The 72,089-nt window shown below is 50.3% G+C and overlaps 3 protein-coding genes across 3 annotated transcripts; 2 read left to right on the top strand and 1 right to left on the bottom strand.

The window, feature by feature from the left end:
- Positions 1-6,787: 6,787 nt before the first annotated feature.
- LOC149273614 (leucine-rich repeat-containing protein 24-like) lies at positions 6,788-11,485 on the top strand. The gene is made up of 5 exons (XM_089506098.1): positions 6,788-6,987; positions 7,836-8,010; positions 9,057-9,335; positions 9,459-9,627; positions 10,476-11,485. Exons 1-5 carry the CDS (start codon positions 6,788-6,790, stop codon positions 11,483-11,485), a joined length of 1,833 nt encoding a protein of 610 aa, XP_089362224.1.
- Positions 11,486-13,410: 1,925 nt separating this feature from the next.
- LOC149273613 (uncharacterized) lies at positions 13,411-19,101 on the top strand. Its single transcript, XM_089506097.1, has 4 exons — positions 13,411-13,492; positions 15,357-15,458; positions 15,770-15,848; positions 17,853-19,101. Exons 1-4 carry the CDS (start codon positions 13,411-13,413, stop codon positions 19,099-19,101), a joined length of 1,512 nt encoding a protein of 503 aa, XP_089362223.1.
- A 10,873-nt stretch (positions 19,102-29,974) lies between these two features.
- Positions 29,975-71,593, bottom strand: LOC149273612 (rho GTPase-activating protein 39-like). Its single transcript, XM_089506096.1, has 9 exons — positions 71,583-71,593; positions 62,542-62,976; positions 54,772-56,173; positions 52,773-53,334; positions 39,438-39,511; positions 35,852-36,051; positions 35,374-35,465; positions 30,703-30,872; positions 29,975-30,169 (listed from the first exon to the last, which is right to left on the bottom strand). The coding sequence occupies exons 1-9, from the start codon at positions 71,591-71,593 to the stop codon at positions 29,975-29,977; spliced, it is 3,141 nt and encodes a 1,046-aa protein (XP_089362222.1).
- Positions 71,594-72,089: the final 496 nt, after the last annotated feature.

The following is a 72,089-nucleotide window of genomic DNA, read 5'->3' as shown; positions in this document are numbered from 1 at the left end:
TCTCCCTCGCCTACTGCCCCTCTCCCTCGCCTACTGCCCCTCTCCCTCCCGTACTGCCCCTCTCCCTCGCGTACTGCCCCGCTCCCTCGCCTACTGCCCCTCTCCCTCGCCTACTGCCCCGCTCCCTCGCCTACTGCCCCTCTCCCTCGCGTACTGCCCCTCTCCCTCGCGTACTGCCCCGCGCCCTGCGAGTCTCTGCATATATGGGAACTCTGCGCTCTCACACATGGCTCGCATTGCGTATCTACACCGCTGGGTCTGGTTAGGCGCTGAAATGGTTAAAACCCTGCGATTTCTATAAAAGCCACGACTTTCAGACAATTTCCTCAACTCCTCGGCTGCTTATTCCCTGGAGATGAGGGGAGCGCAATAATTACAGAGGAGAGAGAAAAGACAGAGACAGACTGCGACTCCCAGCAGAGGTGGTAGAAGGTAATGCAGTGAGGGTATTAAACATGCATGGGATAGACATACGGCTCCTGAATCTAAGACGAGATCAACGACTGATTAAGGTTTGAGTCTTTAAAGCAGGAGAAACGGGCGACTAGACGGGGGCCGGATGGGGCCGATCTGCCAGTAGGATCTGTGAGGAAATCATTGGAGCCTCAGCTCATGGACTGAGCCCCGGAGCCTCAACCTACAGATCTAGGGGTTCGAGGAGAGGGCAACTGGCCCAGGGAGCTGTAAAATCAGTGGAAGGCTATGAACAGGCTAATGCCCCCCTCTCCCCTCCCCTGATGCCCCCCTCTCCCCCCCCCCGATGCCCATCTCCCCCCCCCCCCCCGATGCCCCTCTCTCCTCCCCTGATGCCCCTCTTTTCTAGGATCTGGTGTTTGCTGGGTGTGAGGGGATCTTCTTTCGGTTTTAGGATTTCCGTTTCACCGATCCGTAGAGGAATGTTTGAAATAAATCGCTCGGCTTTGAGCCGGCTAATTAGAGTCTAGTTGATGTTGCCATGGAAACTTCAGTTGCCTTCCCAGCCGGCAGATGTCGGGTTTTCATGCGATGCGACATTTCGTATTTCTCGCTGTTACCCCTCCGGTGGTAAATGGGGGGTATGATCCGCGCTGATATACGACGTTCTGGCGTTTCTGAAAACCGTAACCAAAAGTAACCGAAGCTGAAGAAAGCCGGCGGCTCACAGGTTCCCAGGCTCATGTGACTTTAAATATATACCCCCCCTTCCCCCTCCCCATGTGTCCTGGGGGTCATTTAAATAACCTGTAGGGGGCTGATGCCTGGGATGAAGAGCGCCCCGGGGTCAGGGATCCATCAGTGACCCGATCCCAGAGCGGGTGAGACTCTAACGGAAACGCTGGCCCCGAGATTGGAGTCAGCGGCCTCGATAGAAACCCGGAACCTGCCGGCACATCGGCCCCATCCGGCCCCCGTCTAGTCGCCCGCTTCTCCTGCTGTAGCGACTCAAACCTTAATCAGTCGTTGGTCTCGTCTTAGATTCAGGAGCCGTATGTCTATCCCGCGCACGTTTAATACCCTCACTGTATTACCCTCTACCACTTCTGCTGGGAGGCTGCTCAACTTATTTACCACCCTACCCATTAAGTAGCCATGCGGCCAACCCAGAGTTTACGAAACCTTCATAGGAAGATCTTCTCGCTGATCCGCATGGAAAGGAAAGGGTTAGCAACATGAAATGAAATGGGGGAAATGATACAGTTTGGGGCGAGACGGATGCCGATAGTGAACATGGCACAGGAAGGGCACACGAGGTACCGGCCGCCTCCACCTAAGCCCCCGCTGTTGCTCGTACGCGTGTACCGGTCACCCATATTGGCCGATCTCCCCCGTGCCGGGACCCTCCGCCAGCGCTGAGGTGGGCCGCGCGCCTCTCTCTGCTGCGCTGGGAATCGCTGAGCGAATAATGGCCCATTAGTGAAATGGGTTTGTTAGTCACGGACCGGTGGATCCAGATGTCTGTCTGAGCCGTAGATCGGCTTAATGAGAAGCTGAGCGCCCGCGGGGGCCGCAGCCTCGTCCTCTTCCCGCGACTCGGCTTTTTTCCTCTTTCGTTTCACGTTTTCTGATTTTAACAATTTTTCAGCTTTTTTTAACCGTTTCTTTTATGCCCAAACAGATATTTCCGGGGGGGAATTACTCGCCTGGCAGCTGGCGGCAGCCTGTGGCAGAGCTAGCATTATCTGATCATTAAGTCCCCCCCCCCACTGGTTGGCTGCCGTCGGTTGGCATTCCGGCTTCCATTGTGGCCCCAAACGCTTAAATATTGTAAGGGGAGTGGGGGGGTCCCTCGAGAGTTCCCAGGAGTGGTAATGGGGAGGAATAAGCATACAGTACCCATAGTATACACATAATGCAGGTGTTCCTGGACGCATCATTCTCATAAGCATGCGGAGTGCAGGAGACAGATAGATCAACTACCATCACTATAAGCCGGTTCGGGGAGATCCAGAAAGCGTAGTCCGTATATCAACAGCCGGGTCCAGAACCATAACGGCCACCGGTGGGGGGGGGGGGCAGGAGCTGGAGCAGAGCTCGGGGGTAGGATCAGGGGGCAGAACAAAACCAACCTGAGCGCCTTACTCGAGGTGTCAGGAAGCCACCGGGGGTCTCCAGCGGACCGGTACGCGGGTCACAAGCTCAGGAGTCAGCGGACCACCTGGGATGATCCGGAACGAGGGGGGATCCTTCTTTGGGACCCTCACTGAACGATGGAGGGAGCGGGGCAGTTGCAGACACTATTAAGTGTTACCCCTGGGAGGGATGGCAAGGGGTAAAACCCAGTGTGCTGCTTCTGGCAAGCAAAAGGTTAAAAACATGGCAGGGGGGCTAAAAGAAAGTGATTGCCCGGGGCTTGTTCAAATAGAAGCATCAGCTGTTTCGCACCCGCACTTACCCTCCTACCTCTGACACTGCCAAAAAGGGGGGCATTTCTGGGTATCACCGGGGGTGGGGCTTTAACAAGATATTTATGACCTTCTGACCCGGGACAGTTGGCAGGTACTCCCAGACGTATATAAACAGAGGCCGATCCGCGGATGACTGGAAATGCCGCTGACAGATCAGTGGAGGGGGGGGTGATAGCGCACTCCGTCGGGGCCGTATCTCCCGCGCGCCCCGTAATGAATAAAGCTGTTTGTGGAGTAGAAAGCGGTGTCTCGGAGGCATGTAAATCACATCCGTGGCAGATCGCCCAACACTGGAAGGAAGCGCAGAGCGTATGAAACGCGTCGTTAACTCTTTATTTTATTAATGTTTCTTTTCCGCGGGGCGGTGGGGCGTTACGGCGGCAGCCGCCATGTAATAATCATTATTTGCTCGTTTCGTTGCGATGCCGACAGCTGCCATTGCCCGAGAACATTCCAGAATAACTAATTACACCGGGAATAAATTATTACAGCGGGAATAAATAGTCGGGGGGGGGGTACCTGATTTTATATGGATGTGGAGATTTGTGTCTGGTGATTGGGAACCTCACTGAATCCGTCATGTTAATAATAATACCCGTTACCCCCCGCTGCGCTCTACACGGGAGCCGCCATCTTGCTGCCCCCTCACAGGGTTTAAATCGCCCGTCGCCCTGAGATATCTGTGGCTGGAAACAATCTCTAGAGGCTCATGCGCCGTCTGCCACGTAATACCTATAAGTAATAGATGGTACCGAGGGCCGGCCGGCGGGGTTTTATGTTCTGTAATGTGTCAGGGATCTTATACAGAGATACAAATACATCCAGACGTTTCTATGGAATCCTCTTCAGATTTCAGGCAGCTGCGTATCAGCCATTTATCTACTAAACACCCCGACTCCTTATCATACTGCCTGTGGGAGACTATAGAACCCAGCGCTGGGGGGTATATTACTGTATACAGTGCTGGGGGGTATATTACTGTATACAGCGCTGGGGGTTATTACTGTATACAGGGTGCGGGGGGTTATATTACTGTATACAGTGCTGGGGGGTTATATTACTGTATACAGTGCTGGGGGTTATATTACTGTATACAGTGCTGGGGGGTTATATTACTGTATACAGTGCTGGGGGGTTATATTACTGTATACAGTGCTGGGGGTTATATTACTGTATACAGCGCTGGGGGGTTATATTACTGTATACAGCGCTGGGGGGGTTATATTACTGTATACAGGGTGCGGGGGGTTATATTACTGTATACAGCGCTGGGAGGTTATATTACTGTATACAGCGCTGGGGTTATATTACTGTATACAGCGCGGGGGGTTATATTACTGTATACAGCGCTGGGAGGTTATATTACTGTATACAGCGCTGGGGGGTTATATTACTGTATACAGCGCGGGGGGTTATATTACTGTATACAGCGCGGGGGGTTATATTACTGTATACAGCGCGGGGGGTTATATTACTGTATTCAGAGCAGTCGGTTAGCTGATAATGTTATTGCCCCGAGACCCCTCTGTCGGCGGCAGGCGCTCTGCTCCTTGACATGCTGTTGGACAGAGATGTCAGGCAGGACTCTTTATAAACGACGTGATGCGGGGGTATTCTGAGAGATAAAATAAGTGATAAAGGAAATGCGATCGGGGGGGGGGGTTAGAAAGGTAACTGCCACTGGGGTAAGAGGTCAGGTGGGCCCCAAGATACCCCCTGCGTAAAAGTCAACAGAGATGTGTAAAATCTTCCCTCATTCCTCAATTTTGCCGGGAACACTTAATAGTCATGTTGCCATAGAAACCAAAAAGGGTTCTTAAAAGTATCCGTGTTTTTATGATGATTAAACCTCCCGAGGAAAGAACAGAATCTGAACGAAGTCGAGAGAGCGAGTAATGTTTGTGTGAGTGGAACAGCAGCTTTAGGAGGTGGAAGCGGGGTATCGGGGTATTGTGCCGGGGTACTTGGGCTGTAAGACGCCTCAGCGACGGTTTAACCAATCCGAGGTGAATCCGGCATCTTCCGCCTCTTCCCAGGAATAGACCCGTCTCCTCGCCCCGTTTGCTTCGTCTCGTTTCTATTATGGAAGGAAAATCCATAAATCATTCCGTTCTTGTTGTTTTTGTTGTAATCAATCAATCAAAATTACCTCCTCCTCTGGCCGCTGGAGACGTGTTTTCAAACTCCTTAAGAACAGGAGATTCGGAGGCTGTGTATGTAATGCTGAATGACAATCAGTGATTGGATCATCCCATCGGTTGCTATAGTGATAAGTCCTCTTTTCGCCAATTCACTTTTCATACATAACTCCCATTTTCCTGTGATGTATTAGAACTCCGGAGCGCTGCTGTCAGAGCACTTGCTGAGATGGGATGGAAGGAAGTTTTACTTTACTGAGAGGGTGGTAGATAAGTGGAGCAGCCTCCCAGTAGAAGTGGTAGAGGCTAATACATTGGGTGAAATAAAGCCGGTCTGATTAGTAATTCAGGCTCTGTGTCTCACGGGTTGGCAGAGGAGAGCAGAATCCGATGCCGTATTTTTAGGACTGACTGTCATCACCCACTGAACAAATGTCTCCTCAGCCAAAAGTTGTTTTTTTCCCCCCAAATCCAACATCCTGGCAGCAGCTTCATTCTCTGTGGAACCAAAGCCGGGGTCTCCGTTACTCAGACGATTAAATCATAAGATGGTGTTGGGATCCAGCGAGTATCTGGAGCGGGGGATTAGCGAACGATTCCCAGCGAAATCTGACCCAAATATCTCCATATCCTGGGACTCCATGAAATGTTTCAGTGCATGCGCTGCCGGCCTCTACACGCGGACGGGGGGGTCCTCCACGCGCGGAAGGGGGGGCCGCTACGCGCTGACGGGGGCTCTCTACACGCGGACGGGGGGGTCCTCCACACGCGGAAGGGGGGGTCCTCCACACGCGGAAGGGGGGGGCTCTCTACATGCGGACGGGGGGGAGGGCTCTCTACATTTACTGCACGTTGTTCATCAATGCAATATTTGGTTATAATATTAGTACTAAAAATATATATTATATGAGATGCTGCGGCATACATTCCACATGTCCCTGTTTGGCTTGGCCAGTCCCTCTACCAGATCCCTGTTACCTCCCCGATGCTCCTCTTACCTCCCAGTGTCCTTTTTTTCACCTCATGCCCCTCTCGCCTTCCCTGATTTCCTTTTTTTCCTCCCCTGATGCCCCTTTTTTCTAGGAGGTCAGAATGTTTGCTGGGTATGAGGGGATCGCAGGGTTCTACGGCCCTAAAAGCCCCGATAATGTGTATAGAAACAGCAGGAAACGGCTTTATAAATTAAACGGGGTAAATAAACCCCATTATTCTTCTCCTAAATGCCCCACTCACTTACACAAATACCACCTCTAACCACACCCACTAAACCATGAATTGCCAGCCCCCGAGGAGCTTATAACAGCAGCGCCCGCCGTATCTATTGACTCTGCGGAGCTGGGCTGGTGATGCCAATGTGTGTACAGTTGCGGGGGGGGGGGGGGTTACACTGTTTTATCAAGAAAAGTTAAATTATAATCCACACCCATTCATCACGTGTCAAAAACAGGGAAAAGTCTCAATAAACTGAATATTTGAAAGGGCTGTCCAAGCTAAACCTGGACTGTTGGCAGCTATGACAACCCATTACTGCCAGACATCAGCGCGTTCAATTGTTCTGCTGTCACTCTGTAAACCCCACGTGCAGAAGCTGCGCGTGCGAGATATTTATGGGGTACTTATTGCGCGTGCGAGATATTTATGGGGTACTTATTGCGCGTGCGAGATATTTATGGGGTACTTATTGCGCGTGCAGCAGGTTGTGGAGTACCGGGGGTAATGAGCATACCAACCCATGTAATATTACTATCTGCTGACACCAAGGGCATGAATTCCGGGGCAGATCGCAGAGCGGATGCCCCCGCTGTGGTGTCGGGCCGGCCACGGATTAACACTTTGCCGTACAAACAGCCGACGCGGTTAATGGAGCTGACGGGGACACGAATATTACCGACGCCGCGATATAAACGGCTCCATCGGGTTGGAGGCGCTCTGCAGTCATTCCGCGAATCATCCCGTTCGGCGCCGTCTCACAGAAGCTTCTAGATTTGAGGCCGCGGGGATTTCATTAAAGAGACTGGCGGTAATTTGTCGCTGTCTGAAAGCGAACCTGTAATTATTAACCAATCTGTCATATTATCGAGGAAAACGCGTGATGAGATTCTCCGGTTGCGTTTTGATAGATTACACCCAAAACTAACGTTGATGGCAATAAATCATCGGGACGCCTTTATATAACAGCCGATGACAGTGGATCGGCCCCATCCGGCCCATCTAGTCGTGCGTTTTTCCCGATATAAAGACTCAAACCTTAATCAGTCGTTGGTCTCGTCTTAGATTCAGGAGCCGTATGTCTGTCCTACGCATGTTTAATACCCTCACTGTATTACCCTCTACCACCTCTGCTGGGAACTAGTTCCACTTATTTACCAACCTCTCAGTAAAGTAAAACTCCCTTCCATTCCATCAGTCTTTGACCCTCTAGATTTTGTCCTCTTGTTCTAAGATTTTTTCTTCTTTGAAATAATGAAGCCTTATCCAAGGTATCAAATCAAGACCCCAAATCATTCATCTCTACCCTTATTTAACAATAGAGGGCGCTAGTGAATAAGTACCGTTTTATAATGCATGCTGGGGGCGCTAAAACATCCCATAGGTCCCCTTCGTAATCTCTAACGGGCGCTGTGTTTGAAAGAACAATGTTCCACATTCTATTGTAATAACAATCGCTGTTACATTCGAGAAGCGAGCCCCTCCGGAGGGGATGAATGTTCTGCGTCGCCCCCGGGTCCGCGATACTTGAATTGTTCTTTTATTCTGGATAATTTCAGGCTCCCTCATTCTGAACGTCTTAATCTTTTCTGTTCCTCGGCAGCCCTTATAAGATGGCCTCGCTGGACCAAATGTTGCTGATCATCGGCTTTCTCCTGACCTTCCTGGTGCTCAGGAGCCACAGCTGTCCAGCTGAGTGCCGCTGCTACAGCATGACCGTGGAATGTGGATCCAAAGGGTTAAAGACCATTCCACAGAACATCCACCCTTCCACTCAGGTACGTCAGCTCCGCGTCCACCGGGTTCACAGATCTTCCTTTCAGATGATGCTCTCCTCCGGCCATGACACTGATCAGAATACACCAAAAAGCTTCGACCACCGATACTGACCTTCTGATGCTTGGTGTTTATTGATTGTTTCCACCTGAATTCCGTAAATAGTAACTTTCTGGAGACAGAAGGTGTGACAGGGCCAGGCTAGCTGGCTCAGGTGTCATATGAAGTTTAGCCGGGTCACGGAGCACTTTTGTGTCCGGTTCTGTATACCGTGACCCGGTAATATATTATATTGTGTTTATTGTGTAACCGGCCCAGAGACTGATGTGGATTCAGCCCCAGCCTTCAAAGAGACGATCCTATAATCTGGCTGGGGCTCTTAATCAGCCAGCACAGCCCTGTCTGCCCAGACGGCCCCCGCACTACAGGGGGGATAACACAGGTGGGGGAACCCATTGTATTCTGTAATCCCCTCACCTGATACATCCCCTGTATACTGATGGGATTTGTGATGGGATGTGAGTGATGGGATTGGGGGTTGGGTTCGGTACACATTGCATTGAGATTGTATATAAATTCTGTGTGTTTGTAAATAAAGAGAGTTCTTCTTGGTTTACAAAAAAAAAAAAAAAAAAGGCTGGGGCTGAATCCACATCAGTCTCTGGGCCGGTTACACAATAAACACAATATAATATATTACCGGGTCACGGTATACAGAACCGGACACAAAAGTGCTCCGTGACCCGGCTAAACTTCATATGACACCTGAGCCAGCTAGCCTGGCCCTGTCACAGAAGGTTCCTCGGTTTTTATGGACGAAGGGGGGAGAAATCCCATTGGTTTATTAAAGAAGTTCAGAAGATCTTCTCATTGCGGTTCCTGAAGACATCTAGACTTGGATACGATTTGGCAACGGATTAAAATAATATCGATGTTGCAATCTGTAGAAACTCAGACTAACCGGACTTCAGAAATGCTGAATCCAGGTCACATTGTAGAATTTATTTAGATATTTCTAGAAATGTTTTTGTTTTGTTGTCCTTTCCAGACGATGTTTCTTCAGGATAACGCCATCACCCAGATCCAGCAGCAGGACCTCTCGCCGCTGTCCGGGCTGCAATACCTCTACATCCAGAACAACACCATCTCTGGACTGGAACCAGGAGCCTTCACCACGCAGCAGCATCTGGTGGAGCTGGCTCTGAACGGAAACCGTATTCATCTCATCAACAGCAGCATCTTCAAGGGTCTGGAGCACCTTAGGGTCCTTTACCTGGCGGGAAACCAAATCACACGGCTTCTGGCGTACACATTCTCTAACTTGCAGGTAGACTTTCTTTTTATTTCTCCTCCCAGTAGATTTATGGTTCAGAGAGCCCGTGTTTAGTCCCCGGTGAAGGCAATTCAATAGTTTTCTTGGTTGAAGACACCGACTTTGTGTTTGTTGCAGAGACTTCAGGAGCTGCATCTACAGGAGAACAGTATCGAGGTCCTCCAAGACCAGGCGTTTTCAGGGCTCTCCTCTCTTGCACTTTTGGACCTGAGCAGGAACAATCTACGCACCGTTAGCCGCTCGATCCTCCGACCTCTGCTCAGTCTGCAGGTCCTGAGGCTGACGGGTGAGTATCTGCCGGTGGTCACTGCGCGGTCACGAGACACAGCCACATACCGGGCTTATGTCACAGGGTCGTGTATGTTTTTGACAGCCTGAGACAACTAAACAATTGACAAACCACCCATCTCAGGATTTGGAGATAAACCTACATTGGATTTTGATAGGGATTTCCATAAAACCCAAACCATTGGTCTTCCTTATGAAGCAGATTGAGACCCCCCCTATGGGTGACTTTCCCGGCTCAAGCACCGCACTGAGCTGATGCTTTATGGCGATGCTAATGAAGTCCATCCTCCATAGACTTTCATTAGTCAGAGAGTCCAACTGGTTGACAGTGTCAGGAGTCAGGGGGGGTTGTAGATTGGGGCTCAGATAACAGAGTGAGGACTCAAATGGCTGATATGCAGCTGCCTGAAAACATTATTTTTGGGGGCAAAAAAGTTTGTAAAAAGTGGTCTTTAGTTATAAGATCGCGTTACACGAGTGCATACATCGCAAAGTGTATTCATTTTATGGTTTTATTTAGGGCCATGAAAATTACAAAAATTGTACTAAAAACTAAAAAACTGAAACAGAAGCTATAAAGGAAAATACCAGCCATGGCTGTGCTTTCCCCTAGAACCCCCAAATCGGAATAGTTACAGCGTTGGAGAATGGTTCATATTGGATTCGAAAGCTGTATCTTAGTTTTACTGCCCCTTTACACAGCGAACCTGCCCCCCGCCAATCACAAGAACAGAGTAATGAGGATCCATCTTAAGCTCAGCTCCACAATTACCCCTCCTAATTACCCAACCCACGTTTCTCTACGACGTACTCCCTCCCTGAATTCCTTTCCTCCTGTCTTCGTAGAAAACCCGTGGAGATGTGACTGCGCGCTCCACTGGCTTCGGACCTGGATGAGAGAAGAAGGCCAAAGACTTCTCACCTCCCTGGACAAAAAAATCATCTGCTCCGAGCCGCCGAGGCTCTCACACCAGAACCTGCTGGACATCTCCGGGAACAGCCTTGTCTGCATCCCTCCCGTGGTCCTTGTAGACCCCATGGAGATGACTGTCCGTCTAGGAGATGAGTTACGCGTCTCCTGTAGAGCTACGGGATATCCCCAACCGTTGGTGACCTGGAGAAAAGTGGCTCACGCTCGTACCAGCCTAACCAAGGGCAACGTGAAGTCCCCCAGCAGCAGAACCTTTGAGCTCAGCGAGAGGAGTGTTGGGGACCAGTTTGACTCGGATACTGGCAGCGGCATGCTGTTACTGAACAACATCACCATGTCCCACGCTGGAAAGTACGAATGCGTGGCCTCTAATGCTGGTGGAACCGCAAAGGTTTTGTTCCACCTGACGGTTAACCTGTCCAATCAGCAATCGCGCTCGTACACGTCTGTGGATATCAGTCAGGAGCCGCTATATGACATGGAGAGCATGGAATTCAACGCGTTGAGCATGGCAACTCAGACGACCATCGCCATTGGCATATCCTTACTGGCCCTCACCGCCCTCCTACTGCTCTTCATGATCTACCGGAAGCACCATAAGAGAAAAAAGGCCAAGAAGGAAGAGAACATGCTGTATGTGAATGACTACTCCGACGGGCCGACCACGTTCGCCCAGCTGGAAGAGTATCGGGACGAGGGCGGCCACGAGATGTTCGTCATAGACAGGAACAAGGCTCACTTTCCAACGTACAAAGACGTGGAAGGCCTCAGTAGTTTCTCCGGCCTCTCGGACCTAACAGAGCAGCTTCAGGACCAGGGAACCCAGACGTTGCAGGACGAAGCAGGGAGACAGCAGATCAATGACATCTTTATAAACCAGGGCTTTCTCTTCCAGCAGCAAATTGCCTACGAAATACACTGTTAAAGGACCAATCAAAAACGAAATAAATGGCGTGACGGGGAGGGGCTGCCGTGATTGACGCGGGGTGATGAACTTCAGATATTTCTTATGTTTTATAGACTTAATTGGTAAAAAAATAAGAAAGCAAAGCCAGTCAGGGCGCTCTCTGAAATTACGTTTCTGCTTTAAAGGGCCGCGGTGTAACTGGGCTCCGGCGACTAAATGGTTGCCGTTTCTCAGACGCACTTAGCGGAGTTTCAGAGCTGACATTCAAACCCCCAAGAAATGAGAAATCCCTCATCTTCTGCCAATCTGATCCTCTCTTCTGGCTTTTCAGATCTGTCACAGGCAAAGCATTTCCATATTGCTTTTTGACACCCGTAAGCAGCAGCGAGCGCAGCAAGCCGTGTCTCGGAGCGAGTACACAGAGCGCCTCGCAGCGCCTGTCACTTACGCTCCTCACAGCAAATAAGACGGGAAGATTTTTTTAATGTTCTCTCTCTCCCTGTTGTCTCGGGTTATGTAGCGAGCGGCAGTCAGGCTTCGGAACGTCAGCATCTGACAGCGAGAAAACGATCGTGCTAATGTCAGCGGGAAACAAAAAACGCCTTCCTTCTCGGCAATGTTTTAAAAAAAAATGTTTCGTTGTTTTTTTTTCTTCTTCAAGTTCACAACTCTGTTAGGATTCATTTGTGAGGAACCGGGAGCTGGCGGATTGCCCGAGTGCATTCTGGGAGCACGTTCAAGAATCCTGTTCTCTGATTGGCCCTTTAGTGAGCGCACTGGGGGACAGCAATGGCGCAAAATGACCAATAGGCTCGTTTCGTTTTCCCTTTTGTAATTATTAATTTAAGGAGTAGCATTAGTTAAATTTGGTAAAGATGATACGTTCATCGGCGAACTGAATTTTATTAGATTGCAAGCTTTTGGGACTAGGACGCTTCTTCAGGTTTGCCAATAAATGTAGAATCTTTGCCAAACTTTTGGTATTTTCACTTCTCTCCTGGTTTTCCTTTTTCCTTCCTTCACTGCACAGAAAGCTCCTAGTAAACCCGTTACCGCGGCGACTCGTTTACTTGGCGTTTAGTCTCCATTTTCTTTTGGATTTTTTTTTTATATATTTTATTTAGTTGTTTTTTATATATATATTTTATTTCGGATTTTTTTAAATATATTTTATTTCAGATTTTATATATTATATTTTGTTTTTTTGTATATTTTATTTCGGATTTTATATATTTAATTTCATTTTTTTTTGTATATTTTATTTCGGATTTTTTTTAAATATATTTTATTTCAGATTTTATTGTGATATATTTTATTTATTTCGTTTTTTTTATATATTTTATTTTTGATATAAGTTTAGGAGATGTCTGCTGGTGAACCCGCCTCGGCGTGCCGCATCCTATTTACCCGACCCCGGTTAATTAGCAGAATTCTGTTTAGAACTCGATGTTTTATTAAATGATTAAATTTCTGAAAGATCTGAAACCCCCTCTATTTTCTCCCAAGAGGGTCCTGACCCCCCCTCCCCGTAATGTGTCGGGAGACCGAGGACAGATGGCGCCGTATCATGTGACCTCCCTGTGTACAGCGTTTTATTACTGACACGTTCACTTCGGAATAAAGACATTAAGGCCATTTTTTACTGAAAAACACAAAGTGTGTGGATTTTGTTTGGAGGGAAACATCTTAGTTTTTAGGTTTTAAGAATCTAAACAAAGTGCTACCCCCAGCACGGCTTCCTTACAAGAATGGCACCGGGTGGGAATGCACTGTGTGTGCGGTGTGCATGCGCTGCTCTGCTGCTCCGCAGTGAATGGGAGCGAGCTTCTGCAGTAATAACCCAACGCTTCGTTTATCAGTCGTGTGCCCTGCGGCAGCGCACGTCCGTCACATAAATCGCCTGTCACTGGGGCCGGCGTCTCGTACGCTTCTACCGGCGGAAGATGTCCTGGCAAATGGCACTCCCTGTGTCAAAACACAAGAGGCTCCGGCCCCTGCTGCCGGTGTGCGGGGCCCCTGCTGCCGGTGTGCGGGGCCCTCACCATTTATCCTGTTCTGTCTCGAGCACATCACGAGAAACTGGAAAACATCAAATATCCCTTAACTGCCCCGATCGGTGATATGAGTTTTATTGGATACATTACAAGAGTCTTAACGGCAAGGACTCTTTTTGCAGATGATATCAACATTCCTGGGGGAACAAGTCAAACGGCCAATGATTTAAGTAAATGAGGGAGAGCGGCTGCAGTTAGGAGAATGAGGGAGAGCGCAGTGGGTGCAGTTTAATGTTAGGAGAATGGGGGAGAGCGCGGCGGCTGCAGTTTAATGTTAGGGGAATGGGGGAGAGCGCGGCGGCTGCAGTTTAATGTTAGGGGAATGGGGGAGAGCGCGGCGGCTGCAGTTTAATGTTAGGAGAATGGGGGAGAGCGCGGCGGCTGCAGTTTAATGTTAGGAGAATGGGGGAGAGCGCGGCGGCTGCAGTTTAATGTTAGGAGAATGGGGGAGAGCGCGGCGGCTGCAGTTTAATGTTAGGAGAATGAGGGAGAGCGTGGCGGCTGCAGTTTAATGTTAGGGGAATGGGGGAGAGCGCGGCGGCTGCAGTTTAATGTTAGAAGAATGGGGGAGAGCGCGGCGGCTGCAGTTTAATTTTAGAAGAATGGGGGAGAGCGCAGCGGCTGCAGTTTAATGTTAGAATGGGGGAGAGCGCGGCAGCTGCAGTTTAATGTTAGTTGAATGGGGGAGAGCGCGGCGGCTGCAGTTTAATGGTAGAAGAATGGGGGAGAGCGCGGCGGCTGCAGTTTAATGTTAGAAGAATGGGGGAGAGCGCGGCGGCTGCAGTTTAATGTTAGAATGGGGGAGAGCGCGGCAGCTGCAGTTTAATGTTAGGGGAATGGGGGAGAGCGCGGCGGCTGCAGTTTAATGTTAGTTGAATGGGGGAGAGCACGGCGGCTGCAGTTTAATGTTAGGGGAATGGGGGAGAGCGCGGCGGCTGCAGTTTAATGTTGGTAAATGTATAAAATCCATCTGGGATGTAAAAATCCCGAGGCAGGATATAGAATTGAGGGCGCTGTTCTGTCAGTGACAACGGACGAGAGGGACTTGGGGGTAAATACTTCGGAGGACTTATTGGTAAATACGTTTATTTCAAAGGAGGAGAAATGCTAGAACAATCTAGATTTAGATTAGAAAGGAAGGGTGGTAGATAAGTGGAACAGCCTCCCTGTAGGACTGGTAGAAGTACCTACAGTAGGAATAACAGGCACACTAGATGTGTTCTATAGTTTAGTAACGGTGATCCTGGGCTCTGTATATGATTCAGCAATGCTATGGAATATGTTGATGGTGACTCCGTGGGAGATAATCCCTGCGTCCATGCGCGGCGTTAGCCGGGAATGTGCGATGATCTCGGCCGCTGTCTGTATCCCGCGCACCAGACAGACGGGGCTCTCTTGTTGTTCTCGTCAACAATTAGAGGTCTTTGATCTTTAATGATGGCAGCACTTACCGCGTGTAACGGGCGATCACGCAGCGTTCAGCTTAAAAGCCTGGCGCAGGCGGTGCATCAAACACACGCAGCAAGGGGGGGGGGGGCATTTAATTACCTGCAAGGAACTCCATTATATTTAAATGGACATGCATACCACCCAACAGTCCTAGTGTTTATGGCACATTCCCGAAGGGGAGCCGAGCTGATCTTAAGTGGTGTCGCAGCAGGCTTGTAACGTGGTCTTGTTTTAGGACATCCTGGCAAGGGTTGCACTTGAAGTCCATCTGAGCGCATGGGGCATCAGTGGGCCAGCAGGGAACCTGAACCTGCGCAACCACGAGTGACGCCTCAAGTGGGGCAACATTGGATATTCTGTTATAGAACCCACTCGTCTTCTGCTAGTGCCGTCCGACCTCACGGGATCCCTCAAGAGTGTCAGCCCCGCTCTGCGTCAGGACATTAAAAAGACTAAAGCCCCACGGAGGGGCAGGAGGGCTCGGTGTGGTAACTCTTGAGCGCCGTATGCAGGCAGGAATGTGCTCGGACTCGGTATATTAATCACAATTCCTGCTGTCCGCCCCGAATCTGCCCCCAGCTGCCGGGAATCCGCCAGCCACTTGAGAAAAGAGACATTGTCTGAAAAATATCTTCTCTACGAGACATTAGTGTGATTTACGTCCCGATACCCTGCGAGTTCTTCGACACATTCACTGCTCCTCCCAGCCGTCACGTAACGCTGTCCACGGGGCCACGGGATGGGAATCTCAGACGCATTGTGTCTCCGAACATCTGGGCCGCCCCTCATCTGCCTGCAGATCGCGTGAATTACGTGTTCATTCATACGCAATGTGACAGGTTCCAGCCGTCGGTGCGACTTCTCCTTTCCATTATAAAGTATGAGGGGATCGCAGGGTTCTACGGCCCTAAAGCCCCCTTAATGTGCATAGAAACAGCTTTATACATTAAACGGGGTAAATAAACCTCATTATTCTTCTTCTAAATGCCCCCCCTCAGTTACACAAATACCCCACAATAGAAACATATAACTCACCGGCAGATCGGCCCCATCCGGCCCGTCTAGTCGCCCATTTCTCCTTCTTTAAAGACTCAAACCTTAATCAGTCGTTGGTCTCGTCTTAGATTCAGGAGCCGTATGTCTATCCCATGCGTGTTTACATTCCCTCACTGTATTACCTTCTACCACCTCTGCTGGGAGGCTGGTAGTTAAGGCTACTTATCTACCACCCTATCAGTAAAGTAAAACTTCCTTCCATCTCAGTCTCCGACCCTCTAGTGTTAGATTCCGGTCTCTTGTAACTTTTCTCCTTCTTTGAAATAAATTCCCTCCCGTCCTTTATCTCTCTCCCGTCTCTCTCTCTCCTCTCCCCCAAGCCGGATATACTGAGATCTCTCTGTCATTCCCCATTTCATTCGCCTCCTCTGAACTCTCCCCAACATGTCAATATCCTTCGGGAAATGAGGTCTCCAGCACTGTACCTACTACTCTAGGTGAAGTCTAATAATCCGTGCTCGGCGTGGGCTTATCGTGTGCGCTGGCACTCCACTAAACGTAACACTTTATAATTAGAGGTTTAGCACAAACTCACCACCCCCATTTAAATTATTATTGACTATAGCGCCATATTATTCCACAGCGCTGTACAATGTGTTATCATTTATATAGCGCCACCATATTCTGCAGCGCTGTACAATGTGTTGTTATTTATATATTGCCGTCATACTCTGCAGCGCTGTACAATGTGTGTTACTTTATTAATTTAGATATTTCCATGATATTCCGCAGCGCTGTAAAATGTATGTTATTATTATTTATATATCGCCATCATATTCCGCAGCGCTGTAAAATGTATGTTATTATTATTTATATATCGCCATCATATTCCGCAGCACTGTACAATGTGTGTTATTATTATTATTTATATATCGCCATCATATTCCGCAGCACTGTACAATGTGTTATTATTAATTTATATATCGCCATCATACTCCGCAGCGTTGTACAATGTGTTGTTATTAATTTAAATAGCGCCATCATACTCCGCAGCGCTGTACAAACTGATTATTTGTTAAGCAAATCCCTCCAAAGGTGAGATTTATATGTAACTGAATAGAAGTCACCTCAGGAGAAAACAAACACAGAACCTCGCAAACCGCTTTCAACGCAAAAAAACACATCCGCACCCGCTCGCATTACTGAATATTACTCAATGCACAGGGTGCACCAAGATGGAGGGCAAAGTACTTCCTGTACCGCCGACCCACTTCCTGGAGTACAATCATGGCGGCTATTCTGCTTTCCACGAACAACTTTATTGTTCCAAACTTTATTGAGAAGCTGACACAATGAATACGGAAGAAGATGGCAGGACTCAGAGGAACCGATGCGATAGGGCCGAACCTGTGACTGTCCAGGTACCCACCGAGGGGGGAATCATTAATGTGACGGACACACCTGGCTGCTCCACATACACAAGAGGAAAATAATAATAATATTACATTATATTCGCAATTAGCAGGTTAGGGGGGGTATAATATACAGGCTAGGGGGTGTGTATGATATAATATCCATGTCATGGGGTGGATATAATAATGTAATATTCAGCTTAGGAGGGTATATATAATAATATCCAGGTTAGGGGTTGTGTGTATGATATATAATATGCAGGTTAGGAGGGTATATATATAATAATATCCAGGTTAGGGGTTGTGTGTGTATGATATATAATATGCAGGTTGATAGAGGGAGTTAAACAGTTTTTTATTTAATTTTTGGGATAACTTTATTTGCAAAATTGCATAGAGACAAATATCCGTGCTCTTTGGGTTATACGCCGCTGATCTAACGGTTATTTTGTGACGTTCTTGGTGTCTCTGTAGGTGCACGCTTTGGGGAGAACGTTCCCCCTGTGCCGAGGTATGTAACGTTCACGCGGATGAGGTGAAAATGTATCGCGAGAGAAAACTCCAAAGACAGGATCCTCCCGGTATTCCCGAGCCCGCGTCAGAGACCGGCGGCCAGCCTTCTAGCAATGCGTCCTCGTCATCTGCTCCAAGAAGCTCAAAGACTAAATCTCATTTCCCGTTCAGCCTGCTGCCCCTGGACTGCCAGATACACATCTTCTCGTTTCTCTCCGAGGTGGAGAAATGCACGGCCGCTTTGGTTTGCGCGCACTGGAGCAAGCTCATGCGCACCCCTCAGCTTTGGAGGGTGGCTGACTTCATGAGGCTTGGCGCTTTCCATTCGGGAATGGACGGGGTGCTGGTATCCGTCAGAGAGTTTGAGAGGTGGAAGGAGTGGGTGCACCAATATGCTTTTCACTTGACCTCCCGTGGCGCCAGCCTGCTGGTCCTCCGTGCCAGCTTTGATCTGGGGGACCAAAGAACCAAGTGGGCGGATTTCCTCCTTCAATTTCTGGACAGTGTTCACTGCGGAGAACTTCGAGAGTTGGAGCTGAACTGGACACTTACGCATCTGGAGCCTCTGGATTTCTATCCTCCCGGCAGCATGGCGCAAATATGCCTTGCAAAGACAGACCAGTTCAACAGTTTCCAGACGCTCTTCGAGCGGTTGACCCGCACCTCGCCCAAACTGAGCCGCATGAAGCTTCCCTTCGACTGGTCCGAGCATTCGGTCTTCCTCCTCACCCACTTCCAGCATCTGAGCACTCTAGAGCTCAACTACTTCTGGGTGTTTAAAGGAGTCCAACCAGAGACCATGAAAGAACTTACAAGGTCCCTTCCAAAGTTAAAGACTTTGATCCTTCAGATTCTGGTCCCGGTGAAGGATCTTGGAGTCTCCTACCCTCTGGAATCCAAGTCTTTGGAGTTTTTGGACGTCTCTCAGAGTCGAGGACTCGTCTTTAGCCATCTAGATTTACCTTCTTTGAAGGAGCTTAGGATAAAGAAGACTATTAGAGGGATCATTCTGAATCGCAGGACCCGGGTGGCCCTGCAGAGTCGGTGGTCCTGTTTGTATGATCTCCTAAAATTGGGGACCCCTAAACTTCAAGTTTTTAACTCCCACAGATTGTTGCCAAACTGGTCAACCCAGAGTTACCTGGAGCTCAGCGAGGTTCTGCTGCAGTCCTGTTACTGCATCCATCACACAGATACTTGGCTCCTCTGATTACCGCTCCCTGGATATTTTATACAGCCCGCGATATGAAGGAGCGATCGAGCGCTTTTAGTAAAACAAGAAACGTTCTAATTGCGTGGGGCATTTTTTTGTTTAAATTAACAAAGGGTTAAAAAAAAAGGCAACTCGCTTAAAGTTTTCTCTAATTCTACAACATTCATAATGAGGTTTTAATTTTGTGGCAACAAATAGATAAAAAAGGTTGTTTCGTACCCAATGATCGAGATACATTAAGCAGCCGAGTGGATTAAACAGAAGCGCCCCGGATCAGGCCACCGCCCGGGACGTTTGGCATTCAGGCCCGTCCCTCGTGCCCCTGGGTGGCCTGCTGTGGAAAGCCGCCGTGGATTTATTTGCCCTTGTGGTGTCCGGAGGTCCTCTTTATAGATATCTTTATTTTTATATTTTATTTACGGTATTTGGCGGTGATGTCACCACAGGGAACACATCTTAATACATTTCGGAGTCCGTTTTGCTTGGGCTTCTGTCTTATTTAATGCCACCCCCGCCGCTGCCTGTACTGAAAGCAAGGAGCGCGGATGCTAGCCTACCTGTGATTGGCTGCTGCTGCTGCTTTAAGTAGGAAAGCTGCTGAGCATGTGCAATGGAGTCCATGCAATGCAAACCCCAATGTATATTACAAAAAAAATAATGCAATTATAGTGACGACTTCCATTAATTCGGGGCCCTTTTTATGTTTCAGTCCTTATGGGGGCGCAATATTTTGGAGTGGTTGGCAATATCTGCTGCTGATTATTTTTACCAGAAATATAAAAAAAAGCCGTGAAATTCCCTCCCTTATAACAGATCTTTTAATGTAATGGGTCGGGAACAGATACGCATCAGAGAAATGCTCCTTTATTAAAACGCGCCCAGTCTCTCTCTTACTGTTGCATAGAAGACATTACAGGAAGACGTTAATGCTTTTCATACGCTCTGTTTACTTTGGAGATAATGAATCGGATCAGGGCCGTGTACAGTAGGGGAAGGACATTGAGCTGAATAATCTTCACCCCTGAGGGGCTCCCAGCTCAATAAACTCCACATTTTACCCCGTTATTTTACTTCCCATGAATCCACTGAGCACTCCAGGCCTAATTTTGTAAGACATCTGTCTCATTTAACTCCGCCCCCCAGCTTCCTGTTCTGAAAGCGCAGAGCATACTTCAGTATGCTTCTTGCACATGTTCAGATCAATTCCAAGGCTTTGAAAGCAATGGAAGTAGCAGCAGCCAATTACACGTATGCTTACTGGACACTGGTGTTTTGATAGCGTACACACGATTGGCTGCTGCTTCAGTGATTTTAACAGGAGGCTTACTTGTGGTCCCCTTGTGCATTACTGAAAACCGCCCTTTTTCTGCTTTATTTAGTATTGTTTTGAGTGATTGTTTATTCATCATCACTGGAATATTTCACATATATTTTTTCTATTTTAATCAGAGTTCCAAAAGATTTCTGCTGTTTTATGAGCCAGAGCCGTTCTCACCTTTTTTTTAAAAAGAGAATCTCTGGATGAAATTAAATCAAGCTGATGAACGATAATTTAGTCTAAAAGACTTGGCTTAAACCCCATTTACCAAACAGGCCAAATCCGAACATAGATTATTTTATTTTAGTTAAACGAAAAGATTTTAAGGTGACTGCAGGTGAACTCATCGGATTATATCCGGTACTTATTGCCTTAGCTGAGGTTTATGCTTCTAGGCTGGTTCTGTTACCCCAAGTTTTATTTACCCCCCATAGGCAAGGACTGTAAAGCTGAAGCCTTGTGATAAACATCTAAGTGCAAAACAAAAACAAAAAAAACCCAGAATGTCCACAAAAAAATAAGAAATAATTTTAAGATACGACATGCGAGGCCTTTACACCCAGGACCCCCCAAAATACATGCAAAGCCAATCATTAAATTGCAAGAAAATCTTTAATAATACATCACAAAATACGCTGTTTAGACCAATAAAGGACTTCATCAGGGTGAAAAGAAATATTAGCAATAATACAACAATTAAAAAACCTGTTAAAAAAAGTAGGGATGCCGAGAAGGGCATTATCGACAAAATGCCGGAAAAAAAATGGCTTATCTGTGCGCTGCTTGCACAGTGTGTGAGCAGCGCTTCTTGTACCAGCCAGGGAAAGCAGGAACCCAGCGTAGTCACGTGAATGCACGTCACATGAGTCTGCTCCGTTCCTTCTTCCCCTGGACGGGACAAGAGAAGTTGTTTGCACAGAAAACGAGCAACACAGAGGGAAGTAGCGGGGCCCCTGCGGAGGTCTTCGTGCGAGATATCTGCAGTTCAGGTAAGGGTGTGGGGCAGGGTTAGGAACCAGTGTGATTAAGGGAATTAATGAGTATCTGAATGATTAGTGTCTGTGATTGAATTAGTAAGTATATGAATGAGTTAATGTTTGTGAATGTGTAAATGAGTGTGAGATAGAATGGATGTGTAAGTGGGGATGGCATGGGGAGGCTGTAAGTGATGTGCAGACCCCATACTCCTGGCAGCATCAATACACAAGGGGGGACAGCTAGCCAGGTTTCAGCATGAATAGGAGTGTGATTGCTGTATTAAATACATGATTGTTAAAAGCAATTACTCTCCTATCATGCCCAGGCATACCCAGATTTCTGCATGTACTGGTTGCCTGGGCATGATATGAGTGTGATCGCTGTTAACAATCATATCTATATATTAATATTCTTACTGATTTTTTTTTGTCCAGTTTTGGTGTGGTTGTTTTTTGTAAAGTTGGGGGGGGGTCATTTTCGGCTTCGGCCAAGTGAATGCTGAGTTTTCAGTTTCGGTCCAGAATTTCCACTTTGGTGCATTCTTAAAAATAGTGTAAATAGCAGCTTTTCCAGCACAGCTGCCTGCCGGAACAAGATAAACGTTATGGTGGCAGCCGTACCGTGCGCGTTAACACAACAATATAAGTAAAGCAGTTAAAATGAAAAGAAAGCAATATTTTTTATTAGTATGTATAGCGCCATCATATACCACAGCGCTGTATGATGGCAAAAATGGATTGCCATATCCATTGATAATTTGGTAAATATATATTTTTCACAATGTATGGTTGCTATAACAAAGGGTTCCCAAAACTTTAATTAGTGGAGCAATCAAAACAGGTTACCACGGTGACCCAACAATGCCAAACGTTTAAAGAAATGGCATCTTATTACAAGAACACAACAAGGGTGCAATCTTACGCATGAAAAAAATAAAACCCCTAGAAAGGGAGGATTCATAAAGTTATTGCATCGGTCCTATAGAAGATTTATTTCTATGGCAACCTAAACAAGGTGGGTTATCATGGCAACCAAAGTGAGCGTTGAAAAGTACGTATGTGCGTGGGCTGAACCATTGTTTTCTAGAAAATACTGAAATGCTAAATAGGTAGTAATATTTACTGGAATTCTCTGATACGCAGCAAAGTGGGTGTAATAAAGTTCGATGTAACTCCTGGGGGTAATAAAATGTCTAAACATCGACTAATAAACCCCAAGTAAAAATATCCCATACTGTGCAGCAACGGCCGGGAGGAAAAAAAATGTTCAATGGTAAATTAATAAAAATAATAAAAAAAGGCTCCTCCCCTGAGGAGCGAGATTTTTTTCTTCTTCTTTTTTATGAGAAACCATGATTTAACTTTCTAGGAGAGCCAACTGGAGAGAGTGATGGCAAGAGGAGCAGAAACCAGTAAAAAATGATCTAAGGTCTGGGAAGCCGGTTCAAATTGAATCGTCATTTAATCCAACATTGTATTCGGGATGAATATTCCCTGCTCTATAAAGATGCTGAATGGGTAAGAACGAGTTCAACGGCCGTTATCCTTAAAGAAGAGACATTATGCTGGGAATTATGGCAAAGAACCAAAACCATAATAATTAATTATTGTTTTATATAGCGCCATCAAATTCCATAGCACTGTAGACAGGACATAACAAGTAGTATGTAACAACAATTTGACTTAAACAAACAATACATGAGGGGGTCCCTGCGCACAGGAGCTTACAATGTAGAGATTGTAAAGTACGCTCTTGGGTTTAATCTCCCTTTGAGATATTAAACTCTTCTCTGTATGTAGAAGGACATTGGATCATACGTGTCACGTGGCAGGTGATGGAGGTTTTCATACATTCCTTCTGTGATCATGAGAAGCACCCCGGGGTCAGCCCTCTATAATCTTATAAAAGATTTCAACTCTCACAGCTTAGTGAATAAAGCCCAATGTATGCTCTCCCTGCACAGGTGAGCTGAGGCCTACAGCGACCTCTTGGGATGGCAGCCTGCAGGCCAAGGACGGGCCAAGCGTCTCTCCAGAGCATCTCACATTGAAATCAGCACGACATAAACGGCCTTTTACTTACCGTATAAAAATATACTGCTGTTTCTTTAAGAAGTTGGCGTAATAAGACAGATAATCGGATGCTAACGATAATCAGCCATAATGTGCTCGTTAGTGAAGTCCTTGCTGTCAGGTGCCTTGGGCCACTGTGTGGTCGCCTGGGGCATCTGCTTTGACGTTACGGAGAATGGACGTCGTGGAGTCTCCTGCCTCCCAATTGACAGAGGTTTGTGCAGCACGGCAGGAGAGTTGCAGTTTCAACCAGTAACATCGCTGCAGCCTGTGGACTTCTGATGGGGTCGCCCCTTCATAGTGCATCGTACCACCCAGGTTTCTGCCCGTGTAGCCAGGTATATCCAGCTGCTGGCCACACGATGGAGCGGCAAATCAGGTGTGTACCAGGTGATATTGGCCTGCGGCCCGCTGGGAATTTGCCCAATGTGCCAGACGACCAGGACTGGTACCACCAGAACACTACGTATAACCATAAGGGGCAAGCGGCCAAAGTTTCCCAGCGGCAGCCTAGTGCACGGACCCCGGTCTGGTTATTGGGGTCAGGAGGACATGGAGATGTCGGCCAAGCGCTCCCTACCGTGAAATTCAAACGTAAGGAGACCTCGGCCAGGTTACAGCGCAGGCTGCATTAGTTTACTGCGCATGTTCAACGTCCAGCAGCTAGAGTGTTTACAGGACTGTGCGGACAGCCCCGGGGCACACGATCTGTGAATTATACCATAGTAGCCTAGAACCCTGCCGGCAGATCGGCCCCCGTCCGGTCTGCCCGTTTCTCCTGCTGTAACGACTCAAACCTTAATCAGTTGGTCTCGTCTTAGATTCAGGAGCCGTATGTCTATCCCATGCATGTTTAATACCCTCACTGTATTACCCTCTACCACCTCTGCTGGGAGGCTGTTCCACTTATCTACCACCCTCCCAGTAGAGTAAAAGTGATGAATCATGTAAATGTATTAACCAAGCTCCATCTTTGTGTGTTTTCATCACGGTTTGCCCTCAGCAGTTCGCAATCTGGCCAAGTACGGAGACGGGGATGTAGAGGAGCCGCGTCCGGATCTCGCCAGTGACGGGAACGATGATAACGTCTATCGCCAGGGCTCCTGCTCGCACATCATATGCGGAACCGTCAGCGACGTCTCCGAACCCAAAAAGGCGTTCTGCTGCAGCGGGATGCCGGGGAGGCGCGTGACCGTCATTATTCCGGAGCGCGAGGAGTTCCTGGCGATACGCGAGCTGGAAGGGTACAAGCACATGCCTCGACACCCGGAAGACACTGCGGCAGATTGAGGTCCATGTTATAGAACAAAGCAGCCAATAAAGCAGTCTCTGTAACCAGTGGGGGGCTGTTCTAAGGTGTCTCTGGGGTCTGGACCCACTTCGGGGGCTCTGGTAATCAACCCAACCCAAAAAGAGCTTTTAAGGTCACCCAACCAGCGAGGAGGACACTGACTGGTACCTACCTGTATTATAGGGAATTGCCTGCCGGTCCCGCTGTAGCCATCAGTGAATGGCAGCTCCAGGAATAGATCCTCTGTGCTCAGTTCTGGGCTATGACATCATATCTTTGCACTCCATCACAGATGGACACGGATGTCTGCAGCGCAGATAAAGGAGCCACTCCATATACTGATATTTAACTACAAACTACACAATGTGCTAGTTGAGTGGTTTTGGTGATTCTGCGCCATCCTAAATATATCTGGATCTCCCCTATAAGCCCACTGAGCAGCGTCGCACCTGGAAGCCCCACAAGGGTAACCTACACCCGGTACTGCAGCACTGTCACAATATACTGCTGGCAGGAGATGTAAAACATACCAACAACGCACAGCTTAGTGAATAACTCCCTGTATCAGTGCGACTTGCAGGTCTGTATGTCATAATTTAAAGCACCTGTAACCATGTGCAGCACAATGCTGCCCTCTAGTGGCCATTCAAATTAATGCAGCTGTCTTCATACAGAAGAGATCACAAAAGTATCCCCCCCAATGAGTCGTTAATGAGAAGTTCTTTATGGAAAAAAAGTCGACTCATAACAGATCCTCACTCACAGAAATTATTAAACATACTCAAGATATATAAACAATTTACAGCAGATAGGAGTCCTCGGTCCCGTCTAATCTGATTTGTCCACTTTCATACCTTAATCAGTCGTTGGTCTCGTCTTAGATTCAGGAGCCGGATGTCCATCCCATGCATGTTTAATACCCTCACTGTATTACCCTCTTCCACTTCTGCTGGGCGGCTCTTCCACTTATCTAAAACTTCCTTCCATCCCATCCTCTGACCCTCTAGTGTTAGATTCTGGTCTTCCCTCCTGTGCTTTATCCCTTTGTGTATTTGAATGTCTCCCCCCCAAGCCAGACACATCGAGATCTCACAGCCTTTACATTTTATATTATCATTAATGAAATGATTGAGGGTAACGGCCCCCCCGGACCGATCACCGGGAAACCCAGGGCAGGTAAATGATTATCATTTTTACTTGACGTCCAATCATGATTGGAATTGATCATTACATTTACAAGGTGTCTTGGGGAAATATGATGTCATTATAAAAGTACACACAGGGACAGTACCAGCCGATCATTAATAGAAAAACAACCGTGGCACTTAAAAGCGGTGAACAAAATAAAACCTGAATCTTGGGGGAAAAACAGTGACTTCCCGACTCCCCACGGGGGAAACAACACAGAAAGAAATAAAAACCTCAAAGTCTTTGCGCAGGGATGAATATTTCGATGTGATTTATTGGATATGATGTCACGGGACACATCCATGCTTTAAAATACAATAAGTTACATCATTTACACCGTACCATCCCCCGTCCCGTCAGCGTCTGCATCTCAGAGCAAGAAAAACATCGAGAGAACGTCTAAAATAATCGCTTTCTGACACCGGAATATCTGCGGCGATAGAGAGTCCGGGGATCCGATACTGCACCCCTCTCTAAGAGAATCGTCTCCCCACCCCATCACTGCACCCCGCTCTAAGAGAACCGTCTCCCCACCCCACCACTGCACCCCTCTCTAAGAGAACCGTCTCACCGCCCCATCACTGCACCCCTCTCTAAGAGAATCGTCTCCCCACCCCATCACTGCACCCCGCTCTAAGAGAACCGTCTCCCCACCCCACCACTGCACCCCTCTCTAAGAGAACCGTCTCCCCACCCCATCACTGCACCCCTCTCTAAGAGAACCGTCTCCCCACCCCATCACTGCACCCCTCTCTAAGAGAACCGTCTCCCCACCCCATCACTGCACCCCTCTCTAACAGAACCATCTCCCCACTCCATCACTGCACCACTCTCTAACAGAACCGTCTCACCGCTCCATCACTGCACCCCTCTCTAACAGAACCGTCTCCCCACCCCATCACTGCACCCCTCTCTAACAGAACCGTCTCCCCACCCCATCACTGCACCCCTCTCTAAGAGAACCGTCTCACCGCTCCATCTCTGTACCCCTCTCTAAGAGAACCGTCTCAGCGCTCCATCTCTGTACCCCTCTCTAAAAGGACCCTCTCATGCCTTGTGTTTGTACCCCCATGGACCGCGGGGATGGATGTGACGTCTGAGAGTGATGGGATGGGACGCGTGGGCAGAGCCACGTGGAGCTCACAGTGCTTGACAGATCTCAGGCTGAAGTGTGGGGGTCTCATTAGCCAGAGTTGGCTGTACCAGGGGGGCTTCATCAACTCCTGGGGGCTCCGATACAGACTAATATTTTACACAATTAGGACGTACACTCCATGTGTATTTAGTGCAAAGATTTGCCCCCCCAGACGTCCCACCCTGGGGCAGAAGGGAAGCAGCTATTTAACTCCGTGTTGTCACAATGCCCAATAAAAACACACCCAGATAGCTCTAGAACATTTTAAATAATTTACACGCAGAACATAAAGACCTGAAAACCCAGAATTCCATATACAAATAATTTAATTTTTCTTTCATTGACACATCGCCCGTCCGTGGTGATTTCTGCAGCCGAAGGCCCGAGGTGAGAATCGGGGAGGAAAGAAACCGTTAGTTTGTCTCGTTTTCCGCAGGACTTTATATTCCGAGGTTTATGGTGACGTCGGCTTCTGTTCCGCCTTCGCTGCGACACAAGATCCAAACCTCTGTACAGTTATTAAGAATTTTTAATAAATAAAAAGTTGTAAAAAATAAAATTAAATAGATCTGTAAAAACAACGAAAACAGCGGAAACGGAACACTTATACAAGGACTAAAAAGCAAAAGCCGGGGACCGCCACGTTAAAAAAGTCATGTAAACAAAGTCGCGGTGTCTGGCGGCCGCACTAATCGCACACATGTCTGTACATACGTGTGCGTGTATATGTATCTATATATATAGCGGTGTATGTATACATACTATACTAACGGATCCAGATTTTTGGGGGTACAACAGGCTCCTTTCTCAATACTACGCGGACCCCGTATACCGCTACGTATCGCTCATGCAGAGATGAGGATGGCGAAAGCCGCGGCCGGCGTCCCATGGAGGGCATTTTTACCGAAACACGGTTAGGATGACGATGCGATCACCAGGGACCCCGCCGGCGGCGAATAACCTTCATGTGGAACGGAGATAATAAAAAGGAATTTAATGACACCGGGAAGGGCCGGACCGGGAGCCTCTGGAACGGGCGCCGCCATTAACCATCCGGAATCACTTTAATCTCCCCGTAAAGCCCGGACGAGGCTTTTGGGGAGGATAATCGTAGAGGAGACGGCTGAGAGCGGCGCCGCGGCTCTCTTTATAGGGCAGTAAAGCCCAAATTAATAGCCCAATTTCTTACATACACCGTTGGGACCGGTTTAAGACCAAAGCGGTAACGCGTAGAGCCGAGTTATTACAGGGAACGACCAGACGTCTCGCCCCATAGCAGGTGGGTTCTTCCACCCCAACTATCACCTTTTGCCCCTGAAAAGAGCAAAGTGCCCCCACCTGCCACATCCTGGGCATATATTTAATATATAATAGAAGAGGAAACACATAAAAGACTCCCTATTACTGCATCAACAGCCTAAACCCCGAGGGCAAAAGACCCCCAAAAGCCTCACAGGAGGGCAGCTGGAATTCAAGATGGCGGCTCCCGCTAACACTAAAGTATCAATAAGATTACAGTCAAATAAATGGAGATTTAACCCCGTTATAGACGCCATTATAGTCCCCATTCTAACCAGACCAAGTGCCAGGCAAAGCGGGACCCCCAAGTGATACAAATGAGCAGCGATTCCCCCGTAACGGAGCGTTCAGGAAAAACCCAATTCTCTGAATTTTTGACTCAAGCGGTAACGGAGATTACGGTTAACGAACCAAAGGGCGTAAAACCCAATGGGGGCAAAACGGAGCCCCTGCCAAAAATAACTGCAGAACTGGGAAGAACATTTCGGGGACGACATCTACTTGGAAGGAAAATAAATAAAAACATACGAGAGACGGCGCTCTACGCAGATCGGGGGGGGGGGCAACAGGCGGCATTCAGGAATGAACACCAGCTGCTCAAAAGATGGCTAAGGGTCATGGGAGTTCAGGAGTAATTGTAGAACGACCCAGCAGCCAATCAGGGTAGCAGTTCTACCAGCGAAACGTTTGATTGGACACGACAGTCTCTACGCGTGCACCACGGCGACAGCCCATGGTCTATGCGGGGTCCCGGGGTATTAAGCTGGTACCGATCGGAATGGATCCTCCGCGAGTTACCTACAGAACATTCTCTCTGTCCGGACGCATTTCGCAGACAGGTCTGCGCAGGCAGGTATGGCGCCGAGACGCGTTACTGCGGCCGTTTGGGTTTTATTGCGGACGTTCCCCATGCGCGGACAAACTCCCCAGACTGGCGCAGCATCCCGGTATCGGAAGGACTCGGCAGGAACCTGGTTCAGAGGGAACGGACCTCTAAGGCAAACGATTCAATAAAACAGAATAAGGCCCGGAAAGTCGGTGTGAATGGCGGTCAGTCACCCGTCTCCAGCGTGCATTGCCCCGTCCGTGATGTGTAGTGCATGCGCGTTACCGCGTCGGCATACTCCGTCCTACGGGGTCACTACGGGAAATACGCCCTTAGAGGACCAACGCACCAAACGCTTTTAATGTTTGATTTTCACAAAACTAACGGGTGTTTAAAAGTCTGAATTACTGAGAATTTCCCCGGTCCGGGGGGGTCCTGAATGGGGGGACGTCCTGGAGCTCCGCGGCTCCTTCTTCCAGACCCTCCTCCGGCAAAATTGCTGAACTTTGGTCCCAGTCGGAGGCGAGGAGTCCGGCTACTTCAGATTCCGGTCGTTATTGCCACAGATGATGGACCAGAAAATGTTTCTCCCCTCCCCCCCACCACTCACTCCACGATTACTGTACAAGGCGAGGGGGGCCGGTGGCGGCAGAGACCCCTTTACAGCTGGTCCGCACCGTACCTGTAGCGTGATGTGACCGGAGGATGAGACGTGACAGACAGACGAGGCAACGCTCTTCCTGCATTCGTCGTCTTAGTCCCGCTATAGAACGGCCTCCATGAAGCCAGTGTCCAGGTGCTGGATAAGAACCCGGATGAAGGACATTTCTTTCCTGGTGTTCTCGAAGATGATGCGGGGATCATCCGACTGGCAGCGCAGGCAGTTGGGCGCCATCACCATGGCCAGGTTACTGACGTCCATCTTTGTGACAGCCACGTTGGCCGGCTGCACAAATACCTGGAGAAAAGGGAACATCATGAAAACAAAGGAAAATATTGTCACCCTCCCCAAAAAGGAATAAAACATACGAAATAACCCATGGAGTTCCCTGCAGTACCAACTCTGACCAGCAGACTGCGCTCCATCACTCCGTACACGGCTACAGAACGTCCCATTCTACTAAATGGCAAAACAAATAGCAAGCCGGCCCTGTATAATGTATGGCTAAATCAGCGAGCCGGCCCCTGTATAATGTATAGATAAATCAGTGACCTGCCCCTGTATAATGTATGGATAAATCAGCGAGCCGGCCCCTGTATAATGTATAGATAAATCAGCGAGCCGGCCCCTGTATAATGTATAGATAAATCAGCGAGCCGGCCCCTGTATAATGTATAGATAAATCAGTGACCGGCCCCTGTATAATGTATAGATAAATCAGCAAGCCGGACCGTGTATAATGTATAGATAAATCAGTGACCGGCCCCCTGTACAATGTATAGATAAATCAGCGAGCCCTTTGTGGCCCCTTGTTTTCACGACCGAGTTACCTGTAGGAAACGGATGAGGTAGCAGAGCACCGTTTTGTTGATTCTGGGCAGCGAGTGAACCACGGCGATGGCGGCCTCCGGGTTCTCGTAGTGGGTGATGCACTGATCGTAAAACTCGTGGGGGATCAGCGGCTCCTCCAGCTCCCGGTACCAGAGCTTCAACAGAGAGGCTGCAGAACGGAAACGGTTAACATTTCAACCATACAGGTAGTGCCGGTGCCATATCCACACGGCGCGGTAACACGGCAATAACATACAGCATAGATGGCCTGCATTGGGTCGCAGGTCTCTTTACCCCCCCAGCGCTGTATACAGTAATATAACCCCCCAGCGCTGTATACAGTAATATAACCCCCAAGCGCTGTATACAGTAATATAACCCCCAGCGCTGTATACAGTAATATAACCCCCCAGCGCTGTATACAGTAATATAACCCCCCCAGAGCTGTATACAGTAATATAACCCCCAGCGCTGTATACAGTAATATAACCCCCAGCGCTGTATACAGTAATATAACCCCCAAGCGCTGTATACAGTAATATAATCCCCAGCTCTGTATACAGTAATATAACCCCCCAGCTCTGTATACAGTAATATATCCCCCAGCGCTGTATACAGTAATATACCCCCCAGCGCTGTATACAGTAATATAACCCCCCAGCGCTGTATACAGTAATATAACCCCCAGCGCTGTATACAGTAATATAACCCCCAAGCGCTGTATACAGTAATATAACCCCCAGCACTGTATACAGTAATATAATCCCCAGCGCTGTATACAGTAATATAACCCCCCCAGCGCTGTATACAGTAATATAACCCCCAGCGCTGTATACAGTAATATAACCCCCCAGCGCTGTATACAGTAATATAACCCCCAGCGCTGTATACAGTAATATAACCCCCCAGCGCTGTATACAGTAATATAACCCCCCAGCGCTGTATACAGTAATATAACCCCCAAGCGCTGTATACAGTAATATAACCCCCAGCGCTGTATACAGTAATATAATCCCCAGCGCTGTATACAGTAATATAACCCCCCCAGCGCTGTATACAGTAATATAACCCCCAGCGCTGTATACAGTAATATAACCCCCCCCAGCGCTGTATACAGTAATATAACCCCCCCAGCGCTGTATACAGTAATATAACCCCCAAGCGCTGTATACAGTAATATAACCCCCAGCGCTGTATACAGTAATATAACCCCCAGCGCTGTATACAGTAATATAACCCCCAGCGCTGTATACAGTAATATAACCCCCCCCAGCGCTGTATACAGTAATATAACCCCCAAGCGCTGTATACAGTAATATAACCCCCAAGCGCTGTATACAGTAATATAACCCCCAGCGCTGTATACAGTAATATAACCCCCAGCGCTGTATACAGTAATATAACCCCCAGCGCTGTATACAGTAATATAACCCCCCCAGCGCTGTATACAGTAATATAACCCCCCAGCGCTGTATACAGTAATATAACCTCCAGCGCTGTATACAGTAATATAACCCCCCCAGCGCTGTATACAGTAATATAACCCCCCAGCGCTGTATACAGTAATATAACCCCCCAGCGCTGTATACAGTAATATAACCCCCCCCAGCGCTGTATACAGTAATATAACCCCCCAGCGCTGTATACAGTAATATAACCCCCCCCAGCGCTGTATACAGTAATATAACCCCCCCAGCGCTGTATACAGTAATATAACCCCCAGCGCTGTATACAGTAATATAACCCCCAGCGCTGTATACAGTAATATAACCCCCAGCGCTGTATACAGTAATATAACCCCCAGTGCTGTATACAGTAATATAACCCCCAGTGCTGTATACAGTAATATAACCCCCCCAGCGCTGTATACAGTAATATAACCCCCCCAGCGCTGTATACGGTAATATAACCCCCCCAGCGCTGTATACGGTAATATAACCCCCCCAGCGCTGTATACGGTAATATAACCCCCCAGCGGCTGTATACAGTAATATAACCCCCCCAGCGCTGTATACGGTAATATAACCCCCCAGCGGCTGTGCAGGCGTGAGTGACGGGGCTTTCTTACACCTTCCTAGAGGGAGAAAAATAACTAGAGATACCCCTGCATTTTATCCTGTTGCCCCCTTAATAGAATTCCATTATATGCCACTGGCTCCCACTGTGATATTCCATGAAATAGCCTTTTTTTGGATCGGGAAATAAATATGTAAAAATGTCCAATTAGTTTGCGGCTGGCGGACGGAAGCGCACGCTCAGCGTATCTGGAGCGCCCCGGGGGGTAAAGCGACCCGTACTTCTTTACAAAAGATCCGAAAAGCCAAAATATCTCATTTATTTTCCGCCTGGCTACATTTCTGGGGCTCGTTTGTCATTTCTAAAGCGTTTGCGGAACCGTCTCGATAAAGAGACGACCTGGTTTAGGATTTAAGAACTTCTGGTGACAAGGAACTTCTATGCGGGGGCTGCATTCGGACGAAAGCTTTTTAACCAATCACAGCACACATATACACCATGTGACACTCAGTCTACACAATCCTACAGAGATTTCCTCCAGATTTGAATTTTTGGGTAATTAATGTTTATTGTAGTTCCAAACTCATAACCTTGCACTTTTGCACGTGGAACGGCCCGGAAACCAAATCACCAAACCAAACAAAAAACCACGGAAACCAAACAAAAAAAACCACTAATCGAGATTATTACCTAATTATACAAAAAAAAACGTTTTCGTGTCTCTTATGGCTTCTCGTGTTTCTTTTATGTAGAAGGGGAGAAAATGCTTTATATTACAGCGTGAGGCTGATTTTGTGGCGTTTGGCTACCGTGTGACATCATTTGGCTAATTTACAAACCGGCCACACATCGCCGACAAAGACACGGAGCGTCAGATCAAAACTCAATCCTTTCCAAAGCGCGTCCCGCGGGCCCCCGGAAGGGCCGGTCACATGCGGGGGGAACAAAGCAAGTGACAGTTTGACAGCGAAGAGACACGAGACGGCGAGCGTAACGCCACAGAGGGAGCCCCGGACGGCTTCAAAGGATTTCAGCGGCTCTGTATTTTATCCTGCACATCAAAGTGTTTTATTTAAACCATTTATTAACCCCTTAAGGGCCGAGCTGCTTTTTTAACTTGTCGTACCCTTCATGCGAATGGCTGTTTTTAAAAGTTTTGTGGTGTTTGTATTTAGCTGGAATTTTCTTATTTCTCATTTAGTGCAGCACCCCCCCCCCCCCCCCGCCCATGGTATATACTGTTTTCTTTTCAGGACAAAAAAAGCTTAATGGTGAAAATGGGAAAAATGTACTTTTTTTCTCACTTTTATTTGAAAAATCTATTACTCGTCTACAAAAGCTAATGAAAAAAAATGCTAACTAGATTCTACTATTTGTTTAGAAATATCCAATGTTTTTGTGTTTTTTCTGCACGTCATGGGGCAATAATTACAAGTGTTTCAAATCTAGTCATCCTGCTCCCATGTGCTATTTGGGACATCTTTGAAGGCAGTCAGTTCAATTTACCCCAACAAACCATATATGGTCCCACATCTTTTTTTTTATTTAAAATGTTATTAAATGTTTAATTTTAATTTTATTTTTTTTATTTCAACCACCGACATATTAGAAAGTCCCTTCTCCAACCGCTAGAGGGTGCCTTGAGACTACATAACGAGTGTAAGAACCTCTCCTACAGTGATTTGTATTAGCGACTTTATGGCTACGTTGTGATTGGTTTATTTGTATTCTTTTTGTTTGAGGAACACTAGAAGATCTTGGGGGGGGGATTGTTTCCCTATTGGATGTGCGCTCTCTTTTCTTGATGTATTTCATAGTTTTATGAAACAACCGTGGAGTCTCGCAGGGTATAGCAGAACTCGCGCTGCTCCACGCCTGAATTTGCGCTTACGAGCGCCCTTGTTGTAGAATCACCTCTTATTTAGAATGCTGGATTCCGTTATAAGCCCGTTAGATAATGAGCTCTAAAGATCCATTCCCGGATTCACGAGCCCCCTTTTACCGTTTCCCCCATGCGGTGATACAGATATATACGGTATATATATACAGCTCATTAATAGTAAAGTTTACGTTATTTAATTCCCTGACCTTTCTGCAAGGTCAGCGGATTTCTACTCCAATGTTTTTTTAACCCTTTAGTATGCAGAGATGCTGAAATCCTCGACAATTCTCTGAAAAACCGGGTGCTGATGTAATTTTAAACATTTCTATAACCCTGAGGTATAGCAGACTATGCCTGGTCGTCCACAGCCATTCCCTGCTGTTTCTATACACATTATCGGGGCTTTTAGGGCCGTAGAACCCTGCGATCCCCTCATACCCAGCAAACATTCCCACCTCCTAGAAAAGAGGGGCATCCGGGGAGGAAAAAGGGGTATTGGAGAAGACCGGGCACAGGGATCAGCAGGGCCCACGCGTCACCATGTTGTTGTCTGTGGGGTTATTGACGCTCATCCCAACAGCACTAACGCGATGAGATCGCTGCCGGCAGCCATTGCCCGGAGAGGAGGCGGCTCGTAATCACATCTTTTTATTAGTGACGAGCATCGTTTATTCTCGGGTAACTATACTTCCTATTCTGGCTCTTGTACGCTCGCTCGTACACCCACTTAGGGGTCCGAGTCACCCTTGTAAGTGCCGTTTTTTTCTCTCACCAGGAACGTGGGGGTCCTCCAGCCCGGTGGGGATTTTCCATTGATCCACTTGAAGCTTCAAGGCGTTCACTTCATCGATGTCACCGGGAACCCTGAAAGGACAAACGGATCGATAACAGCGCGGCTTCTCAACACAACATAAACAAGAGCTTCCCCAGGAGCTGGCTCCGTGCTGTCCGCAGAGGGCCACGTCACGGCCATACACACATTCGCTATCCATCAATGACCAGCAATTCCTTACACGCGGGGAATTCCTCACCGGACCGGGGCACACGCCGCGATTTCATTCACGTGAATCTGTAACTATATATATCAGCCTAACCTACGGAGCTTACAATCTAACTGCTGCCATCCACACTGGGGAGAAAGCAACTTCTCACGAAGGGGCCACCATTTCCCAAAGTCCATAAAGGGGCCACCTGGGCCCCAAACCCCACAAGGGTCTGGACACGGGTAGCTCTGGTTTGGGGCTTTATACCTGAAAATGCCCTCGGTTTGGTCGCCGTTGAGCGCCAGCACCTCCTCGGACAGCCTGGTCTGCACCCACGGCAGCTGCCGATCCGGATATTTCTCCTTTTGCATGTTCATGATCTCCTGCAAAGAACTGGCGAACATGGAAGGGCTGAACACTGCGTTCCGCGCATGCTTTATCTCTTCAATGTTTGGCTTCTTCAGCCCCTTGAAAGCAAAAAAAAGAGAAAAGATTTGCATTAGAGACAGAAACGGGGCGATCACAAAGACTTATCGCTGTCCCATTAAACGAAACACGCGGTCTCAGGACTCGCGGGGCAGAGAGAAGGAACAAAGGGCGATAATGGAGGAACGTGGAAGGTGCCCTGGGAGTGAGGGTTCCATACATCGCATATAACGCCGTGCGATATACATACACACAGGACACGTCGCATACAGGATAAGCCTCCTGACAACGCTAAGCTGGTGCCCACCAAGGCCGCTACGTTTCAGAACACATACGTCTCCCGGTCACTGACCAGCGCATGCACAGAGCTGTATAACCGCTCGGCATCCTGCAGGGGGCAGCACTTTATACGTGCCGGTGACACGAGGAACAAACTCAAGGCAGTAACCCTGAATGCCTCTGGTAGGGTTATTCCCCTCCTGGGGTCTGTGGAGGTTTGGATCGGGGTCCAGGACCCCTAAATGAAGTGAATACTGCCCCTGCCCTTCCCCCGGCTTACCCGACTTTACGCTGGTCTCCAGTCCATCCACCATACCTCGTTAGCCCTCGCTCTCACACGGCCAGTAATATCATTTATTACAGACCGGCATAACACCGGCCCTTTCACCTCCCCAACCACCTGCTAGATTGTGGAAAAGGTGTGATGAGAGTCGCTTCCAAACCCCGGCAATCTCTCCATAAATCGGACCCGGCAGCTGCGGCTCTGCGGGGATCACACGAAACTTTACCGGGATTTACAGCCGCCAGCTACAGATATTACCCCGGTGACATAATTACCACCCCGGTGAAATAATTACCACCCCGATCATTTCCATACACCGGAGAGTAAGTTAGAGTGGCTTAGAGTGCCCCAAATGCCCCACCCTACACATTGAGGAGGGCTGCTTATACATATTAGCCGTGTATGGAAGAAAAGTTACATACAGGCCACACCGAGGTTGCGCATGTCTGCAGCCGGAGACAACCAATCACTATGCGAGAAGAATCCCCATTACCATCGAGGGGCCCTCCGGGGCCCACTGCAAGAGAGAGCAGCCCCAGTAATAAAGGACGCTGGAGCAGACAGCATGCGGTTAAATGTTACCCCAGTCTCCGGGGGGTCTGGGGTGGATGGGCAGATTCTCAGGGCTGCTACCCCAGTCTCGGGGTCACAAACATATCATATTCTCCTCTGATACGTGATACTATTAACCCTTTAAAGCTAATGTGCCGTGACGGGCTCGTTAGAGGGGGCCACGCGGTTAATGCCGTGGAATTGAGCCGTTAATTAGAGCGCTGCACTAATTAATCAGGCCGAAGCTGCCAATGGCAGAGCGTGCGGGAGGCTGCGCCGCGCCGGTTGCCATGGAGACAGTATCCTTACTGCAGTATAGGCTGCAGAGCCATGTGGCACCAGATGGTAATACCCACGGGGTGGGCGCCGGGTGGGCACGGACAGCCCCAACCCACAAGCCTGACCTTTATACACGCAAAAGCCGCGACAGCTGGCTGCGGCCGCACGTGAGCGACACGCATGATTAACCCTTCAGGCTACAGCGCTGAACCCCGTGGCACAGGAGTCATATATATACTCTAATATATGTTTATATGCCCCAAATCCACTCAAACTGGTGAGATGAGCGCAAGCTCTTCGGAACAAATCCCTTCGGCCCTCGTACTTCCCCTAGAAAAGCTTCTATCTCAAAGAAGGACAAACGTTACAACAAGAGAACAGAAGAGGCAGAGATGGAATGGGAGGTTTACTTTACTGCGAGGGTGGTAGGTAAGTGGAACAGCCTCCCTGCAGAAGTGGTAGAGGGTAATACAGTGAGGGTATTAAACATGCATGGGATAGACATCCGGCTCCTGAATCTAAGACAATTTGAGTCTTTGAGACAAGACGGTTTGAGTCTTTACAGGAGGGACGGGCGGATGGGGCTGATCTGCCGGGTCGATGACTGAGCAGCATCGGCAAAACCCAACCTGATCCAATCTACCCCAGCGGAGGCCAGTGAGGCACCAGCGCCGAGCCCAGGAAAAGGCCCGTCCTCCTCCTTCGGGACACGCAGCCTGTATATAGGATGCTCCCCTGTGATATATTGGGGTAACGCTGCGGCAGTTTGTGCCTTTCGATCATCGCAGCCCCGCCACGTTACCGACCCCAAGAGACGGGGCGCCGCCTTATAACAGCGAAAAACGCCAACAAAGGGGGCCGCGCGCAGGCTCACCAAGCAACGGCGTCCGGCCACCTTTACCACGGTCATCATCACAAGAACTCAGGACTGAATTCATAAAACCGGGGAGAGAGCGCAATATATAAGTCAGCGCTGCGGAATATGACGGCGATATATAAATAATAACAACACACATTGTACAGCACTGCGGAGTATGACGGCGATATATAAATAATAACACATTGTACAGCACTGCGGAGTATGATGGCGATATATAAATAATAACACACATTGTACAGCGCTGCGGAGTATGACGGCGATATATAAATAATAATAACACATTGTACAGCGCTGCGGAGTATGACGGCGATATATAAATAATAATAATAACACACATTGTACAGCACTGCGGAGTATGATGGCGATATATAAATAATAATAACACACATTGTACAGCGCTGCGGAATATGACGGCGATATATAAATAATAACACACATTGTACAGCGCTGCGGAGTATGACGGCGATATATAAACAACAACAACACACATTGTACAGCGCTGCGGAGTATGACGGCGATATATAAATAATAATAACACACATTGTACAGCGCTGCGGAGTATGACGGCGATATATAAATAATAATAACACATTGTACAGCGCTGCGGAGTATGACGGCGATATATAAATAATAATAACACACATTGTACAGCGCTGCGGAGTATGACGGCGATATATAAATAATAATAACACATTGTACAGCGCTGCGGAGTATGACGGCGATATATAAATAATAATAACACATTGTACAGCGCTGCGGAGTATGACGGCGATATATAAATAATAATAACACACATTGTACAGCGCTGCGGAGTATGACGGCGATATATAAATAATAATAACACATTGTACAGCGCTGCGGAGTATGACGGCGATATATAAATAATAATAACACATTGTACAGCGCTGCGGAGTATGACGGCGATATATAAATAATAATAACACATTGTACAGCTCTGCGGAGTATGACGGCGATATATAAATAATAATAACACACATTGTACAGCGCTGCGGAGTATGACGGCGATATATAAATAATAATAACACACATTGTACAGCGCTGCGGAGTATGACGGCGATATATAAATAATAATAACACATTGTACAGCGCGGAAGACGCCCCACATGTGGATAACAAGAATTCCAGACATTTACCTTTTTGGCTCCCAGGAGGGCCGCTTTCTGCAGCTTTCTGTAGCAGTACTTGGCGTAGGTGCTGATCGCCACGCCTGGAATAAAGGAAACACACGCGTGAACAACCCCCCATCACATGTTCACACCTAGGGGCCCAGCTCCACGCTAGGCCTCACCTTCAGGGCCATGCTCTGTTAGTTACCCCAGGAGAGGGTTGTAGCGGTCCCAGTGGCCGGGATGAAGCCAGGCGATTGCTGATCTTACAGTTAATGCCCAGGGGCCGGGGGCCGACCACTGCAGAGCGTCGCACAAGACGCCAATTAGGTTAATTTCTACTGTTATGAAGTATAAATTGGTGCAAATACTTAACCCCCCAGTTACCTGCAGAATATTACACATTTAGGTTATTGGGGCAAAAATTCACAAATGGAGAAAAACAGGGAAAGGCAAAGAAGTGAAATCTACCTGAAAGCTCCAAGGGCAAACGGGAGCAGGAATATTGCATGTGAGCAGACTGTCAGACAAGGGTTAAATCTACCACAGGCCAATCACCTACGCAAATTGCCCCCCCCCCGCTGGATGACCTCATATTGGGCATGTGACATCACGGGGCTACTGACCAATGGCAGCCGTCTGGGGGATGGGTTATCTGGAAATACAGATGAGGATCTCAGGATCCCACAGCTTCCCCCCCCCCCAACAATCAAACCAATAAAAGAAGTTATTTCGATGCAAGTTTTCCCGAAAATACACCGGGTAAGGAAGTTGGTGCCGATCCTCTGCCCGATCCTGATGGCCCCCTTGTCTCCCCCCCGATAATGTGTATAGATAGAGGAAGAAACGGGTTAATAAATTAAACGGGGTAAATAAACCCCATTATTATTCTTCTTGTAAATGATCCACTCAGTTGCACAATAGCCCCGCCCAGACACGCCTCTAACCACACCCCCTCTGTCTTTCTATGACGCTGAATAGCCCAGTCGGGTGTGTTTTGGATCTCCTTTGCCCCGTCGTTGCCTTTATATAGACTGTATATATAGTTATATAGTGAATATATATAGCTGGAGGCGCGGGGAGTCCCCGCGATGGGATGGGGGGACCGCTGGGCGAGAAGCCGCTACTCGGGGGTTTAATCTCCGACTCGCTGATTTCATTACAATCGTTTGTGGGTCAGCGTTGGAGACAATAAAACCCGCTGAGAAATCATCGTTAAGGAAATGAGTTACATGAAGCGGGGCACGCTGGGGGGGCGGGGGCCGCGCGGGGCACGCTGGGTGGAGGCTGATAATTATACATTTTCCATGGAGGTAAATCTAGACTTGCCAAAAAAATAAAATGGTGAAAGATAACAGCACGATATATCCGGGGCCGGGTTGGACCTTGGAGAGATTTCTCGCTCTGTTATCTGAACCCAATCTACTAGACAAACAGTGGCGGATCTACCGGGGTCGCGACTGCGACCGGGCCCCGGCGGCTGGGGGCCCAAGCCAAGGGGCCGCCCGAAATCTTTTTTAAGTTTTTTTTTTTTTTTAATAAGGCAGGGGCGTCCAACATGCGGCCCGCTGGCCAAATGCGGCCCGCGAGACCTCGAGGTGCGGCCCGCGTAAGATCGGCAGCCAGGGCAACCGATCTTACACGAGCCGCACCTCAAGCCCTGCTACTTACTTGTGGGAGGGTCTTCTGGACAGCACAGAGGAAGCGGAGTTCACGTGACTTCCTACTTCCTCTGTGCTTTAGCAGAGAAGGCAGAGGGAGGCCGCGCCCCCTGCTGAAGTCTGTGAGCGGCATCGAGGGAGCTGCAGTGCAGGTAAGGGGGTGGGGAGGGTGTTTGAATGAGTGTGTGTGATTGAGGGAATGAATCTGTGAATTAATGATTATATGAATAAATGAGTGAGTGTGTGTGATAGCATGGATGTGTAAGTGCTGGAACCTAGGCATGATGGGACTGTGATTGCTGTTAGCAATCACACTCCTGTCATGCCAAGTCAGCCAGTACATGCTGAAACCTGGCTAGCTGCCCCCCTTGTGTATTGATGCTGCCAGCAGTATGGGGTCTGCACATCACTTACAGCCATCCTGTACCAGCGTGTACTGGCTGACTTGGCATGATAGGAGTGTGATTGCTAACAGCAATCACAGTCCCATCATGCCTAGGTACCAGCATTTACTGGTTGCCTGGGTATGATAGGAGTGTGATTGCTGTTAGCAATCACACTCCTATCATGCCAAGTCATATTGCTAATTTTGTCCAATTGTGTGTTACCTACTTTTATTAAACATGTGAGTTTTTATTATTATTTTTAAAGGTGGGGGTCATTTTCGGTTTTGGCTAAGTGAACCCTGAATGTTTTGGTCCAGAATTTTCATTTTAGTTCATCCGTAGAATAAATCTAGGGAATCCTGAATTTGTAGTCGCAAAACTTTCAAGGCCCAGAAATCAGTGAGAGGAAGAGTAAAGGTTTTGTGTCATTTACTTTATTTTAATCTGCATATTTTATTAAAGGCCATATTTTTTGTCACAGTGAAAAATGAGTGCGGCCCGCGCACGTATACAATTCTGATGAAGTGGCCCGCTGCAGAAAAAACTTGGGCACCCCTGGATTATGCCCTTTGTACATGCGCCCCTTTTTCTTTGATTTTTTTACAGATATGATTCAATATGTAAATTGAATTTGTTGAATTAGTTGAAAAATAATTGTTGGGTAAAAATCATGTTTTTTGGGGGGGGGTGAGGGGGCCCTTAACAGATTCTCGCACCCGGGCCCTGAGGCGTCTAGTTACGCCCCTGTAGACAAACACCCCACTCCTTATCATACGGTCTGTGGGAAACAATAGAATGACTTGGTCTCAATCACTGAGTTGGGCATGCTAACTAATGAAAGTCTATGTGGTGTGGTGTCAATGCCAACTGACTGTGTATACAGCACTGGGTGAGCTGTGTTACTGTATACAGCACTGGGGGGGTTATATTACCATATACAGCGTGCGGGGGGGGTTATATTACCATATACAGCGTGCGGGGGGGGTTATATTACCATATACAGCGTGCGGGGGGGTGTTATATTACCATATACAGCGTGCGGGGGGGTGTTATATTACCATATACAGCGTGCGGGGGGGGTGTTATATTACCATATACAGCGTGCGGGGGGGTGTTATATTACCATATACAGCGTGCGGGGGGGTGTTATATTACCATATACAGCGTGCGGGGGGGTGTTATATTACCATATACAGCGTGCGGGGGGGTGTTATATTACCATATACAGCGTGCGGGGGGGTGTTATATTACCATATACAGCGTGCGGGGGGGTGTTATATTACCATATACAGCGTGCGGGGGGGGGGTTATATTACCATATACAGCGTGCGGGGGGTGTTATATTACCATATACAGCGTGCGGGGGGGTGTTATATTACCATATACAGCGTGCGGGGGGGTGTTATATTACCATATACAGCGTGCGGGGGGGGTGTTATATTACCATATACAGCGTGCGGGGGGGTGTTATATTACCATATACAGCGTGCGGGGGGGTGTTATATTACCATATACAGCGTGCGGGGGGGTGTTATATTACCATATACAGCGTGCGGGGGGGTGTTATATTACCATATACAGCGTGCGGGGGGGTGTTATATTACCATATACAGCGTGCGGGGGGGTGTTATATTACCATATACAGCGTGCGGGGGGGTGTTATATTACCATATACAGCGTGCGGGGGGGGTTATATTACCATATACAGCGTGCGGGGGGGGGTTATATTACCATATACAGCGTGCGGGGGGGTGTTATATTACCATATACAGCGTGCGGGGGGGGGTTATATTACCATATACAGCGTGCGGGGGGGTGTTATATTACCATATACAGCGTGCGGGGGGGGGTTATATTACCATATACAGCGTGCGGGGGGGTGTTATATTACCATATACAGCGTGCGGGGGGGGGTTATATTACCATATACAGCGTGCGGGGGGGGTTATACACAGTGTTCCGTATTTCTCTGTTGCCTTTTTTTTCCCCATTGAATGTAACGGGTTCGGTGATGCGCGGCCGCCTCCTCGCTCATCTGCTAACTCCCCAAACCGCTCCAATTAATGGGTCGCCGGCTGACACTCGCTCGGGAACAGCAGGCAACAGAATGGAGTCTAAAGGCCACGTTTACTGAACTTCCATCAGGAAGGGCCTAGGGTCGCCTGGGTATTAATGTTCGAGAGACACAGGAAGGAGCGAGCGGCGGGCCGTGTGCCCGAGGACGAGCGGGCAGGCAGGCGGGCAGGCAGGCGGGCAGCCATCTCCAGCCACTTCTCTGCCTCGAACACAGAGCCTGGAAGAGTCATCCATCAGCGGAGATCTCTCTGCCGCTATCACCAGCAACGGCGATCTCTACAGCTACAAGCCGCTAGCCCCGGCCGCGCAGGATGCAGACTACAAGCAAGACCATGAACCCCAACGCCGGGCTCGGGGATAGAATATTCATCACAAATAAACGCTGCGGCGGGTGAGTGACCTTATATCCCCTCCTGACGGTTCAGTAAGTGGCAGCTCCTCGGGGGCAGAATTAATTACTTAAGAGAAAGCCCCCCAGAGCTGCCCTGTCTGCTTCACTGAGACATCAGGCGCGGCTTTAATGCTTCCGGATGCTTCCACCAGTAATTGGATTTTTTTCCGCGCAGGACCCCCAGCTCCTCGCGTCTCGGGGAATAGAAGCCGGGAAGAGACGATGGCTGCTAACGCGCGGCAGCGAGAGCCCCGCAGGGTGCCGGATGACAGGGGGGCAATCTGAGGATCAGTTACCCTTCCGACGGCCGGAGCAGGGAGACAGCGAGAAGATCAGACATCCCCTGGGCTTCTACGCCGATGGGAGCGAGAGATTAAACGGAGGCCACGACGGAGATGCCAGCTCGCGTTCTCATAAAGCCTCTGACACGGAGCCTCGCAGCGGAGGAAAACAACTCAAACACAAAGATATGTATCCGGACGGCACACGCTACGACACGGACTGAACACCGCGCCGCGCAGGATGGAGACGGTGCTGGGGAAACCTCGGGGGGCTCCATACTCTGTACCGGCTCCCGATGTCAGCCGCTAGCGTGTCACCAATGGAGGGAGGCAGCCAATAGTGTGGCCCTCATGGCAGGGGGCGGCCCTCATGGCAGGGGGCGGCCCTCATGGCAGGGGGCGGCCCTCATGGCAGGGTCACCGGAGTGAGAATCTCATTGTTCTTTCCGTATGGACCGTTCAGCCTGGTGACACAATATGACATCACAATTCTACATCCTGTAAACAGCGACTGGGACAGTTTGGATCGTCAGGGCCGGGGCACGCCGGGTGACCCCCGACCCCATCCTGCGTGTAATCGTTCCCACCAATGACTCATTCCCCGCGTTCGGAGAATCTCCCATTATCAGGACCCAGCGATCAGAAGCCCCTCATACAACGACACGTGCCCGTTACACGCCACCCGGGACACTGCGCATGTGATAGTTACACGCCACCCGGGACACTGCGCACGTGATAGTTACACGCCACCCGGGACACTGCGCACGTGATAGTTACACGCCACCCGGGACACTGCGCACGTGATAGTTACACGCCACCCGGGACACTGCGCACGTGATAGTTACACGCCACCCGGGACACTGCGCACGTGATAGTTACACGCCACCCGGGACACTGCGCACGTGATAGTTACACGCCACCCGGGACACTGCGCATGTGATAGTTACACGCCACCCGGGACACTGCGTATGTGATAGTTACACGCCACCCGGGACACTGCGTATGTGATAGTTACACGCCACCCGGGACACTGCGCATGTGATAGTTACACGCCACCCGGGACACTGCGCATGTGATAGTTACACGCCACCCGGGACACTGCGCATGTGATAGTTACACGCCACCCGGGACACTGCGTATGTGATAGTTACACGCCACCCGGGACACTGCGCATGTGATAGTTACACGCCACCCGGGACACTGCGCATGTGATAGTTACACGCCACCCGGGACACTGCGCATGTGATAGTTAAACGCCACCCGGGACACTGCGCATGTGATAGTTACACGCCACCCGGGACACTGCGCATGTGATAGTTACACGCCACCCGGGACACTGCGCATGTGATAGTTACACGCCACCCGGGACACTGCGCATGTGATAGTTACACGCCACACGGGACACTGCGCATGTGATAGTTACACGCCACCCGGGACACTGCGCATGTGATAGTTACACGCCACCCGGGACACTGCGCATGTGATAGTTACACGCCACCCGGGACACTGCGCATGTGATAGTTACACGCCACCCGGGACACTGCGCATGTGATAGTTACACGCCACCCGGGACACTGCGCATGTGATAGTTACACGCCACCCGGGACACTGCGTATGTGATAGTTACACGCCACCCGGGACACTGCGTATGTGATAGTTACACGCCACCCGGGACACTGCGCATGTGATAGTTACACGCCACCCGGGACACTGCGCATGTGATAGTTACACGCCACCCGGGACAGCACTGTAAATGAGTTAGGGCCGGTTGGGCCAGGCCAGTCCGCACGCCGTGGTCACAGCTTGATAAAGGGGAATCTTTCACTAGAAACAAACTGCAGATTCCGCTTCAATCAGTGACACCTCCTCCCCGACTACCAGCGAGCCGGCCCCGTATAATGTATAGATAAATCAGTGACCGGCCCCCTGTATAATGTATAGATAAATCAGTGACCGGCCCCCTGTATAATGTATAGATAAATCAGTGACCGGCCCCCTGTATAATGTATAGATAAATCAGCGAGCCGGCCCCCTGTATAATGTATAGATAAATCAGCGAGCCGGCCCCCTGTATAATGTATAGATAAATCAGCGAGCCGGCCCCCTGTATAATGTATAGATAAATCAGTGACCGGCCCCCTGTATAATGTATAGATAAATCAGTGACCGGCCCCCTGTATAATGTATAGATAAATCAGTGACCGGCCCCCTGTATAATGTATAGATAAATAGATCTAGACTCCCAACTCACTGAGAAGCGTGAATGATTGTGGGGGCCACACAGGGGCCAGCGATCTCTTCTGTAGCGACTCCTGGAGTTATCTGCTGCTGGATTCTGCGTTTCTAGGGAGAATTATTTCTTTTCAAAATTATATTTTTTTACCCCAGTTTTTGCCCCGTAATATAATGTTTTCAGCCATTTGTATGAGTTTCTTGTTCTGTTATCTGATCCCCAATCTACTAAACACCGCGTCTCCTTATACTGCCTGTGGGGAACAATAGAACAGCTCAGTCATCATTACCCAGCCGGACTCTCTGACTAATGAAAGTCTATGGAGGGACGGACTTCATTAGCATTGCCATAAAGCATCTGCTCAGTGTGGTGTTTTAGCCGGGAAAGTCGCCCAAAATATCACATGACTGACAGAGGCTCCAGGTCTGCAGATAAAGGGGGTTTTACAGACGGAAATAAAAGCAGGTTTTTTTGGGCCCCCCCTTTAAAGCGCTTTGTAAATGAATATAAGCTGAAAGCAGATGGACGATTCCCGTCTGTTAGCTCCCCGACATGCCCCGGCGGGCAGTCTCCATGCGCAACCTCCGCCTTCCTCCACTCATCAAAAGGGACAGTGTGATAGAAATCGCTTTCTATCTAAAAGCTTTTAATGCTGCAGAGAATAAAAGGCTTCGCTCCGGCGTCTCCCATCCCCCGCACGGCTCCAGAATCACTTACTCCGGCATCACAGACGGCTCAAGAGCCAAAGGCAAAGCGGCCCCTGGGGGCCACAGGAAGCAGACATTGTTAAGAACGCAAAGATTGGGTTAGGAAGCAAAGAAAGTGGCTGGTTAATTACCCCCGGAGTCACGGGGGGGGGGGGATGGGTTGGGGGCATAACCACAAAAATGGAAACCTTATTAGGCAGTGTTGAGGGTGCAGGTTTGGGGGGCAGAGGGCTGATGGGGGGGTCAGAAAGCACTAGTTTAAAGGTGCAGAGAGCACCGAGCCAAAGCCAGAGGGGTGAGACGCGCAGGCAGAAGCTGATTTTAGTACAGAGCTCGGCGGCAGCCCCGGCAGAGGCGTTCGGACTGTACCATCTCGCTCCTCCAAATAGGGCTTTAGTCTCTTTCTCAGTGTGGATTTCTTCACGCTGTCGATCGCCAGCAGCTCGTTTATATGCCGGGTCACTGGGGAATAAACGAAATGGTGAACAACGCGGAACGGAGCGCGGCAAACAACATGAGCGGGCAACAGGGGCAGAAAACAAAAATAAGCAAAAAATAAGTTATGCAACATGTAGAAATATATCGTCCCCGGCAGGGGCTGGCGGGGCAGGGGCCTGTCTCCAGGAGGGGTGGATGTGGAAGGGGATTGCCCCCTTGATGGACCCGCAGGGCCAGCGATTGCTCCCCAGGTGGGGTGAATGGGGCAGCCGATAAAAATGGAAGGGGAACAACCCTGAGAAAAGCTGGTAAAAGCTGTTTTTGATCCATTTACACGGATATTGCGTTCACGTAAATTATTTTGTGAAATAGCAACTTATTTTTTTTTTTAGGAGGTCATTTTCGGGCCGGTTCACTTTTATAAGAAAAGAAACGATGCCGCTGAGATAAAGCCTCTCCCTCTCCGTTAATTCCCAACGCATACGAAAGCGCTCATTCCTTCGCATCGTAAAGACCCGGGCTACGTGCGCCGCCTGAAGCCCCGTGCAGCCGTTGGAGGATGAATAATTATCTCTCCGCGCGTCTGTTTGCGGCGGGTGATCATTCAGAGGGAACTCAAATTGAATCGACGGGATCCAGCTATGAATAACACGGCCGGCGCCTCCATCGCCTTCCCGTGATGCCCTGGTGGGCTTCGTACACGGGCTCAAACAGTGACGCACAAACGGGGATTAAAGCCGTTCAAACCCCCCCAACCTGCCGGATTTTCTACCGGCTCCAACACCAAACGCTCTGCCAATCGCCAGGATTGGGCCAAACCAAACAGAATCAAATCGAACAATAAATCCAATCAAAAATATAAAAAAAAAATACCGTATCGATTTTAAGACAATCCAAACATTAGAGAACGCCAAAGAAAGGGCCTGAATATAAGGCGACCCCATTTGGGGGGGATCAAGACGTGCGTGCGCGCGCTCACATGCCGCTTCTTTTCTTCGGTCTTCTTTCGCAGTCCGCAGGATCCGCTCCGTAATCCAGGTACTTCTCTAATAGGGAGAAGTACTCCAAGAAGCCAAAACATTTGGCGAAGGAAAGGGAGGCGAAGGAAAGGGAGGCGAAGGAAAGGGAGGCGAAGGAAAGGGAGGCGAAGGAAAGGGAGGCGAAGGAAAGGGAGGCGAAGGAAAGGGAGGCGAAGGAAAGGGAGGCGAAGGAAAGGGAGGCGAAGGAAAGGGAGGCGAAGGAAAGGGAGGCGAAAAACGGGGAGACACTGACGAAGAAAGAAGACCGAAGTACGAGAAAAGGCAAGAGAAGCAGGAAAGGAGATGGGGACACGAAAGCAGACAGTGGAGAAGGAAGAGAGAAATCGACAGAGAGCGAGAATGAGAGAGCACGAGAGAGTGCGAGACAGCATTAGTGAGGATGAGTGACAGGCCCCTAAGCTTAGTTAGCTGTGCTGCGTATCTGAGGTCTGAATAAAAGACAACCTTTATCGTTTTTCAGATGATTTTTTTCCCCGAGAAAAAAAAAACTTGTCTGATAATCGAACAAATAAGGTGCATTAATATAAAAAAATATATAAAATATTACAATTAAATGACTCAAACATAAAGAAACTAAATATATCACTAAAAATAAACGTGTAAAAAGCTAAACAAAACTAACTTAAAGTAAGGAAAGAAATAAAAGATATATTAATAAAGCGGAGAAAAAAATGAACATAGAGCCCTGTGAGAGAGCGGAGCGGCACGGATCGGATCACAGGGGAGGGCATGAGGGCCCCGCGGAGCCCAGGATCCTATAATAAGACCGGAGGACTGGAGAGGGAGTGCAGGCGGTGTATGAGCGATGTGCATCTAATTATTTAACCTCTTAAATCAGGGTTCGACAAACCCCGGGCGCTAAGTCGCCATGGCAACTACAAAGCACTTCCTGGCGTCCATGGTTTTGCAGGATTTCCATTATGAAACACACACACTGACACTACAGTACACACTCACACGCTGACTCCAGCACTATATATACACACTGACACTACAGTACACACTTACACGCTGACTCCAGCACTATATATACACACTGACACTACAGTACACACTCACACGCTGACTCCAGCACTATATATACACACTGACACTACAGTACACACTCACACGCTGACTCCAGCACTATACATTTACACACTGACACTACAGTACACACTCACACGCTGACTCCAGCACTATACATTTACACACTGACACTACAGTACACACTCACACGCTGACTCCAGCACTATACATTTACACACTGACACTACAGTACACACTCACACGCTGACTCCAGCACTATATATACACACTGACACTACAGTACACACTCACACGCTGACTCCAGCACTATATACACACACTGACACTACAGTACACACTCACACGCTGACTCCAGCACTATATATACACACTGACACTACAGTACACACTCACACACACTACTCTCCCTCACCTCCTCAAGACCAGCCACGCCGCTGCCTATCGTCTGCCATTGTGAATGCGGCACCCTGTGCTTTGCTGCGGGGGGCACGGCGTCCAATGAGGTGAAAAGTATTAGAAAGAATACGGTCCGAACCCAACCCGTTATTTCCAAATCCTCTTAAGGCTCCTCGCGCCGGTGACCAGTCTGGGTGCAGTGGCCGGCGAGGCTTAGGGTACAGGCCAGGGCTCTCAATATAGTCTCATACGATCAGACACTAATCACTAGAGCAAGGGCGTCCAACCTGCGGCCCTCCAGCTGCTGCAGGACTACATCTCCCATACTCCTCAGCCAGCCCCTTAGCTGAAAGAGCATTATGGGATATGTAGTCCTGCAGGTTGGACACCCTTGCACTAGAGCTTGGTGCCTGGTGAGAAACCCTGGCTACAGGCAAAGGTCACATACACCCGGGCAGTAATGGGGCATTAATGGAGCCCAGGATACAAGCTGGTGCACGACAGATGGCAATATCCAGGCATTAACCAGCCAACAACGGCGGTTCTCATGAGGACTCTTATGAGCCATGTGCTTCCTAGCAGAAGACTTCCGAGACCTCACAGTTTGTACAACCGACCAACTACTTGAATCTCGAGGCCTCGGCTGGGAACCATTTGTAAGGCGGCAGCGATTTTCCAACATCTGGCGGCACCAAGAACTCCGCTGCACCAGATGTGGCGTTATGTATTGGGGCGGGTGGGGGAATCACTCTTTGGCCAGGAGTAATGGGAGCCGAGTCCTCCCAGCAACCCCGTCGGTGCCGATACCCCCGCAATGTCTTTAATGAGACGGTCAGCAAGCAAACCACCCCAAAGGGAATCACAAACAGAACGCAACCTCCAGCCTGGATACCCCAGGGGTGGAAAGTCAGGAGCCACATGCCCCATCTGCCCCGGTGACCGGAACAACCCTCCGCCTGAGCTGCTGAGCTACACAAAAAGTTAAATCTGTCTAAAAACATTCTCTTCATCGCCAACCACTGGATATATGAAGGCTGCGCGAGGATTTTAAAGGGCCGGATACTCACATCCAGTCACAGCTCCCAGTAGGTAGCGGGATGCTGCCCCCTGTTGGCTAGAGAGGTCACTGCATGTCACCCAGCGCATGTTTAACGCACAGCGCTCGGCACGGTAACACCACTACTCCCATTTTCTTCTGTTGAAGTGATTATTGTCTCCATTAACCCTCTACATCCCTCCGGGAAGGGATCGCAGACTGCCATTGGGTAGGTTACGCCATAGATCATTTCTATACCGTATAGCGACCTCCGCACCACATTATTGATCATTGGTAAATTGCCTGCTTATTCCTGTCTCGCTGTAAAATACCCATTAACCCCATTATGACCAGGGCACAATCAGAAGGGAAGCTCGAATCGCGGACACAGACAAGCGCTGATAATTATAATTGTCCAGCACCCGTAACATGCGCAAACCTCAACGTACTCCCCTGAGTTTGACTGCCGATATACACAGAGCTCAGGCCGGATGATGGCTGTGTACCGGGCGCTAATGGCCCTCGGACTGTATAATATTACCCCAACCCACCTTTGCTGGCGGGTGGTTGAACCCACATTACAGCACAGCGCTGGCCGCCCGTGGCTAGGACGACTGCATAGGCCGTTGTCCCGTGACACATACAGATTTCACATGTTCCCGAGTGTGGCATATAAAGTGCTGCCGGGGTATAAGAATTCTGATTTACTAACATCGCGACAACTTGACTTACCTCCCGGAGCCGCGCATGTGTCGCAAACGACGACCACGAGACATTTCTGGCCAGGTTTTTGTACCATTTTAAGGAATTTGTGCCTGCAGCTTCCTTATCTCCGGCAGCCGGCAGCGACTTGGTGTTGACGTTTTAGATGATAACGCAACCCCTGAGCTGCCCCAGCTCCCTGTACTATGGATAGAGTCAATACACGTGTAGTACCGGGGAGGGAAACCATAATCCATAGCGTCGGGATGCATGTCATCCGTCATTAACCACCACAGCAGACTGCTTGAGACGTTCAATAGTGTCTGTGAGCCACAACAATAACATGGACCCAATTACCGATACGAGCAGGACACCGATGGGTTAATATAAATCCCTCGGGACCCCGGCGCGTTGTACAGAGCTAGGTTGCAGCGCATAATGTTCATCGCAGCACACGCTGGCTCTAAATACAGCAGGACACGGATATAGTCAATGGGTATAACGCATTCGCACAATAAATGATCTAACGCCGACGTGTAACCCACTGACTTGCCATGGCAAAGTCACTTGCCCCCGGCAACCAGTTGTACAATGAGGGCCAAATCCCAAATGCCCCCACGAGCCCACCGGTACCTGCAAGTTACAGAGAGTGGAGGAGTCTTGTAGCCATGCAAGGGTTAACCACAGTTACTGCTTCCAAGAGAAAAACAGCATTATTTTTTTTGAATGTGTAAGGAGATTCAGATTTGACTATACATTATACAGGGCTGTCCAGCACTACCTGAAGCTGAAGCTCACCGGGGTTGGGCCTTCACAATGTATAATGAAGTAAGGGAATTAAAGCCACAATTCTCCGGCAAACTCGCCCTTTAGCGGATAAACCCCGTTACCTCCTCATCTTATTTATCAAACAAGCAGACATGTCCGGCGGGTGTCGGACCCCCAGCGTGGGGGAAGCCAGGCGCAGACACGGAGGAAAGGCCTACCTTTTGTGTCGTTCACCGGGTCCATGTGCCTATAGATATATCCTTCCAAGTAAGAATGAAATTTGGGGGTGGGGGGGAAAAAGGCCAAGCAAATAGTCATCAGCTCCCAGCCGCGCGCCAGGCTCTCGTAGCGGAAGTTCTCGGTGGTCTGCCGGCAGAGCTGGATGTAAAGCTCGTCCCTTAGGCCCTGCATGCTCCAGCCCTTGGTGGCGATCTCCAGAGCGACGTTGAGCTGGTCCGTCTTGGCTCTCCTGTCCCCCATGTACATCTGGATGAGTTTGAAGATCTCGCAGGCCTCTTTCTTCACGTTGCGGTCGCTGGTCATGATCATGGGCTTCTTGATGGACTCGCTGCTCCAAGCCAGCATGTTGGCGATGGACACCTTGCGCCGGAACAGTCCCTGGGTGTGCTTGTTGAAGTGCTTGGACGCCCAGTTCTCTATGTCGGTCTCAGAAGAAGGCTTCCTCAGGGTGAAGGTGGGGAAGACGCAGCTGGAGCTCGGCATCATGTTCCTGTTGTGACGGCTGTTCTCAAACTGAGCGCATGCACCGAGGTCCTCCGACTGAAGAGACAGAGAGACAGAGAGACGCTTATCAGCCGGCGCGTTCTAATTTTAACACGGAGCGGCCGCTCGGCGTATCAGATAATTGTAAGAATTACTTCAGAACACACGCCACTCGCAGCCGTAATTGCTTTTTCTTTAAAAAAGAAATCTAAGCTATTTGTAAATGTGATAAGATGTAGAATGTGCCGAATATATTTATTACCCCCCCTAGGGGCAAGTGTTTGGCTTCACGGTTTGAAGCCCCCCCCCCTGCTGGGTATAATTAAAGAAACATGGCTGGAAACGATCACTTGAACTTGTTACAGAGATGTCAGCGCGCGTCATGTGACTGCATTCCTCACGCCGGTGGCTACGAGGAGTTACCCGCTGACATGTAACACCGGGGGGCAAATTCACCCAAATCTACCCCCCAAAGTTATAGGACCGGAGAATTTTGACACATAGGCAAGACAAATTAACCCGAAAAACTTGTGACCCAGATATTGCCCCCCCCCCCACTTATGAATTAAATCAGCAAGCCGGCCCCTGTATAATGTATAGATAAATCAGTGACCGGCCCCTGCATAATGTATAGATAAATCAGCGAGCCGGCCCCTGTATAATGTATAGATAAATCAGTGAGCGGGCCCCCTGTATAATGTATAGATAAATCAGCCAGCCGGCCCCTGTATAATGTATAGATAAATCAGTGACCGGCCCCCTGTATAATGTATAGATAAATCAGCGACCGGCCCCCTGTATAATGTATAGATAAATCAGCGAGCCGGCCCCCTGTATAATGTATAGATAAATCAGCGAGCCGGCCCCCTGTATAATGTATAGATAAATCAGTGACCGGCCCCTGTATAATGTATAGATAAATCAGTGACCGGCCCCTGTATAATGTATATATAAATCAGTGACCGGCCCCATGTATAGATAAATCAGTGACCGGCCCCCTGTATAATGTATAGATAAATCAGTGACTGGCCCCCTGTATAATGTATAGATAAATCAGTGACTGGCCCCCTGTATAATGTATAGATAAATCAGTGACCGGCCCCTGTATAATGTATAGATAAATCAGTGACCGGCCCCTGTATAATGTATAGATAAATCAGTGACCGGCCCCTGTATAATGTATAGATAAATCAGCGAGCCGGCCCCCTGTATAATGTATAGATAAATCAGTGACCGGCCCCTGTATAATGTATATATAAATCAGTGACCGGCCCCATGTATAGATAAATCAGTGACCGGCCCCTGTATAATGTATATATAAATCAGTGACCGGCCCCATGTATAGATAAATCAGTGACCGGCCCCCTGTATAATGTATAGATAAATCAGTGACTGGCCCCCTGTATAATGTATAGATAAATCAGTGACCGGCCCCTGTATAATGTATAGATAAATCAGCGAGCCGGCCCCCTGTATAATGTATAGATAAATCACCTGCGATGGATGGAGGTACGGCTCCGGGGACGCCAGGTTGGTCTGAACAGAAACGCTTTTTTCTAGAAGTATCTGAGGGAAGCCGAGTTTCTCGAAGGTGCTTCGCTTCCAGTGTCTGCTGTCGTACTGCGCCAGGGCCTCGTCCTCGCTGAACGCTCGCACCACCGGACCCGGCATGGGTACCGGCACCGCGCCATCGCTCTCGTACCCGGAGCCGTCCTTCTGGGAGTCCCAGCTGCTTCTCTGCTTCATGTGGAAATGGGCCTGCTGAGCTTCCCAAGCCAGCCTGGCCTGAGCCATAAACGCCTCGGGAGACCCGCGGTGCATGTCGGCTTCCGACGACCTGCTCTCCGTCCGGCTCATCAGAGGCCTGTTGGGCACGGACGAAGGTCTTTCCTCCACCATGTTCTGTTCGCTCGCCGGCTCCCTCTGTCCGGCGCTTTCCAACGGGGTCGCGCTGGGCTCCAGGGACAGAGACGGCTTCCGGCTTTTCCTTTTCCGCGTGTTGGGAGAGTACCCTGTAGAAGACATGGAGTCCTGCTGACTGGACCAAGACATGGAGTCTTCTCCGTGGAACGGCTGCTTCTGCTGACCGAGTCGTGCATCCGAGCCCTCCATGCTGCTGTAATCCCCCGACTTGACCTCGAGCCGCTGGTCCCTGGCGTAACACGGGTTATGCTGCAGGGAGTACGAGCCGCCGATGGTATTTGGCGTGTATTTATGCCTCAGACCGGTCTTCATCTTGGGGCTGGAGCCGGACTGCTCGACGTACACGAGCTGGCGCACGTACTCCCTGCCCGCGGGGCTGTAATCCAGACTCATGAACCTGTCGGAGCATTTCTGCTTGGTGAGCACGAGCTGCTGATACGGCGAGTTGGAGGCCTGTTTCGGAGATGGCAAGTAGGCGTGCGGCTTGCGGACAGGCGACTTCTGCGGCGACATGGCCCGGTAATTGCCGCTGCCGTCGTATTGCATTTCCATGGGGGGCTCGTCGTAGATGGGAGCCTGGTACTCCGTGGGGGGTTCTTCGTAGAGCGGGGGCTCGTAGGCGTAGCGCGGGGAGGACGGCTGGGATTCGTTCGAATGTTTCCTGTGCTGGGATTGCAGGGTGCAGAACGACTCCCCGCGGCCCAGCAGAGGGGAACACGTGCCCACGTGCTCGGACCTTTTCATATACGGCGACGGCTTCCTCTCGGTGAAGAAGACCGAGTTGTCTGTATCCACGGAGAAGGTCTGCATGGCCGGGGAGGGCTGTCCGCCAGAGGGCCTGCGCGAGCGGGTCCCCTGCGCGTTGTCCATGGAGTATCCGTTCCCCTGATGCATCAGGAAGCTGGGCTCCCGGTCCGTCACCTTTATCAGCATTCTCTCCTTGGTGCCGGAATTCCACCTCAGAGAGGAGGTCCTGCGTCAACGAGAAGAGAAGATCGCATGAATAAAGCACGGCGTTCAGCGTGAAACGGCCATTAAACGGCGTCGCGGGTGCGTGAACGGGGCCGCCGATAACCCAGACGGCAACGCGAGAGCCGGTTACCGGGTTTCTTTATACTCTGACAGTCAACACCACTCACCGGAACGTCGAACGAACTATTTCTGGTGAACGGACAAACCAAACGGGGGTTTTATGATATGAATTGGGGCATCTTCAGCGGCCTCTGTCTGTAATACCCCGGCAGAAACGTTCCTGCGTTTCAAAATATCTCTAATCCCCCCCCACATGGATGCCTAATAATGTAACCTCAAAAAAAGACGGCCCAAAGGGGGAAAATTCCCTTCAGAAACGTCGACATCTTCAACGGGAAACGGCAGCGGCTCAGACGCCAGGACCCACCGGCCCAACAAACCCCAGACGTACACGGCGGGAACACAATATACGATGTATTGTTCTTCCTTTTGCCTTTAGTGGTAATATAATACACTGCTGCGCTGTATGTGGGAGCCGCCATGTTGCTGCCCCGTCGCGGGGTATAAATCGTCCGTCGCCCTGAGGTATCTGTGGTAATAGCGTTACGGAGGGACCTGCACGGCCGGAAACGATCTCTAGCGCTAGAGCCCCCCGCTAAAACAACGCGGGGAGAGAACAGGAAGCGGCTTCCAACTTCCTGCTCGGGCTGACGGGAGGATTCTGATACAGTCTGCACTGGGGCATCATGGGAAATGGAGGGAAAGTCGAATGAAACGCCCTCACTATCAAACTTACTCTAAAGTTTTGCTTTTAATGTGAAACGTAAACCCAACGCGACCAACTCATCAGCCAATAACGGGAAGCGAAAGTCCTATCCAATCACAGGACTGCTTCACGAATTAACCCCTGTGCGGCTGGAATGAACTGCACATCCCCGGCAAACCCATGTAACTGAGCCAAAGGAGCTGCGAGGGGACGCGCTGGTGAGGCTTCTCTTAAATCGGTGCATGTTATGTGTCACACGGCGCGCACGCTCGAACGTTCCCGGATAATAAAGTGGAGACGTGTGATAACGCGGTTATTCACCCCTCCCCCACGTCTCCTTCCCGATCATCTGTCTCTGGGAGAGCTGCTGGAAATTTGCATAAAGGTTTGCGCGATCTGCATTCCGTGTCGCTGCCGACAGGCTGCCTGAAACAGCTGAACAAATCCATTCACACACAGCAGCTCCACGAGCCCACCCCTACGGGGCGTCCAGTCACTTCTCTACTACCATCGGCATTTACCATACTGGCATATTCCCGGCAGCCGGCCGTCCTTTGAATGCTGGGATCAGATGAAAGCAGTGATTCCTCGACTATTACGATTATTTATTGTTTTATAAAGCGCCATCGACTTCAACGACGCTTCCCCCGGGACGCCTCTAAGAGCCTTAGACTAATAGACTCGGCTCACCGGGTGGATTAGGCAGAGCGGGGGTCCGGATTATTATCTATTGATCTATACATGGTGCTGGTGAAAGAGAGAGAGAGCGAGCGTGAAAGAGAGAGAGAGCGAGCGAGCGTGAAAGAGAGAGAGAGCGAGCGAGCGTGAAAGAGAGAGAGAGCGAGCGAGCGTGAAAGAGAGAGAGAGCGAGCGAGCGTGAAAGAGAGAGAGAGCGAGCGAGCGTGAAAGAGAGAGCGAGCGAGCGTGAAAGAGAGAGCGAGCGAGCGTGAAAGAGAGAGCGAGCGAGCGTGAAAGAGAGAGCGAGCGAGCGTGAAAGAGAGAGCGAGCGAGCGAGCAAGAGAGAGAGCGCGAGCGTGAAAGAGAGAGAGAGAGAGCGAGCGTGAAAGAGAGAGAGAGAGAGCGAGCGTGAAAGAGAGAGAGAGAGAGCGAGCGTGAAAGAGAGAGAGAGAGAGCGAGCGTGAAAGAGAGAGCGAGCGAGCGTGAAAGAGAGAGCGAGCGAGCGTGAAAGAGAGAGCGAGCGAGCGTGAAAGAGAGAGCGAGCGAGCGTGAAAGAGAGAGCGAGCGTGAAAGAGAGAGAGAGCGAGCGTGAAAGAGAGAGAGAGCGAGCGTGAAAGAGAGAGAGAGCGAGCGTGAAAGAGAGAGCGAGCGTGAAAGAGAGAGAGAGCGAGCGTGAAAGAGAGAGCGAGCGTGAAAGAGAGAGAGAGCGAGCGTGAAAGAGAGAGAGAGCGAGCGTGAAAGAGAGAGAGAGCGAGCGTGAAAGAGAGAGAGCGAGCGTGAAAGAGAGAGAGAGCGAGCGTGAAAGAGAGCGTGATATGAGGCCGCGCCGGCCGAAGGTCTCCGTAACCTTGGAGAGAAGCGGCCGCTCCGACTAACGTCCAATAGACGGCAGAGCATCCAATTAAAGGGCCGGTGCGCGCTTCACGCTCGGGTGGTCTGCGGAGGGCGCATGAATAATTCAGCGGCCCCCGTCTCGGTTATTTGAAGCTCGGAGCTGAAGCTGACAGGCTCTCCGTGACGCACCATGCATCGAACAAACCCCAAACCTCAATGATTTAGCCCGGGTTCGGTGAGCGGCCCTGCACGGCCCCCGGCACAACAACATACAGGCAGGGAAACATCACCATTATTCTTCCATGATGGGGCTAACAGGATCTGTGGCGTTGTACAAAAGGAAGATAGAATAACGACAATAAAAAAAAAAAAAAAAGGGAAGCGTGCAGCGTCTCCCTCCGGCCCCATTCGGCCCCCGTTTCTCCTGCTGTAACGACTCAAACCTTAATCAGTCGTCGGTCTCGTCTTAGATTCAGACGAAACGCGGCACCTTGTAGATTGTAACATCGTTGGGGCAGAGACCTCCTAACCGGCCGGTCATGTGATGCGCTAAATGTTTCGTCTTCTTTGTACAGCGCTGCAGACTATGTTGGCGATATATACATAATATATATAATTTGGACGTCCGCAATACGTTACCAGCATCGCAGGGTAGGGGTTCAGAGCCCCCACTACCACATTAAACGTACGTGGCTCAAGGATCCAACGCGTTAACTCTCTGAGCGCCAGAGGCAAGGAATCTTGTTCATCTACGGCCAACTAACAGTTAAGACCCTGACGTTAAGCGGACCGGGTGCCTTAGTGCATCTCAGAGGTCCCGGTGGCTCCGGCGGCGGGTCCTCCAGGGTGAAGCTCGCCCGCAGAACACCCTGAGTCTGCCGGGGAGTCTGCCGGGGAGTCTGCCGGGGAGTCTGCCGGGGAGTCTGCCGGGGAGTCTGCCGGGGAGTCTGCCCGATCGATATCGCCATGGAAACGCAGCAAGGAGAAAGAAGTGCTGAATATCTGAGCTGGAACTCTGCAGGAGCCGCAGCAGCGCATGTTCCCTGCAGCGGGGGCACAGCGAGGGTAACAGGTGCAGGGGGACGGGGGCAAAGCCAAGTACCCCGGATGGCGGTGCCACGCGGTACACGGACTACCAGCTCCGCACCGGTTCTTATAGAGTTAATTAACGTTCTGAAGCCCCAACATCCCGCGCCGAGGAATAAACCCGATTACGGGGCAGTTAGGGGTATTACGGAGACTAACGGGGCAGAAGAACGAGGGGTCACAGCAGCCACCTCTGGGAAGAAAGACTCGGTTAAAATAACCTCTGTGACATGAATGCCTTTTATTGATTTTTTTTATCCGGCTTTATGGGCAAATCCCTTAAACAGCTGATGTGAGGAGGATGGAATCCATCACTGGTTTCCATGACAACCAATAGCGTACGGAACCTGCCCGGCGTCGCCAAAATATGCTTTTATTGGGGTTTTTGTAACTTATAACAAATTTAGGGGGGGGGGGATTTAAATACAGAAAGGGATAAAGAAGAGACCGGAATCTGACACTAGAGGATCAAAGACTGAGATGGGAACGAAGGAAGTTTTGCTTTACTGAGAGGGTGGTGGATAAGTTGAGCAGCCTCCTAGCAGAGGTGGTAGAGGGTAATACAGCGAAGGGATTAAACATGCATGGGATAGACATACGGCTCCGGAATCTAAGACGAGACCAACGACTGATTAAGGTTTGAGTCGTTACAGCAGGAGAAACGGGCGACTAGACGGGGGCCGGATGGGGCCGATCCACCGGCGGGTTCTTATTTAACTTAAAGCCAGAAGCCTCTTTATTGAAAATATTATTGTCTCGGCTGCTCCTTTTAGTCACGGGCGAGCCGGGGTGATAAGCTAATGACGCTGCCGGTAGATGCTGAATGTGACGTCGGCCCCCCGTCTTCCCAGTTCATTAAACAGACATGACCGGTATCGGCCCCCGGGACGCCTGCCGTTAACGGAAGGAGCTCATTCCTGCCTCGCTCTCAGCCGCAAACCTCGCAGCATCCTTTGGGGCAAGAATCCAAATAAAAGGCGAAAAAACGGAACAAAATTCCTAGCAGTGACAAGTGTCCCGATTCTCAGGAGACAGTCCCTTCGGGCCTCGGTTTCTTTGCACTTTAGTCTGAAAGCTGGGTTTTGGGTTTAAACGAAGTAAAATATCGAGCTCCAAAAACCCCAACGGCCGATTCTTTTACTCAATCCTTAAAATATCAAAGACACGAAAAGCAACAAAATCTGAACCGTGGCCCCCGCCCCCCGGTCGCCCCCCCCGCGGTTAATAAGCCGAATACATTGTATAGTTACGGAGCGTTATAAATACCGTATTGGCTCGAATATAGGCAACACTTTTTCCCCCCACTTTAAGTCTTTAAAGTGGGGGTGCGGCCTATATTCGGGGTCTAGCGCCCGGTGCCCGGGTCATGCAGTCCCTGGCGCCGGGCAGGCAGCGGGGTTAGGATACAGATGCCCCGCAGCGCTGCAGGGGACCCGCATCCTACTCCCCGATACGCTCAGACAACCTCCCCTGCCGGCACTTTCCACGGGGGGGGGGGGGGGGGGGGCGGCACGGGAGATTGTCTAAGCGCAGGGCCGGCCCGACAATGGAGCCGAGTGGGGCAGCCGCTCCAGGCAGCACTTTTGAAGGGGGGCACTTTGCCGCCCCAAGCCCTTTTTTTTTTTGAAAGCGAAAGAGAGAGAAAGGGGCGCCGAGTGGTTTTCGGTCACCAAGCTGTCAGTACCGGCTCGGCGCCCCTCGCTCTCTCCTCTGCGGCGAGTCTTCCTGTTCAGTCTCGGGGCCGGCTTGTAATGCTGAGTGCCGGAAGATTTCCTCATAGCCGGCACCGAGACCGAACAGGGAGACTCCCCTTAGGGCTGCTGAAAGGTAAGTACAAGGGGGGGCGGCAGGGACGGAGGGAGAGGAAGAGTAGATAAGGGGGGGGGGGCGGCATTTTAAAATTCGCCCCAGGCGGCATTTTGCCTTGGGCCGGCCCTGTCTAAGCACATCGCGCAGACGTGCCGGCAGCGGAGGTTGTTAACGCTTGCATCGCCGCAGCCGGTGAACGTCTGCGCGATGTACGCCAACAATCACCGGCAGTTGAGTACACGTACTGCGTAGCTGTCCCCCGCCGGCCCTGCAAGACCCCGGGGAGTCTGCACCGGTAGGTGAGGGGGGGGGCAGGACCTCTCGGGGGCAGAGTGGCAGCATATCTCGCGGGGGCAGAGTGGCAGCATATCTCGCGGGGGCAGAGTGGCAGCATATCTCGCGGGGGCAGAGTGGCAGCATATCTCGCGGGGGCAGAGTGGCAGCATATCTCGCGGGGGCAGAGTGGCAGCATATCTCGCGGGGGCAGAGTGGCAGCATATCTCGCGGGGGCAGCATATGTAAGTTTTTTGGTTTTTTTTACTAAGAATTTTTTTTCTTTAAAAAAAGCACCTAACTTTCAGGGTGCAGCCTATATCCGAGCCAATAGGGTGCATTACAAACGGCCCTGAAATCTTACAGCCGATCTCCCAACATTTTATTCCTCGGGTCAGATAAAAAAATATGTTTTAAAAAAAATATATATATATATTTTTTTCTTTTTACCCCGGTTGTAGTTTTTGCCCCGTGATATAAAGTTTTCAGGCAGCTGCATATCAGCCGTTTGTATGATTCTCGCTCTGTTATCTGACCCCCGATCTACTAAACACCCCGACTCCTTATCATACTGCCTGTGGGGAACAACGGAATGGCTCAGTCTCAATCACCCAGCTGGACTAATGAAAGTCTGTGGAGTGACCATGAGCCACCGTGTGGGGTAGCCGAGACAGCAGCCGCTGTCACCAAGTGCTTTATACCCCGTCCGAGGGTACGGTCACTGGGAAGTGGGCATTTACCCCTGGGTTTGGGGGGTACTCCTGCTGCCCGTCACATTAGGGCTTCCCCCGGGTAACATTTACACCCCGAACAACAGACTGACGGCACAAGCCGCGGGCAGCTTTGGTAATTAACCCCTTAAGCTACAAGCTCTCCCCGGCACTGCGCGGCCCCCGCTTTCTCTAACGGGCGGCATCCGTTACCTGTCCGACTCTTCCTTCACCACGAAGTAGGGGGCCGAGTGGCGGTTGGGCTTGGCCGGCTCGGCACTCTTGTCTCCGGCGTCCGGCTCCTGCTCCAGGGACGAGCCGGTGCTGCCCTCGCGGCTGACGTTGCTGCCCCGTCCGGGGCTGTTCTCCGCCGAGGCCCGGGGCGACTCGGTGTTCTGCTTCAGCGTCTGCAGCTTGGCCAGCGGGATGATGTCGCAGTTCTGCGGCCGGTGCCACACCGTCCGCTGGGTGCTGGCGTTGTAGTAGTAGAAGCGCGACGTGTTCGGGTCAAACAGCTCCCACCACTGGTTCTCGTTGGTGCGCTTAATCCGCACGCCGGGAGGGGGGTCCCACACGCACTCCCCCGTGATCAGGTTGGCGTACATGCACTCGCGCGTGCGCGGCTCGATGATCTCCACCCATTCCAGCCTGTAATGAAAGAAAAAGAAAAAAGATGCATATTCACTCGTTTCAATATTCCCATAAAACGACTTCATAAACTAAACTTTTTAGGAACCCAAATGAAATCTACAGATGCGCTGAGCTGTAATATATCTGGGGGCGGTCAGAGGGCTTTGATGGAACGGAAGGAAGTGGGAGATTAATGGAACAGCCTCCCAGCAGAAGTGGTAGAGGCTAATACAGTGAGGGAATGGGACAAACCTGTTAGACACCAATAGGCCAACTCTGGGCCGCCGGCACAATGCGCGGTATACACGTCGCGCAGGCTCACACCACGGACTCTGCCGGCGATATATATATAAATGGAATGTAAACGGTTAAACTGCGCGAGAACTCAAGTAACGCCGCTTCCTATAAACGTTTCGGCAAACGGCGGCCGCTCCGGATACAGTAACCACAGCGAGGTCAGGCCTCTCCGCTCCACGGCGGGTTTAAAGCCGTGTTACACGTTACACGTATGTGCACCGTATACACATAATATTAACACCCCCTAGAACACCCCCTAAATTCTGCGGCCAGACAGGCGCCTTCCCAGACAGGCTTTACCCACTGTGCCGGCTGAAAGCGATGAGGGTTGCAGTCCGGTGAAGGCTGTTCCCACGTTACCGATAAATGGCGAGAGCCCGGCTGGCGCATTACCGGGCTGCCCGTCCTTTAACGCATCTCGCCGCGGACCGATTACCCGCATGGCTAGCGATCCACTTCGCGCATTACCTTCCCGCTCGTTAAAAGCTCGCAAACGCAATCAATAGCACCACTTACCAAGACGGCGACTCATCGGTCACACCGGGACAATACCCCACAGCGCGGTGCCGCAGGAGTGTCGGTAACCGCGCATGCGCCCTCCTCCAGCGAACGCACTCAGCTGGGCCAACAGGGCGTCAAACTGGGAGGTCTGGGACCCTCGGAGCCCTGCAGAGCATCTCACACAGAAACCCTCCGCGGGGGGAGGCTGGGGGGCTTCACTTCTACTAACCCTGGATCAGTCATAACATGTATAATGATATGAAGTCATACAAATGATGTCATTTGAAGCTGCGGATCAGGAAAACGTTGCGCATGTCAGAGCCGGGGGACCCCCCCCCGCTTCTGTCTGAACGATAAAAAAAAATATCCTGCCCGGCACTCAGGGGGTTAACGAGAGAGGCAATTTCGGGATTTATGAGGAAGCCAGGGCAGTTTGGGCGGATGGAAAATAATCCCTGCGCATGCACGGGCGGCCTTTAAAGGGTCCAGCGGAGGCGGATGAGCCGCAGTAATCGCTGGGATTAGCCGCACGTTATCCCTGAATAAAAAGCTGCAGGAAACGGGGACAAAGTACAAAGAATTAGCTTTTTACTTTATTTTCTTACACAGACGCCCTCTGGGAAAATCCTCGGTAATTACCAGTAAAATCTCATTACCGCGCATGCGCATCCCCCCCCCCCCCCGCAGAGAGCCGCTTACTCCGGGGCGTCCAACGCAAAGAGTGCATCTACATGACCCAGCGAGACGCGCACCACTGCGTACCCCAAAACTAATCCTTTACCCAACGTCTCTTTCAATGGCCGCAACCAAAGGGGAGGAATAACCCAGCGGATCCCGAGAACAGGACGTTTTTTTTCTAGTATACATCCAATGCGAAGAACAAATGTGCTGATCCAAAATGGCGAAGGCTCCCGATCTCCATCTTCTGATACGCAGCCTCTTCCCTCCCAGACCGAAGCATAGAGACGCCCCCCCCACAAAAGGGACCTGCTGGTCTTAAAGGGAAAGTGGGGGCCAAAAGCCAGAGCCCGCTGCCCCCCCCCCCTAAAACCGATACCGAGTCCTCGGGGTCCCAGTCCCAGTGTGGCGCTTGGTGGCCCCCGGCACGAAACTCACCGGAAACCAAACAAATCCGAAGGGTGCTCAGGAGATCCGCGATGGCCACACGGCTGCCAATCAAACTAAAACGACCTATCGCCTGCCATAAAACCCGGATCCAGAACCATGTGTTAAGGAGGCGCAGTCCCATGGCCAAACAGAAGCCTCCGATGTTAAGGAGCCCGCCCACAACGCAAACACACGTGCCCGCCCACATCGCAGACACACGCGCCCGCCCACAACGCACACGCGCCCGCCCACAACGCACACGCGCCCGCAAACAACGCAAACACACGCGCCCGCCCACAACGCAAACACACGCGCCCGCCCACATCGCACACGCGCCCGCCCACATCGCACACGCGCCCGCAAACAATGCAAACACACGCGCCCGCCCACATCGCACACGCGCCCGCCCACATCGCACACGCGCCCGCCCACATCGCAAACACACGCGCCCGCCCACATCGCAAACACACGCGCCCGCCCACATCGCAAACACACGCGCCCGCCCACATCGCAAACACACGCGCCCGCCCACATCGCACACGCGCCCGCCCACATCGCACACGCGCCCGCCCACATCGCACACGCGCCCGCCCACATCGCACACGCGCCCGCAAACAATGCAAACACACGCGCCCGCCCACATCGCACACGCGCCCGCCCACATCGCACACGCGCCCGCAAACAATGCAAACACACGCGCCCGCCCACATCGCACACGCGCCCGCCCACATCGCACACGCGCCCGCCCACAGCACAAATGCCTCCGCCAGCCGTATAATTAACACTCATTGTCCATTGTCTTTGTGTGGATAACGCTATAGTGATTACATGCACCTTCCCTGCACATGCGCAGCTGTAATAAGGTGAAGTCTCAGCCTCTGATCTATTTTATTCTTCTCGTCTCCATTCAATGCCAAAGGCCTCACTCGCAGGTTTCCATGGCAACCTCCAGTCTCATACAACACGTACTAGCGAAAGGCGTAGTATTTACATACATAGGGAATAGTGGCGCGCACGTGCACTCACGCTGACGCTCTGCACTCAACGCTGACGCTCTGCACTCAACGCTGACGCTCTGCACTCAACGCTGACGCTCTGCACTCAACGCTGACGCTCTGCACTCAACGCTGACGCTCTGCACTCAACGCTGACGCTCTGCACTCAACGCTGACGCTCTGCACTCAACGCTGACGCTCTGCACTCAACGCTGACGCTCTGCACTCACGCTGACGCTCTGCACTCAACGCTGACGCTCTGCACTCACGCTGACGCTCTGCACTCAACGCTGACGCTCTGCACTCAACGCTGACGCTCTGCACTCACGCTGACGCTCTGCACTCACGCTGACGCTCTGCACTCAACGCTGACGCTCTGCACTCACGCTGACGCTCTGCACTCAACGCTGACGCTCTGCACTCAACGCTGACGCTCTGCACTCAACGCTGACGCTCTGCACTCAACGCTGACGCTCTGCACTCAACGCTGACGCTCTGCACTCGCGCTGACGCTCTGCACTCACGCTGACGCTCTGCACTCACGCTACGGCAGCGACAGCCTTTAGGCTAAAAGCTCCTTTGATTTAATTAGCGAGACGTTTGGGTAACAGAACCCGAGACACGCGGATAACACAGAAAACACGCAATTAACGGCACTGAAAAAGCACCTCTTCCAGAAAACGGCTGTAAATAATTCAGAGCCGACATACAATGTAACGCGCGGCGGCTAATGTATCAGGAAACGGGCCTGCTGCTGCGCATGGTGATCACGGCACAGGGGCGAAGCTTCAGAGAAAAAACAGCAAATAGACTGCAAGCTCAGCCCCATCTCCTGCTCACCCGCAGGGTTAAATGCAAAACCCCATGGCGTCGCCGGCCGTGGAAGGGGTTAATGTCAATTTTGATATCTTTAGGCTTCGCTTGTATCAACGCTACAGCATCTGTTGGCGATCCGTTATTAAAATATACCGTGAAATATATTATATATCATAATGCGGAATCCGACTGGTTAAGGTGCAGACGAGAAAATTGCCTGGCGCGTTAATATACACTGTATGGTTATAGACTTGGTGCTGATAGCCCGGGAACAGCTCCTTTACCAGCTTCTTCTATATTATATACTCAGGTCTGTATAACTAATCCCGTCCTTATAACCCGTTATATCCTGTATATTCCTCATGTTATATATTATATACTCTCCATCCGTATAACTAATCCCGTCCTTATAACCCGTTATATCCCTGTATATTCCTCATATTATATATTATATACTCTCCCCCGTATAACTAATCTCGTCCTTATAACCCGTTATATCCTGTATATTCCTCATATTATATATTATATACTCCCCGGCCGTATAACTAATCCCGTCCTTATAACCCCAGTTATATCCTGTATATTCCTCATATTATATATTATATACTCTCCGGCCGTATAACTAATCCCGTCCTTATAACCCGTTATATCCTGTATATTCCTCATATTATATATTATATACTCTCCCCCCGTATAACTAATCCCGTCCTTATAACCCGTTATATCCCTGTATATTCCTCATATTATATATTATATACTCTCCCCCCGTATAACTAATCCCGTCCTTATAACCCGTTATATCCTGTATATTCCTCATATTATATATTATATACTCTCCCCCGTATAACTAATCTCGTCCTTATAACCCGTTATATCCCTGTATATTCCTCATATTATATATTATATACTCTCCCCCGTATAACTAATCCCGTCCTTATAACCCGTTATATCCTGTATATTCCTCATATTATATATTATATACTCTCCGGCCGTATAACTAATCCCGTCCTTATAACCCGTTATATCCTGTATATTCCTCATATTATATATTATGTAATCTCCGGCGGTATAAGTTTTTCCACATACAGATGACAGCCTTTTATAAATAAATGAATTGTGCTTTTTGTTTTAATAATCAGCAGGGGCAGAGCTCAGAGCGATAGAATTTCCAGCGGGGCGTCAGGACTGGCATCTAAAATAGGAGGCCGTGGGCGCTGCCAGCCACTGATTAGGTTGTTCGGTATACGCGCCACATACTGCCAAGAACAGCTTCATAGAACTCAGAGGCTCACAAATGGTGACGCGGCTACTGGGATTTGCCATAAATGGGGTAAAACAGGCATCAAAGAAGAGAATGGGCAGCCCCCCCGCCACGACCAAGTACCCCCGTTTAGGCGAGTCCCGTGCACTCCGGACGCGGGTGAATCGCTTACCAAGGAGCTGTAACCCAATGAGACGCCATTCATGAGACCCGTGTGTGGCAACTGACATATGGTGATAATAGGGTCACACTGGCATGAAAGGGTTAAAGAGGGTGATTTGCTCCTCTGTCTCTGCCCTATAGAGGGTATAGGGTGACACAAAGTATCAAACGTACTGGGAAAGCCATTCATCAGGACAGGTGAGACTACCCAGCAGCACAGAGACGAGCGGAGGGCTATTCACTAAAGCGAGGGGAAAGAGGGGACGATTATACGGAAGAGAGAGAGAGAGAGACAGGCAGAGAAGAGAGAGACGGGCCGAGGAGAGAGAGACGGGCAGAGGAGAGAGACGGGCAGAGGAGAGAGAGACGGGCAGAGGAGAGAGAGAGAGAGAGAGAGAGAGACGGGAAGAGAAGAGAGAGACGGGCAGAGGAGAGAGAGACGGGCAGAGGAGAGAGAGACGGGCAGAGGAGAGAGAGACGGGCAGAGAAGAGAGAGAGAGAGAGAGAGAGAGAGAGAGAGAGAGAGAGAGAGAGAGACGGGCAAAGAGAGAGAGAGAGAGAGAGAGAGAGAGAGAGACGGGCAGAGAAGAGAGAGAGACGGGCAGAGGAGAGAGAGAGAGAGAGAGAGAGAGACGGGCAGAGGAGAGAGAGAGAGAGAGAGAGAGACGGGCAGAGGAGAGAGAGAGAGAGAGAGAGAGACGGGCAGAGAAGAGAGAGAGAGAGACGGGCAGAGAAGAGAGAGAGAGAGAGAGAGAGAGACGGGCAGAGAAGAGGAGAGAGACGGGCAGAGAAGAGGAGAGAGACGGGCAGAGAAGAGGAGAGAGACGGGCAGAGAAGAGGAGAGAGAAGGGCAGAGAAGAGGAGAGAGACGGGCAGAGAAGAGAGAGAGAGAGAGAGAGAGAGAGAGAGAGACGGGCAGAGGAGAGAGAGAGACGGGCAGAGAAGAGAGAGGGGATTCTTATTTAAGAAAGATAAGGAGGGAAGTTTATTGGAGGAGGAGGAGGGCGCTGGTTTCCTAGGGACAGCTCACACGGCAGCACCCGCTGCTTCCTGCGCACAGATGAGCCGCCGGCGATCGCATGCATACCACACAGCGCATACATCATGCAAGAACCAGGTGAGCGCATGAAACACGGCCGGCCACGGGGCGAAGAACAGCCACACGCGACGCCTGTGTACGGGTGACATGTGACACGCATCTCTCCCACATGCGTAGCCCCTTCCGTGGCAGATCGGCGCAGCAATGCGTGGAATGTCCGCAGATTCGCTGCATTGTTAGACCAACACCTTCATTCCCAAAATACCCCAAGAGAGGCAACAAAAGCCCCCAGCCACGGACTGCCGCACAGGCAGGGCTGGCCCGACCCCGGAAACACGCCGTTACATGCCACCTGCTGCATACTAGCCATGCCGCTCTATGTACCACTGGAAAGGGTTAACAAAACACATGCACAGCAGCGCTGCAGCTGCTGCTTTACAGAGAGGCCGCGTGACGATACGGCGCCGCGCATGGATGCTGTGAATGCAGAGCGGATTCCGGCACGCAGGGGGGGGGGGCAGGAAGCTGCGCTCGTTTAATGCGTCCGTCTGAAGGCGCAGAACCTGCTGCAGCGACTTCGCCTGTTAACCCCCTCAGGGCCACAGCAATGTCTTGGGTATGCTTCTGGAATGTAAAGGGTGCCGCACCTGCACCTACCCTCATTGGCTGAGCGACCCCAACAATCTGCACAGGGGCCGTGAATGGTGGAACGGGGGCACCCAAAAAAAAAGCAACGCGCCCCCCCACACTGCAATTTTTATGGAGGCAGCTCGCATGGGGCCCTTAGGCTAGTAACGCGACCAAATCACAAACCAGGGCCCCGCACACGGCTTTACCCCAAACCCCCCCCAACTGCCCCACATGGGGCTATAAATAGCTCAGCCGGCAGCTGCCGGGATAAGAAGAATCTGCCTGGAATAGAGAGCCGGGCGGCTGTGAACACGCCTGTATATTTACACACGTAACGCACATACATCGCAAATATTTTCATACAGACACCTGGCGGTGCGCAACACAGAGATAAACACACCTACACGCTGCAAACACGCGTGTAACAGACCGCCGGCGACCATCGCACATCAAACACCAGGGAATTCCAACATATGCCACAGCCACGTACAAGTGACCCAGCGTAACCCTTTCCTCCCCGCACACGCGGCTATAAATTCACCCTTCTACCTAACGGGGCTCCTGCACCCTGCGGGGCTCCTGCACCGCCGCCCCGGGGCATCTGGCGGTCATCCGGCTGCTCAGAGGCAGATTTCAGGGGCAGTTAATTTCTTAAAGGCACCTGTTGCTGGGTATCTTTTGGACGCTGATACCCCTCGTTAACCCATTCCTGGAGGATGATGGTTATATGTCATTTACCCATGCCATACCATGCCCCACACACAGAATAGTCATTGGGTGCATTCTATTAACCCTACCCTCCCCACATGAGGACACACCTGTCTTTTAACCCCTTCATCCTCATGTAGCACCTGTTAACCGTTACAAGGAACGTTAACCATTTAGCTCCTGCATTTAGCTCCTGCACGTAAGCCATGGCGGTTTATTAACCCCGTGTCATTCAGGGCCTGATTGGCACATGATGGGTTATGACAAATTACAGCTAAATGTGATACAGAACATGCGCAATGGATGCTCGGGTACCACTAGTTAACCCCTTTCCCCTCACACACAAGACACAGAAATAACACCCTTCTTCCTCATACACAGGAATGGGTTAATGAGAGATACCCATGCTTCAGTACTGCCTATCAACTCCTTCCTCCTCAGACACAGGACCCTCAGGTAACCCCTTCCTCATAACATATGGGATGCTCAGGTACCACTCATTAACCCTTTGAAGATCATACACAGAATGCTTGGGTACCGTTTATTAACCTCTTCTGCAAAGCACAATGCACGCTGACATCCTGCACATTAACCCCTTCATCCTCATACACAAGATGCTTTGGTACCCCTCATTAACCCCTTCCTCCTCACATACAGGATGCTTGGGTACCCCTCATTAACCACTTCCTCCTCACATACAGAATAACCCCTATCATCCTCACATACAGGATGCTTGGGTACCCCTCGTTAACCCCTATCCTCCTCACATACAGGATGCTTGGGTACACCTCATTAACCCCTTCCTCCTCACATACAATAGGTCACGGCATTAACTCCTTCCTTGCAGGATGTGTCTGTACCCCTTGATGCTCCTGCCATTGACTTGCTCCTCTCTTAGAAGCACCTGGAATTTGCCCCTCCCAGGGACGCTCCTATCATAAACCCCCCGACTCTCTCCAGATTACCCCTTTTATTAACCTCCCCACCGTAGGATACACCTCAGTAACCCTCTCCACCCCAGGATTCTCCGGTCATTAACCCCCTCCCAGGATGCACCTCATATTAACCCTCCCCTCCACAGCACGCTCCCAGGGATGCTCTCCGATACCTCTCCGCCATCTTCCCGGGCTCCGGTCGCGTGTCCGCCGATCGTGCGGTGCCCTTGGCCGGGGCCCCGGGACTGTGAGGCTGCCTAGCTGAGCCCGTGCAGGGCGGCCCGGCCGGCGGAGGATGCCATGAGGCGGCTGCGGTTCGGGGAGGAGGCTGCGCGGCTCCCTCTGCGTGTGTCTGGCGCTCCGCGGGGACGCGCCCGCTCCACCTGCCACAGGGCTGCGAAGCGCGCCCCCGAACTCCATACCGTGCGGGAACGCGCTGTTGCCCCGGCAGCAGGTGCAGGGAAGGGGCGGGGCGCTCGCGGGCTTCTGTGTAGAATACTATTATTTAATGATGATATATCGCCATCATATTCCGCAGCGCTGTACAATATATGTTATTATTATTATTTATATATCGCCATTATATTCCGCAGCGCTGTACAATGTGTGTTATTATTATTATTTATATATCACCGTCATACTCCACAGCGCTGTACAATGTGTGTTATTATTATTTATAT

This window comes from Sceloporus occidentalis, unplaced genomic scaffold (assembly GCF_023333645.1).
Source record: "Sceloporus occidentalis isolate IW3139 unplaced genomic scaffold, rSceOcc1.0.p SCAF_363, whole genome shotgun sequence".
NCBI lineage: Eukaryota > Metazoa > Chordata > Lepidosauria > Squamata > Phrynosomatidae > Sceloporus > Sceloporus occidentalis.
Note: the sequence above shows the minus strand (reverse complement) of the source record. Positions and strands in the feature narration are given on the sequence as shown.

What these genes read in the sequence shown, in the direction of transcription:
- LOC149273614 (XM_089506098.1), top strand. Translation starts at nt 6,788, where the DNA reads ATGAATTCCGGGGCAGATCGCAGAGCGGATGCCCCCGCTGTGGTGTCG. An exon ending in GAATCATCCCGTTCGGCGCC is followed by an intron (nt 6,988 to 7,835) that starts GTCTCACAGAAG and finishes GTTCCTCGGCAG; the next exon opens with CCCTTATAAGATGGCCTCGC. An exon ending in ACACATTCTCTAACTTGCAG is followed by an intron (nt 9,336 to 9,458) that starts GTAGACTTTCTT and finishes TGTTTGTTGCAG; the next exon opens with AGACTTCAGGAGCTGCATCT.
- LOC149273612 (XM_089506096.1), bottom strand. An exon ending in CCCGGTGAACGACACAAAAG is followed by an intron (nt 39,512 to 52,772) that starts GTAGGCCTTTCC and finishes CCTTTATTCCAG; the next exon opens with GCGTGGCGATCAGCACCTAC. An exon ending in GGAGGACCCCCACGTTCCTG is followed by an intron (nt 30,873 to 35,373) that starts GTGAGAGAAAAA and finishes TCCGTTCTGCAG; the next exon opens with CCTCTCTGTTGAAGCTCTGG.
- LOC149273613 (XM_089506097.1), top strand. Translation starts at nt 13,411, where the DNA reads ATGTCCTGGCAAATGGCACTCCCTGTGTCAAAACACAAGAGGCTCCGG. An exon ending in GGGCAGGAGGGCTCGGTGTG is followed by an intron (nt 15,459 to 15,769) that starts GTAACTCTTGAG and finishes ATCTGCCTGCAG; the next exon opens with ATCGCGTGAATTACGTGTTC. An exon ending in CTTCTCCTTTCCATTATAAA is followed by an intron (nt 15,849 to 17,852) that starts GTATGAGGGGAT and finishes GTGTCTCTGTAG; the next exon opens with GTGCACGCTTTGGGGAGAAC.